The 72,089-nt window shown below is 35.5% G+C and overlaps 1 long non-coding RNA gene across 2 annotated transcripts; it reads right to left on the bottom strand.

Annotated features, from left to right (window-relative positions):
* Positions 1 to 15,620: 15,620 nt before the first annotated feature.
* Positions 15,621 to 69,096, bottom strand: LOC127179787 (uncharacterized). 2 transcript variants are annotated; one of them, XR_007829554.1, is made up of 6 exons: positions 69,046 to 69,096; positions 68,467 to 68,526; positions 46,818 to 46,885; positions 44,421 to 44,667; positions 32,510 to 32,594; positions 30,881 to 31,985 (listed from the first exon to the last, which is right to left on the bottom strand). It is a non-coding gene; the product is annotated as an uncharacterized LOC127179787 (long non-coding RNA). The 2 variants fall into 2 exon arrangements; XR_007829555.1 differs by lacking the exons at positions 30,881 to 31,985; positions 32,510 to 32,594 and adding an exon at positions 15,621 to 16,012.
* Positions 69,097 to 72,089: the final 2,993 nt, after the last annotated feature.

The following is a 72,089-nucleotide window of genomic DNA, read 5'->3' as shown; positions in this document are numbered from 1 at the left end:
ATAGTAAATAAAGATTATTAAATGTAAACAGGAAAATATTATTTTAGTCTTTAGATTTTAACATTTTACATTTAATTCATTGTTGCACTTGCTATTCCTTTATTCCTGTGATTATTTGTCAAGCGTACCAGCAATTTTTAGTTAAAATGCAAGAAATTAAAATTAAAATGATTTAATAAAAAAAACTATTTTTTAATTGCATTTAATAGATAAATAGACCCTGATCTTGGGTGGCTATTTGGGGTCTTTTTTTTTTTTTTAGGTTGACCAGTGCACAATAAAACAAGCTGACTTGTCAGAGCTTGAATTAAGTTTGTCTGAAGGTTGTTTTTATTAACTCGGCTGAGTTAGTTGACACAACTGGACATAGGATTTCAGCAAAGCGCTCAGCGTGTAGACAGCCAGAATAAAATAATAGACCAAAATAGTCTTTTCTAGGCCACTGATATGACGCTTGCATCATTTCTAACAGATTTGTCAAAACTAGTATTCATTTCTTTAGGTATAAAACTTTAAATTAACAAAAAATTGTACCTTCAGCACAATTGCGTGCCGTAAATGTGTTATAATAGCTGACGTGGTGTCTATATCTCCCTTTCTATCCGAACTGAAACCTTTCGTTGACCTTTATGTCTTTCTCTGCTGTACTGAACACAAACTCTATGAATAAAACCTCTTCTGGATAGTGGCAAGGTTATTTGGATACTATACACATGGCGTGAGTTACAGGGGAATAAAAGCAGGCTGATTTTAATGTTCTGTTAACCACTATCCCAAAGGGACATGTTGTTCCACAGTTCTCGCCTTGCTTGAGTGGGTTCACATAAGGGCCAGAATAGGAAATGTAAGTGTCTGAGCAAGAATGGATTAAAAATGGTCCTCCAGAACAAAAGCGAAGATGTTTAAATGGATTTCCAAACTATGTCTGGTGAGAATATATATCCTGAAAGAGAACACTTCTCCAAACACCAAAAAGGTAAATAAAGGGGCTCATGGGTTATCATTTAGTTGAGGCGCCAGCTGTGTCTTCTTCTTTTTTTTTCTTACAGTGTAATTCCTCACAGCGGTGTCATTCAAACGGGTGTCTTCAATTTAGCCAGGCGATGAGAAACACTGGAAATTTCCTGCACGGAGCAATGCGTTACATTTTAATAGAGCAACACCTGCGAGGGCAAGGGAATAATGGCCCTCTTGAAATAAATTAGTGGGGCTTTATTGAGACCTGTCATGGGCCAGACAATGGCTCCCTGTGCCCAGAGAGCTCTTGTGCGCTAGCTGGAGAATTCGTTTAAAAAGCTTGGAAACCCGATTCCTTCACTTCCTCAATTTCTTTCTTGTGACAGTCTCGCTACTTCCATCCCGGACTTAATTACCTTTTCATTTTTCATTTGCCTCCAGAATTGCCTCAAGCCTCAATTTGCTCTCTTTGGAAGAAACGTGGAGGAAAAATAGAACACCTAAAGTGAATGTTTAATAGTCTTATGTAATATTACATTGTGTGTGCCATACTGCATAGGCCTGTGGGGTGCACACATAATCGAAGATGAACTGTATCTAATATTGAGGAATATATTCCCTTCCAACTGGCCATGTAAAAAAAAATAAAGTAACACAAACTAATGTATTTCTGATGAAATCTGAGAGCTTTCTGATCCTGCATGGACAGCAACTACCATGTTCATGGCTTAGAAAGGTAGCTAAATCATTAATATAGTCAGTGTGACATCTGTTTAGTGATGGGAACTTTTCAAAGCACTGCTGAAAAGAATAAATTGTTTCGAAACAGTGTTTCGGAGTGCTTAACAAACCGCAACTGTCATATGATTTCAGTAAACGAGGTTTAATTACGTCACGACTGTTTCGAAATTTCAATGGTTTGCCGTTAGGGGGCGGTGAACCATTGAATCAGTGTCTTTTGGTAAAAACCAGTGGTTTTTACCTGATCTAGGATCTGTTTCATCAATTTGTAGACATTTTTAACAAGAGGTTTGTGTAATTAAAAGGATGAGATGTTTTAATAGTCTCTTACTGTCCTCTATATAGAAGCTCTCCATAAACCAACAAAAAATATTTAAAAAATCAAATATTGTACAGAGACTTCATATTTATTGGTATTTTATTATTTTTTATTGCATTTAATGTATTATACTTTCAATATAAAGTTGATTTTATGCATGTTTTAGTCTTAGTTTTTGTTGCATTTACACACTTTTGACCAGTAGGTGTCAATAGCATGTGGTGTTTCGAACACTTTGAAATTGAATTGGTTCAATTGATTCAAAGTTTTGGAAAGGTTTGTTTCTCCCATCACTACATCAGTGGTTCAACTGTAATGTTACAAAGCTATGAGAATATCGACGCCAATAGCCTTGTGGTTAGCGTGTCGATATATAGCGCCATTGCACTGCGGGTGACCCGAGTTCAAATCCTGGCTCATGGACCTTTCCTGATCTCACTCCCCTTCTCTCTCTCCCACTTCACTTCCTGTCCATCTACACTGTCCTATCCAAATAAAGGCATAAAACACCCAAAAATAAATCTTTACAAAGCTATGAGAATACTTTTGTGCGCAAAGAAAAAAAAAAAACGACTTTATAAAGCAATTTCCTTTCTTCCGTGTCAGTCTTCGACGCGCGTTCACAAAAGTACCATGACACATATAGAGGTCAGAGCTCTCGGATTTCATCAAAAATATCTTTCTTTGTGTTCTGAAAATGAACGAAGGTCTCATGGGTTTGGAACGACATGAGGGTAAGTAAGTAATGACAGAATTTTTATTTTTGGATGAACTATCACTTTAAATATTTGTATATATGTGACCCTGGGCCACAAAATCAGTCAAAGGGTAATTTTTTTGAGACTGAGATTTATACAGCTGAATAAATGAGCTTTCCATTGATGTTTGTTTTGTTATGATAGGACAATATTTGGCTGAAATACAACTATATTGAAAATCCAGAATCTGAGATAAAATAAAAATATTGAGGAAATCGCCTTTAAAGTTGTCCAAATGAAGTTCTTAGCAATGCATATTACTAATCAAAAATTAAGTTTTGATATATTTATGGTAGGAAATGTATAAAATTTCTTCATGGAGCATGATCTTTGCTTAATAATCATTTTTGGCATAAAAGAAAAATCGATCATTTTGACCCATACAATGTTTTGTTGGCTATTGCTACAAATATACTCGTGCTACTTAAGACACACACACAAAAAATCATTCTATTTTTAAATGCATTTATTCAAATAGTTTAGATTTAAAATAAATTTGTTCATTGTGAAAACAATTAAATCTATTCAGTTAAAAAGTAAATGAACTTTGGCTAAAACACGACTAGCTGCAGAATATTGTTAATATAATATTAACAACATTCATATACTTAAATGTAAGAGATTTAATCCAATTGGACTGATTAATTATAAATATGTAAATCATAACATTTAAGCCTAGATGTTCTTGTGACGTTGTGCAAATTCAGAATTTTGCTTTTGTGTGTGTGTAAGAAATAGTTTTGTCATCATGTCTTTATCATTGTGCCGTTCCAAACTGTATGACTGTGTTTCTTCAATGGAACAAAAAGATAGAAAATTCTATCAGACTGCTTTCAGTGCTCTTTTCCATATGATTACAATGAACAGGGTCTGAAGCTTTCTAGCTTTAAAAAGCCTCACAAAATTATTATGAGTCATGAGAGCATTAAGCGAGAAATAGACCGAAATGTGAGGATCAGGGTGACCTAAAACTTTAAGAAACAAAATAAAAGAACATTTTGCCCAAGAACTGACAGTACCTGCCTGTCTTTGCGACATGATCCAGAGTGAGTTTTACCAGCCTAAACTCCATGCAAGTCTGTTACATTAAGATCCAAATATTTTCACCTATTTTTTGGGTATTTGGGGCAGTACTGCATTTTTATGTCGTAATCAGCGGTGGCCTTTTAAAACCCCATTTTACTTGGAAGATAACCTCACAAACATGCACATTTGAGGAAATAAGAACAATACACAGTGCCATTAATCATTTGATAGAAGTTAACCGTGCCACTTAGAGGATTTACTGTTATTTGGGACAATTAGATTCCTCTGCTTTCTAGGCTCAGGATGATCAGCTACTAGCCAGACGTTGTTGAGGGAACGAATAAAAACAGAGTTTGCGCTATTAATAGAATAACACCCCAGACCCACAGGTATTTCACAAATATCTCTCTCATCAAATATCCTAAGCAGTTAATCAAAAGCCACCAATGGTTTCCCTAATGCATTCAGCTGTATTTAGCACTTGTGAAATTACTCTCACACCTAGAGACAAGTACATACATGCAGGGATGATCTGGGTCGTCATGTTAAGCTCTCCAGAGAGAGGATGATTTTAAACACTTTTAAATGTAATGATAGTAATTCATGTGAATATTTATAGTGCTAAGCTTAGATTTGTCAATCAGCGCTTCAAGAGGCATGCAAAGCTTGATGCTGTGTACCAAATGAAAGAATTTGCATGTTCCATCTTGAACAAAACAATGAGTTAATTAAATTGCTCACTTCATACTGTCATTCGGCAGCATAACAAATTAAAATTGTCCAGTGTGATTAAATGGGGTGATTGTCTTGTAATTATTCTTTATAATTAGTGCTGCAGAGTTAAAGCATATTACAATGTCAAAGGACAGGATGGCTGAATCAGAATGAAAATTAACATAGACAGCCAAAGTCCATTTTTAAAATAGCTTGCACCCTGAACATGCTCCTATTTGGAACAAGGTACAAACTATTGCAAAAATGATAAATGTTACTTCAAAACCTTTTTCACTGCCAGAAATAAATGAAAACAAATAGCATTACCTGTACATGCACTACCGGTCAAAAGTTTTTGAACAGTAAGATTTTTAATGTTTTTTAAAGAAGTCTCACCAAGCCTGCATTTATTTGATCCAAAGTACAGTAAAATGTAGAAATATTTTTATTATTTAAAATAACTCTTTTCTATTTGAATATTTTTTTTAAATGTAATTTATTTCTGTGATGCAAAGCTAATTTTTCATTACTCCAGTCTTCAGTGTCACATGATCCTTAAGAAATCATTCTGATACACTGTAAAAAAAAATAAAAAACACAATTTGTTGAGTCATCTTAAAATAATCTGTTACCCTAATCTGTTTTAAGTTCAGTCAACTGAAATAGGTTTAGTCAACTTGAAATGTTAAGTTGGACTAAGTAACGACTTAGATATTTGTGTTTGCTAAACTTAACAGATGGGTAAGTAACCCAGCTGCCTTAAAATTTTAAGTTGATTCAACTCAAATATCTAAGTTGTCACTTAGTATAATTTAACATTTCTGGTTGAACCAACTTTTTTTTGAGTTGACTGAACTTAAAATTTTAAGGGAGCCAGGTTACAAATTATTTTAAGTTGACTCAACAAATTGTTTTTTTTACAGTGTATGCTGATTTGCTGTTCAAGAAATGTTGTATTATAATTATTATTATCATCAACATTTAAAACAGAGTACATTTTTTCAACATTCTTTGATGAATAGAAAGATTCATGAATAGAAAGTTCAGCATTTATCTGAAATAAAAAGTTTTTGTAACATTATACACTATAACTTTTTTTTTAAAAGTACTAATACTACTAATAATGATACTTTTATTTAACAAGGATGCTTTGAATTGATCAAAAGTGATGCTAAAGACATTTATAATGTTGCAAAAGATTTTTTGTTTCAGACAAATGCTGTTCTTCTGAACATTTTATTCATCAAAGAAACCTGAAAAAATTATACTCAGCTGTTTTCAACATAATAATAATAATAATAATAATAATAATAAATACATGTTTTTTGAGCAGCAAATCAGAATTTTTAAATCACAGGAAGCTTTGAAATCACAAATAAATTACATATTAAAATATATTCAAATAGAAAATGGTTATTTTAAAAATAATAATAATAATAATAATAATAATAGTTAACTAAACAAAACTAAAATAAAATAAAAATTTTTTTTTCAAAAATTACAAAATTTAATTATAAAAAACGTTTTTTATTTTATTTCAGCTAGTTGCCAAAACATCTCATTTTTATTTAGATTAACTTCATGAACTAATACTGAAATAACGTTATCTAGTAAATAATAATAATAAAAAAAAAACTAATACAAATGACAAAAACATAATCTATCTACATAATCTTAGCAGTGCAAAAATAAAAAGTAATCCGTGATGCACAGAGGGGAGTGGATCTTTGTATTAGGGAATCAGCCTGTCATTTGGGACATGGCCTCAACATCTCTAAATGAAATGATTCACCCAGATTGTCCCAGCAATCCCCCATGGATTGGACACATCCTGCTCCGAGTTCCTCCCTTTGGAAGCCATCTTGTCTTCTCAATAAACTAATAGAGCCCTATGAGATGTGTGTTATTTCTGGAGAGCAGATCTTTGCAAGATGGTGCTCTGTTGCAAATGAATCTGGGGGTCTGTATTCGAGGTCCGTATTGGCCTGAAATCTTCCTGACATCTTAGAGTGGAAAGGAAAAGAGAGCTGATGAATTGGTTGGGGGTGCAGAGATTTGAGACGGAGCCCAGGGGCCGGGCAATGCCCTCAGGATTGACACTTTCAGAGACGTCCATGTCGCCTTTACGGAAATGAGACTCTTAAATTTATTTCACTCTGAAAAGTTGAGAATCGTCACACATACACATTCACACCACGCCGTGTGTCGCCGTGCCAAATGCGTACTTTTAATTCCTAAAAGCATCAATCCATAACTTACTTCAATTTGATCTACAGCTGCCCTGACAAGTCTATATACCAGCTCATTTTCAAAAGCCAGAAGCATATGCAACCGAATTACTAACCTTTGTCGCATAGTTTTCTTTTCTCAAAGTCAGTAAATAAGTCGATCGCAAGGAAAGCAAGAGGCTAAACTCATTATAAATCTTGACAGGCTGATTTTTACAATTCTTAAAACTGAGAGATTTTAATCAAGGCCGTTTAATGCCTGTGCAGCTCTTGGTTATTAAAATGTGATGTGGCAGGAGGGTTTTTTTCAGGTGCATGCTGGTAATTAGATTGAGAAAATCAGACAGAGGTCTACTCAGCAAAGATTGTCCATTTCCTCTCAGCTGTGGCGTAATTTAAACATGAGATAGATGAACTGATTTAAGAGGTCAGATCAATGACCGTACACAGCCACTAAGAATCTCTTTCTTCGTGATATTTACCGCAAAACGACAGGATCAATTTATACTCACTCTAACACAGTAGATAAGAGCGATCAATCACAAAGCGTAGGCCTCTGTTACTAATTTCATAACTGGAGGGCGGATTTGACGGAGGCTTCTTGGGATTCCTTGAGCATTCGCAGAATGGCAGTTGATTTGAATGTGGTTCAGGTAGTCGCGACGGCGCATAATTCACTTTGGATTGAGTTCTCTGAAAAAGACTCAGTTGGGCAGAATTGTAATGATTCTTTAGAGAGGTGTTTAAACAGGAATCAATGAAGGTGTCTCGGTGCAGGTTTGAGTGTGATAACCCCCTTTCCCCTTTTCTTATTCTTGCAAAGACAAGCGAAATGCCTGCGGTGCTTTCAGGTCTGCATAATTTTACGTAGTGCATATTCATTTGAGATAGGGTGCATTGGATTTGAGTGGAGGTGTTATTCAAATATTAACCAAACGGTGTGCCTTTTGTCCAGCGTGGCTCAGAGGAAACGATCTCAGTGCGAATTAATGATCTGTCTAATTTTAGGAAGCTGTGGGGTGTTGGAGGATTCCTGTAAGAACAAGAACATGGCAAGGTTAAATCCCCGGAGAGATACAACATTTCATCCCACAAAGCGTCTTGTACTGAAATCTCCCGATATTGTTCTGACACTACATTCGAGAATAGACTAGCTGACATGAAAGATTGGAACAACTCAAGTTCGGCCCACCCACACAAGACAACTTCAACAAGCAATAGATTTTTACATTTTCTGGTTTCACATTGGAAAGACTGGTAAAATATATATATATATGCATAAATACATTCATATATATCTTGTTTTTTATTCACGTCCACAAGAGAAAACAATAGTTGAATTTATAAAAATGACCCTGTTCAAAAGTTTACATACACCTGATTCTTAATACTGTGTTGTTACCTGAATGATCCACAGCTGTGTTTTTTTCATGAGTCTCTTGTTTGCCCTGAACAGTTAAACTGCCTGCTATTCTTCAGAAAAAGCCTTTAGGTCCCACAGATTCTTTGGTTTTTCAGCAATTTTGTGTATTTGAACTCTTTTCAACAATGACTATATGATTTTGAGATCCATGTTTTCACCCTGAGTACAACTGAATTTTAAGATCAGGGTAAATTTAACTTATTTTGTCTTCTGGGAAACATGTAAGTGTCTTCTGTAACTTTTGAAGGGCAGTACTAAGTAAAAAAAAAACATAAGAAAAATGTAGGGTACAACGGTGCTAAAGGCACCCCCTAAGAAAAAAATGTGCTTTTCACTGTGTCCGAAGAATATGACCCCACACACGAGGTAAATGGCCCACTAGCATGGGGTAAAAGGCACACAGTATTGATACAAATACTTTAACGTTTAATGTTTTTTTTTTTTTAAAGTTAATACTTGTTCAAAACAATCACTTTAGCAAAGTCTGTACTATTTTCTGCTTATTTTGATAAATAAAATATTATTTTTTGTTCAATAAATATACTGTCATTAAAATATGTTAATATAAAACATATATTTTAAAATACAGAAACAAAATCATTTCAAAATGTAAAGATTCTGAAAGCGTCGAAGGAGATCCCATAATAATTTAATATAGATTTACAGTAGTACCAACAAATGATATTTTATTATATGATATGATTAATAGCATGTTTTTAAATATGATGGTTTCATTCTAAACATGGTGATTATTTCTAAGATGGACACCCAACATAATATATGATATTTACCATCTGAATCTAACAATGTCATGTCAACAAATGTAAAAGTCAGCCTTCTATTAATTATCACGTTCATTATTATGCCTTTTAGCCACAACAGCAGGGGTGCTTTTTACCCCAAATATCATACTTTTACATATTCTTTTGTTATTTAAAAATTGCTGTTTTAATTATATTAAACAAAACTGAAAATCATTAAGAAGACATTTGTCTCAAGATGTATGTAATAACTTTAGCAATTCTCATTTGCTACTTCAATCTACAACATTTTTAAAAACATAAAATATTAGATCAAGTAAGCACAGAATCGACTTTGCGCTGCTGCCTGCGATCGTGTCAAGGATCAACCAATATCGCACATGTATGTTGAAAAGTGGATGTTTTGGAATGTGCTACGCCACGCCATCTAGTGGTTTAGAGGAAAATAATATCAAAGGCGCCTTTTACCCTGGGGCGCCTTTGTCCCCATCGTACCCTACTCATCTTCATTCTGTTCAAAAGTTTTCACCCTCCAGCTCTTAATGCATCATTTCTCCTTCTGGAGCATCAGTTAGCAATTGAACCTTCTGTAATAGTTGCATATGAGTCCCTCAGTTGTCCTCAGTGTGAAAATATGGATCTCAAAATCATATAGTCATTGTTGGAAAGGGTTTAAATACACAAAAATGGTGAAAAAACAGAATTTAAGCGACCTGAATAATTTTTCGGAAGAACAGCGGGCAGTTTAACTGTTCAGGTCGAACAAGGGACTCATGAACAACTATCACAAAACAGCAAAACCAGCTGTGGATCATTCAGGTAAAAACACAGTATTAAGAATCTAGTGTATGTAAACTTTTGAAATAACTGAAATAATTATTGTTCCAATAACTAAACTTGAATGAAATGAAACCAAACTCTGGAATGGTAGTTCAGAAACAGTTTTTTTTTTCATGCAGTAAAAATGAGACTTCATACATGAAAATATTATATTTAATGGTCCCTGGCACTGAAAAATGAAGAATTTTTAACAATAAGCTATGCAAAGTAGATCATAAAAATTCTATCTTCCACACGATATCATCATAAAAATCCTCCTCTCCGTTTCCCTATTAAAACATTAATGGAAGCACAGATGAGACTCCTTTCAGAGGAAACGGTCTCATCGTATCAAAATTTTGAATGATTTTATCTATAAAACAGCTCAGGTTACTGCATGGCACAAAGCAATCTCAGAACATCCTGCAGACAAAGACTAATAAACTCCAGGTAAACCCAGAGCTGAAGACAGAGTGAGCATTCTCTCCTTGCCCCTTGCTGTCCATCAGGTAGGTTAAAGCATTGGAGTGGACCGGATCACAGAGACAGAGATGCCACTGGCCCTGACCCTGTCGGCCTTCAAGATTAAAGCGCCATGCAGTGTGTGTCAATCAGGCCAATTGTACTGGCCAGCTAGTGCTGACGGACTGAAAGTGTGCGGGAGAGGAGATGATGCATGTTGCTCGGCTCCCACTGAGAACGACTTGTGAATGGATGTTTGGAAGACCTCCAAAACTTACTCCCTCATTTTATTTAGAGTGGATCAATAACGTGAGACAGGACAGACCAGACCACCAATGCCCAAGTAACTTACACTTGCCGTTTGTATGTTACTTGTGTATGTAACAGTGGTTTAGACTGTAGAATGACTTTCTTTAGACCTGCTTTTGTTATACAAAAATATATGAAGAGTTCAGATGCAAAAGCCTCTAAATCCATCTGACGTATTTCTTTAAAATTAGCATTTCTTTCTGGCTACTTTGTATAGGTTTCTATGGAAGTACTGGAACTTCTGATTGGGCTGAGGCTGGAATTTAGCGAGTTTGAAGTAAAAGTATTTTTCAGAATTGTTTGTCTCAGAATTGTTCAAGTATGTAACTTTTTTGGAACCACTACAAAAGTGTTAGTTTTGTTGTCCTTTGGTGTGACATCCCTAAATGATATTTTTTAATTAAAAACTGTATGTTAAACTACATAATCATGGAAAATTATGCATTAGCGGTTTGTCATTGCAAACTGCTAATGACAGGTTAGCTTGGAATAGCAAGGTCATTAATTGACACAAAAGGCTGAAACGTCCTCTGGTGTGACGCCTGTCACAGGTCTCTTTAAAAAGCATTTAATATAATTAAATAAGATTTGTTTAACTCCTTTTTATTATCTATTATATATATATATATATATATATATATATATTAACTAATATATCATTTTCAGTGTTCTTAAATGCAATAATTACATTAATTACTACGAGACTGAATTTTGTTTATAAAAATAATTTTGTTTTGTTAAAAAAAAAAAAAAACATGTTGATATTGTTTGTATCAAAATTAAACATTCTTTCTCATTTGAAATGTTCAAAATTGAATAGAAATCTTTTAATAACTATCATTTCTGTCCTTTAGTGTGACATAATGTCCTATGGTGTGACACACACAATAGAACCACAGATTTGTTTTTTATCTCAGAATATCTTATATTTGATTATCTTATAATATGATTGGATATGAATGGCTATGTTTGGCTGTGACTGGTTCATGCGATAAATCCCATCTCTTGTGTTTGTGCACATTCCATGTTCGCAAATCAGTCTGAATGAACAATATAATGGCTGTAATTGGAAGACTTATTTAAAAAAGTAAGTAAACAACTAGATATAATTTTATTTTTATTTTTTACTGATAGTGTAAGTACTGTTTATTTAACCTAGAAAATGTGACTGGGGAAAAATCATTCTAATATGCTATTTGGTGCTCAAGAAACATGTTATTATTATTAATATTATCAGTGTTAATGACCGTTGTGCTGCATGATAATTTTGTGAAAATTGTAATACATTTTCCAGGATTTTGATTAATGTATCTATTCATTTTTTATAACAATTTTACTGTCACTTTTTATTTACTTGTCCTTACTGAAAAAAATTGTTAAAGGAGAAGTCCACTTCCAAAACAAAGATTCACATATAATGTACTCACCCCCTTGTCATCCAAGATGTTCATGTCTTTCTTTCTTCAGTCGTAAAAAAAAGTTTTTTTTTTTTTTTTAAGGAAAACATTTCAGCATTTTTCTCCATATAATGGACTGCTATGGTGCCCTGAGTTTGAACTTCCAAAATACAGTTTAAATGCAGCTTCAAACGATCCCAAATGTGGTTGTAAACGATCCCAGCCAAGGAAGAAGGGTCTTATCTAGCGAAACGATCAGTTATTTTCATTAAAATAATACAATTTAAATACTTTTTAATCTCAAATTCTTGTCTTGTCTTACCCTGCCTGGACTCTATGTATTCTGGCTCAAGACAGTTAGGGTATGTCGAAAAACTCATATTTTCTCCCTCAACTTCAAAAATCATTTCAAAATCATCCTACATTGCTGCAGAAGTACTGACCCAGTCTGTGCAAAGTGAACATGCAAAGAAGATTAACAAAAAAGGCAAAACAGCGATATATGACGATTTTGAAGTTGAGGAAGAACATGAGATGGAAGTTTGTCGGCAAACCAGAAAAAAACAGAGGTGGGGAAGAGCAAAACAAAGAGTGTTGGACATTAAAAAGTATATAAATTGTATTATTTTTATGAAAATAATTGATCGTTATGCTAGATAAGATCCTTCTTTCTCAGCTGGGATCATTTACAACCACATTTGGGATCGTTTGAAGTCGCATTTAAACTGCGGCTTCAAAATAAACAATTTTTTTTACGTTTTTTTTCTGAAGAAAGAAAGACATGAACATCTTGAATGACAAGGGGGTGAGTACATTATATGTGAATCTTTGTTTTGGAAGTAGACTTCTTCTTCAATTACTTCTACATTACATATCAATATCGATATATCAGAATTTTTTTGTTTATTTATTCGATTTAACTAAAGCCCTGTTGTAATCAGTTATTTTTCATGATTTTCAATGTGCATAAAATGTGAGGTCAAAAACTTTTAAATTTGAGAATAGAGATTTGACTTCTTTTAACTGAAAAGTCATGTTTTTAAATTAAATATAGGGAAGGAGCAAATCTCTATAAGCGTGAAGTGAGAATGAATGCACAAGGGCACAGCCTGCAAATGCTAATAGCACAATACATGTACAACTAAGGGAACAATTAAGCATAGATTTAAAATGCCAAGGAAGTAATCGCGCAATTACCGCACACACTTTCATTACTGGCTGAAATGCACTGATGTTAAAAGAACACCTGAAAGAACAGCGTTTTTTTTCCGATTTGATCCCATTTTTCAGTGGTTCATTTTTTCAAATACCACGTGTGCTTTCTTTCTCAGAGTAAAGGCCACAGTCAAGAGGGTCAATACATTTTTAGTACATCAACAACAATAGCCCGCAAAGCCAGGAAAGCTGAGCAATTAGAGGTTTTGGCTGGGATCCTGACTTCCTTGCTTGGACAACCTGCCATCGCTTTACCGTGGGGGGCGTCTGAATTAAACTACTGACATTCACATAGCAGCTGTTATTGCTCCTGACTGGGCTGTTTCATGTTTGATATCGTATCACACAGGTCATTTATACCTCAGCGATACTGGCTGGGGTTCAGGTTTCACACAGCTGAACCTACTCCTGACCCTAAATTGCTTTACTGTAAAAGCTCAGGTTTTAATAAAGTAGTATTGTGTACAGCAGTTCATGTTCAGAAATAGCGTACAAGAAAAAAGAGCCCAATAGGTCCAGCAAGTTGAAATATTGTCAAAAATGAAGATAGAAGTAATATTTGAGTCTTGTTTACCACCATGAACTCCAGAAACCCACGAGGCAAAGCGTGCTAATGCAAGTCTTGAACCCTATACATTAAAAATACAAGTCACTGCACACGGCTAAAATAACAAGCCTTATATTAGCTTTTCCAGCCAGTGGTTTTGGAAGTTTGCTTTTTGTTTGCTCACAATGAATGCAAAGCCGTGTTTTTCTTCTGGAAAGGTCCAATCTCCTGATCTGCGTGAATGAAGGTCACTTGTCAGCCTGACAGTCCTTTGATACATGAGTGCTATAATTAGCATATCGAAGGAACATTAAGCTCTTCATTAACTGTGCCTTGATCAGCAATTAGCACATATGAGTGCAATTAAATTCACATATTTACTTTAACAGTTGAAGGCGGGTATAAGTCATCATGAAATATTCATCTGGAGAATAGTTACTCATTAAACCAAAAAACAAAATGAGTTAGCGTTATTTAATGGATTATTCATCTAAAAATGTAAAATCTGTTATTTCAGGTTCAAAAGAACAGCATTTATTTGAAAAAGATTTTTTGATGACAATGCAAAAGTCTTTACCGTTGTTTTTGATCAATTTAATGTGCCCTTGCTGAATGAATGTATTCATTTTGTTAAATTATATATTATTATCTAACATTATATATTAATACATTTTTCAATATAAATTTCACATCCTTACTTTAACAGTTGAAGGTGGGTATTAGTCATCATAAAAATATTATTCTGGACAATAGTTACTTGTTAAACTGAAAAACAAAATGATTTACCTATATTTAATGGATTCATTTATCTAAAAAGGATTCTTTGATGAATAGAACGTTGAAACGAACAGCATTTATTTGAAAAAGATTTTTTATGACAATGCAAACGTGTTATTTTTGATCAGTTTATTGCCCCTTGCTGAATAAAAGCATTCATTCTTTAACATTAAATTGTTTTATATAACATTATAGGTCAGTATACATTTTCAATATATATTTCACATGTTTAACAGTTGAAGGGGGGTATTAATAATCATGAAATATTAATCTGGAGAATAGTTACTCCTTAAAGTGAAAAACAAAATGATTTACCTATATTTAATGGATTCATTTATCTAAAAAGGATTCTTTGATATACAGTATTTATTGGAAAAATATTTTTTTTAATGACAGTGTAAAAGTATTTACTGTGCTTTAGATTAATTACATTTTAAATTTTACATTATATATTATTTAACATTTCAATATAATTATATGTTGATTTATTACATTATTACATTCTTCTATTTAATATTTTACTATTTACCTCACGTCATTCCAAACCTGTTATTTTATTTTATTTTATTTTATTTTATTTTATTTTATTTTATTTTATTTTATTTTATTTTATTTTATTTTATTTTATTTTATTTTATTTTATTTTATTTTATTTTATGCAGGTTTCTTCAAAACATTGCAAGTTCATGGATTATGTATTTCGAGTTCCTAAAAGAGAGGGGAAAAAAAAACAAAACATAAGAGTGATATAAAATGTTCCATACAACTCTATTAAATTATGCACTAGATTAAAATTCTTTTTAGGTCATTGAAAAACCTTGTGTGAGAAACAGACTGTGTCATGCATCATTAATATCTCTACATATCTTCTCCTCTAACAAAGCTCTCCAATTATATTGGTCTTAATTAAATATAAATATCACTATGAACCACTGTTGTATGAAAAAGTGACACATAAACCTCTCCAAAATACTTTTTGTTTATCAATCAATAAATAAAAACATAAGTTTGAGAAAATTATAACAGGACTTTTAATTAAAATTTTTGTTTTAGAGAACAACATAATAAAACAAAATATAATTATACTAAATTATATATACAAAATAAATAGATAAATGTCGGTTGAATAGCTTTTAAGCTGTGCTTGTTCTCTCCCTCGCTCTCAAAAAAAAAAAAACCCTTAGCTCTGATTTGGGATCACATTCAGCGCACTCATTGCGCACATTGACGCACCTTTATCCAGTGTAACGGTAAAAACGTAGCATGTCAGATTGAGTACTATCGTCTTTCATTTTGACTTTATCTGTCAGTATTTTCAGCGCTCTCCGAGAGCTCTGATTGGTGATGGGGCAATGCATCATGGGGTGTGAGAAAAGGACTCAGTTTATCAGTCACCCCTTAGATAAAGACAGAAAATCCATGACAAAGTACTCCGCAGCAAGCAAACGCAGACCTCAACCGCAGACCTGATAATCTCGCAAGACTGACAGCGCCAAGAATCACACATTTTCATTCTCTTTGGTTCCCTCTCTTCCTCCTCGATCGCTCACACTGGGGATCTGACAAAAGAGAAAAGAGAGATAGACACAGCTTTCAGGCCTTTTTTGATAGTGTCAGTCCATCTTTTGGCAAAGTCACATTTCCTTTTTTTCCCATTACTGCAGAGGAGTAACCTAATTCTCTTCTGAAAAGGTCACTTATCGAAGGGTACAACATCCATCACTCTGAGTAAAGTCATTACTGTGACTTCATTTTCTTGATCTAATCCATCGCTGAGGATTTCAACCATATATAACACTCATTTCATGTCTGGATATAAATATTTTTTACTGTACATGAGGATACGTATTATCTAAAAAGCAGGATTTATGGATGCCCTCAAAAACATTAATTTAAAAAAAAAAAAATTTAACCCTCATGTTCTATTGAGCTTAATTTTACTACTATTCTTTAATGTTTGGAGTCCAACAGAGCCCAAAGCTGTTTAATGTGTTAAAATAATAATTGCCGCTTATATTTTCCCTTAACTTCTTTTAATAAGTTCTTCTGACCTAATCAAAACCCAACAGACTTACGTTTTAAAGCTTAACCCTGTTTTATCACAAAGTAGGGTCTTTTCAAAAATGTTTAGACGGTTAAAGCAAGCTATTAAATGTAGTCTAACATCATTTCTCATAGGCATCTCAGACCCCAAACAGATCATGAAGGTTAAATTAATTTCAGAACATCTGGCATCTAAAGTACACTTCTCGAAAAGTTTACTTTTTGTACACAAGATTGTCAAATTAAAATGTTCATGCACATGGTAAGCATCCTTCGTACCTGATCTCATTTAAATGTGCATTATTTAACCTCTTTTGGTGATGGATTGCAAGCCTTTGTGAGAGACTATTGACAGGGCATGTGACGCATGAATCCGTTAAAGGGCAAAATTTGATATGATGTGCACAAGAACAAGAGTGATAAACAACAGGCACTCAGAATAACATCTTGACCAAACAGAATAAATCAAACTGCTTGACACTAATTGTACATCCATTGAGCACACATGCATATTTCTTCAGAGATACTAGATCAACATTTGGTAACGGGATGGAATATGTGGCTGACATATTGAAAAATGGAAGTGTCACCAAATGGCAATCTTTGAGATTTGGGGATCTTCAGCAAAGAGATTTTGGGAAACGACTTTATGCAACCCATTTTTCTTATTAGATACACCTGTGTCCACCTGGTTTTGGTGAATAAGTGGAGTCTTGGGTTTCACAGTTTACACGAACAACTGTATGCAAATAGAGTAAGCTGTTCTACTTTAGAGTGTAACTAGGGAAAAGTTGGGAAACACAAATGCCATGTTCACACTAATTCAACAAAACACCCCAAAATTGGTGTTTGTTGTGATCTAGCCTTAAGAGTGTGGTGTTTTCATAGGAATTGCAAATCTAGTTATCCTTGACTGCTGGGGGAAAAAACCTTAACTTAAACCTTAAACCTACCCAAGTTGGTTTAATGGTCTCCTAGTCTGGTCTGGAACATCTGTGTGATGGTTTTATCGTTTTTTTTTTTTTTTTACTAAATTAATTTAAATCATTAAACAATCTTTTTTAAATAAATTATGTGACTTTAAAAGGGTCATGAACTGCCTTTTTAAAATTATTTTGTACTGTTCTCTGAGGTCCACTTATAATGCTACCAAGATTTTTACATCAAAAAACATCATAATTTAGCAGTAATAGGCTATTTTCTGTCCTGTTTTTAACCCCCTTCATCAGAACGCTCTGTTTGAATAGGCGTGGCGGATTGTAAAGTCGGAAGTAAATGCCCACTGCTATGATTGGCTAACAGTTGTCTATGTTTGACAGCATGCATCTTTCATAGATGCACACTGATGTGATTTAAGTTAAAAAGCATAAATACCCAATATCAGAAAATCTATAATAACAGACAAAGCAATAGTGACCACATAATAAAAACAGTTACTCACATTTGTATGTTGTGATATTATTGTTGGATCCAATATAGTGGACACATCATCGTCTATTAGATTCAATTTTTAGATTCAAACCTTGTTTGTAAATGAATCTATGGTATAAATTAAGTGAACAAAGGACCACGTTCTTACTGATGCGGTCTGGAACTTCATCCACTCTTTCCTAATGTTGAATTTGTATTACTTTTGTGTCCTTAAACGCTCGTTTGGCTTACTGCACACTTTGTCACATAGCAGCTTTTAGACTTTGTTTTCTTTTATAAGTCAGAAATGACAAGGAATCAGCTTCCCGCAATACAAAGTCAATAGAGAGCGTTGGATTGTTTTCCCCCCTGGTGGGCATGGTTTTTTAGATTATGACGCTCTTTCTCTGAAGACCTGCATTTGCCTCTGGTTATTTACACTACATGCGTGAATCGATGGGCGGGACTAAACAGGCAGTAATGTAACGCGAGTCGGTGGGCGGGGCTAAACAGGCAGTGATGCTGTGCAATTCGGTGGGTGGGGCTAAATATGCAACGTTGTAGAAGCAAGTAATGATCTTTTGCAGAGGTGGTGTTAGCCACACTATTAGGAAGAATTCAGGTTGATTGGGACACTTTTTTGTCATTGAAATGGCTTGGGAAATGTGTCCCATCAACCTGAATTCACCCTACATCATACAGTGGCACATTCCACAACCTGTTGTCAATATAAACTGTTTTTAGACTAAGGAGAAAGTTTTGAGATCTGAAATTTACATGACGTTTTTATAGTACAATATTTTATATAGTACTTTTATATGTCCAAAAATCAAGGGAATTTTGATTTCTCAGTTCATGACCTCTTTAACTAAAACAAAATACACAAACGTAAGCTGAAATTTTTTGAAATATTTTATCAAGTGACAAGGCAACATTTTCATTTAGTTTATCTTGATGCACTAAAACAACTAAAACTAAAACAAATAAAAATGAATGAAACTATATATATGGAACTATACAGTGGGTACGGAAAGTATTCAGACCCCCTTAAATTTTTCACTCTTTGTTATATTGCAGCCATTTGCTAAAATCATTTAAGTTCATTTTTTTTCCTCATTAATGTACACACAGCACCCCATATTGACAGAAAAACACAGAATTGTTGACATTTTTGCAGATTTAGTAAAAAAGAAAAACTGAAATATCACATGGTCCTAAGTATTCAGACCCTTTGCTCAGTATTTAGTAGAAGCACCCTTATGATCTAATACAGCCATGAGTCTTTTTGGGAAAGATGCAACAAGTTTTTCACACCTGGATTTGGGGATCCTCTGCCATTCCTCCTTGCAGATCCTCTCCAGTTCTGTCAGGCTGGATGGTAAACGTTGGTGGACAGCCATTTTTAGGTCTCTCCAGAGATGCTCAATTGGGTTTAAGTCAGGGCTCTGGCTGGGCCATTCAAGAACAGTCACAGAGTTGTTGTGAAGCCACTCCTTCGTTATTTTAGCTGTGTGCTTAGGGTCGTTGTCTTGTCGGCCCAGTCTGAGGTCCTGAGCACTCTGGAGAAGGTTTTCGTCCAGGATATCCCTGTACTTCGCCGCATTCATCTTTCCCTCGATTGCAACCAGTCGTCCTGTCCCTGCAGCTGAAAACACCCCCACAGCATGATGCTGCCACCACCATGCTTCACTGTTGGGACTGTATTGGACAGGTGATGAGCAATGCCTGGTTTTCTCCACACATACCGCTTAGAATTAAGGCCAAAAAGTTCTATCTTGGCCTCATCAGACCAGAGAATCTTATTTCTCACCATCTTGGAGTCCTTCAGGTGTTTTTTAGCAAACTCCATGCGGGCTTTCATATGTCTTGCACTGAGGAGAGGCTTCCGTCGGGCCACTCTGCCATAAAGCCCCGACTGGTGGAGGGCTGCAGTGATGGTTGACTTTCTACAACTTTCTCCCGACTGCATCTCTGGAGCTCAGCCACAGTGATCTTTGGGTTCTTCTTTACCTCTCTCACCAAGGCTCTTCTCCCCCGATAGCTCAGTTTGGCCGGACGGCCAGCTCTAGGAAGGGTTCTGTTCGTCCCAAACATCTTCCATTTAAGGATTATGGAGGCCACTGTGCTCTTAGGAACCTTATATGGAGCAGAAATTTTTTTGTAACCTTGGCCAGATCTGTGCCTTAGGACTTAGGACCATGTGATATTTCAGTTTTTCTTTTTTAATAAATCTGCAAAAATGTCAACAATTCTGTGTTTTTCTGTCAATATGGGGTGCTGTGTGTACATTAATGAGGAAAAAAAATGAACTTAAATGATTTTAGCAAATGGCTGCAATATAACAAAGAGTGAAAAATTTAAGGGGGTCTGAATACTTTCCGTACCCACTGTATATATACTATACAGACATAACAAAGCTAATAAAAATGACAAAAACAAGCAGCAAAATTACTAAAACTAACTAAAATTAAAATGAATTAAAATTAAAACAAAAAATATCAAATAAAAAACTGACTCAAAATATTAATAAAAAACTATAATAGTATCTCAGTGATACTAAAATAACCCTGGGTCAGACTAAACCAGCTAAACACCAGCTTGACCAGGCTGGGAATCATCTTATATCATTGAAGACCAGAAAACCACAGGTTGTTTTAAGCAGGGTATTGCAAATCTAGTTGTCATTATTATGTTCAGATATATGATATACCAAGCATTATATTTCATACCATCTATTTAGTCAAAATCCGTTAATATTTTCTTCACAGTAAACAAGTTTTTAATTAATAACACCATCTTGTTTGTTCATTGTGGCTTTTTGCACAGCACCAAGGTTTATTGAATCAATCAATAAAAAACCACTTCACTGGCAATAAAAGCCTGTAAGGGTGGGAGTATGCAAATGTAGAGAGTGGGTATATTTATGATTGCGCAGGAAAGGATTGTCTAGGTATCATTTTTTGTCCTGCCAGATACGCTGCTGAGATTCATGATATCTAAGCTCAAGATTTGGCCAGCTCATCTTCCTTGCGGCAGATGACTCTCTACTTAGCTCAGTAAATTATGCATGCATTATTCATATAATAATGCACCCTTTAAATATTCCGATTTGAGCAGGCAAAGAAGAATAAAACACGCGGTAAGAACACAGCACTTAAAGGAAATCCCAAATTCAACAATCTGTAAATCTGAAAATGATCTATGTAAATTTTACGCTTTCGCATAGATCGGTTGCCTTCTCTATCACTCTCTGTCATAAACACACAAGCGACTTGCCTCCCAGATGTTGTACTGGTGTCATGCAAGGTAGGTGTTCCAGGTATCTTGTTGGGGGTCCAGCCCGACTGGTTTATCACTGATACTTCTGGTTCCAAATGATGCTTTAGCCTTGTGCCTCCATTTATCATCTGCCCCCAGGCAGCACACAGCTGAGCCAGGAGAGATAGGCAGTTTATTTTTCATAGTTATTTATTCGGTGTTCTCTCTGCCTTTGTGAGAGTGTGTATGTGTTAGGGCTGTTGTTGGCATTGGGCAGGTAAGGCCAGGAAATGTATCAGGGACAAAGGTAAGCTGAATTAATGTGTTGTTAAATCAGTCTTTCTGACCCAGCATTATTTCTTTAGGCACAAAATGAGATGTTTAGTTGAGTGTCCAAACTGAAAAAAATAAATAAATAAAACCAAGATTACTAGAGTACATATTACAAGATCAGGCTCGGATATAGCGAATTAATAATAATAATAATTAATAATAATATAAGCTATTATTCACAGAATTTCTAAATGAAAAGAAATACACCTTTAAATATACTTGTTAAATTGATCATTAATTTATATTTGTGAATCATGCACTTGTCATTTCTGAATGACAAAATATTCCGCAGATTAAACATTTTACATTTCTTTACATTCATTAACTTTGTATTTATTGGCTGAACTGCGATTTACGGTATATCTCTCTGTATTTTATACATTTTTGTGAAGTTTATCATGCGGAGAATTGCATTAAGAAGGCTGCCAATATGGATCCACGATGTCCAATCAAATGCTCGCTAGAATCTGAAGCCAACGCTATTGGCTATTTAAAAAAGGGTGCGGGATTGCTTGATATATCCTGCCCTGTTTTCCTGTTTCAAATTACCTCAACACATAGAATAACACTGCGTGGTTCAGCACTTCAGTGGACCTTTAAACTATACATGTTAACTATATCTTAGTTATTTTAAAGCCCTTAATATAAAGCATGTCTCATGTTTAGGACAAACTGAATTCTGAAACGTACACACAACAGCTATATATATATATATATATATATATATATATACACATATAGATAGATAGGTAGATAGATAGATACATTGTACAAACTTGATATACCACCTGGCTCTAGAGCTAATTAATTTATATTCATGAAGCCATGTTGGCTGCAGTAGCTATTACAAAAACACTGACGCACAGGAGTGTTTAGGAATTAGAGTAACCCAATCAGTTCCTTGGAAACATCGCAAACAATAGCCTATTACAAAGTCTTATAGTGTTACAGTCAAGTGTTTTATTTGAAATTAAAAAAAAGAGATGCAAAAACACCTTCAGAGACACGAGTGGATGTGAAGCATAACAAACACATAAGGGTAAAGTTAATAACAGAGCAATTTGTTTTGTGTCTGGTCTCATTGCTCTTTGCCATGCAGCTCATAATTATTCCTCTTTATTCAACTGGGCAAACCAATTAATTAAGCCTGATTAAATCCAGCTAGACCATAAACAACAAACATCATTGCGACATAACCAAACTACTGGAGGGCCAATGCATTTCTTTCAGCGAATCAGACGTAGCCATCTGAACATGGTCTCTGGGAGTGAAATAAACCAATCAGCAACATATCAGTGTGAAGGATCCGCAGCTCGCTGCACTCTGGGGGGGGGATGTATGAAAGCAGAGGCCGCCTGAAGTGGGCAAAGCAATTTTGAAGTGTTTGAGACATCTGAGAGATCACAGGCTGCCATGTTTCTGGGCCCATCCACCTCTCTCGCCCGTGGAGCTCTCAGTCTTAGACTGGATGTCCAAAGGCTTCTTCCTCAGCCAAGTGAGCACAACGAAACTGCATTCAGATGCTATTAGATCGCCGCACATCACAAAGAGACTCAGGTGGAAAGTGTATCTAATGCACTTCCTGACGGTGTGTCAGCGTCGAAAGGTCCCGATATGAGAGAGAGAGAATGTACCAGTGCCGTAGCAAGAACTTTAGACGGTAAGCAAGAACATATGTGTGCAGCATCATTCAAATTACTGGTGCAACAAATGTGAGACACAGGCTATTCAGAATGGCCTACTACACACTGTTTTTGATAAAAAAACATTTCTATATGCATAGAAAACATGGATGACCTGTTATGTTTCCTGAAATGTGTAGTATAAGCACAGCACCTGCATGGAATACTGAATTCTAGAATGCAAAGCATTTCACTTTCCAATGACAAAAAAAAGGAGACTAACTTTTTACACTTACAACTCAAAAACACTGTTTATCATGGTATCATATGCATACCATCCATATAATATTATAATAATTGATTTTAAATAATTAATAAATAAAAATTGTAAAAACTGTATATATTATAATACAAATCAATTATAAATAAATTATATATATATATATATATATATATATATATATACACATACACATATATATATATATATATATATATATATATATACACATACACATATATATATATATATATATATATATGTGTGTGTGTGTGTGTGTGTGTGTGTGTGTGTGTGCGTGACCCTGGATCACAAAACCAGTCATAAGGGTCACTTTTTCAAAATTAAGATTTATATATGATCTGAAAGCTGAATAAATAAGCTTTGTTAGGATAGGACAATATTTGGTCGAGATATAACTATTTGAAAATCCGGAATCTGAGGGTTCAAAAAAATCAAAATATATTGAGAAAATCGCCTTTGTCCAAATAAAGTTCCTACCCATGTATATTACTAATCAAAAATTAAGTTTCATATATTTACAGTAAAAAATTTTACAACATATCTTCATGGAACATGATCTTTACTTAATATCCTTAATATTTTTGGCATAAAAGAAAAATCAATAATTTTGACCCATACTAGCAATAATTAGCAATAATTTTGGCTATTGCTACAAATATACCCCAGCGACTTAAGACTGGTTTTGTGGTCCAGGGTCACACACACACACACACACATATATATATATATATATATATATATATATATAATAAGAAATAACAATGACTATATGATTTTGAGATCCATCTTTTGAAGACAACTGAGGGACTCAAATGCAACTATTACAGAAGATTCAAACACTCACTGACGCTCCAGAAGGAGCCGGGGGGTGTAAACTTTTGAAAAGAATGAAGATGTATAAATTTTTTCCTTTTTTTTGCCTAAATATCATATTTTTTTTTCAGTTAGCACTGCCCTTCAGAAGCTACAGAAGGTACTTACATTTTTTCCAGAAGACAAAATAAGTAAAATTTACCCTGATATTCAAATCCAAAAAGTTTTCATCACCGACTCTCAATGCAACATTGAGCCCTCTGCATCTTCATACATATATTAGCATTATAACTTTTTTATAGCATGAGCGTTCTAGTTTATAAATGATGTCATGCTCAGTCCATCAGTAACATGTAATGCAAACTCTCCTCTGTTTAACAAAAATATGGTGCTTTATTGATAATGCAGACATTAAATTTTAATCCAGCACACAATGTTTTAACAGACACAATTCATCCTACCGCGCTGAAGGTTTCTGCTTAAATGTTCTCGCCTCTAGAGAGTAAAATGAATCACAGTCTCTGTGCACAGGCCACCCCAAGGTGATTTATTTGCTGATTCCTTGTCACGGTGTAATTTATTGCACTGCTTTTGTCTTCTTTTTTGTATACATGGAGTGATCAGGCAGTGCAAAGCAGCAAACGTGATTCTATTCCTAAGGAGATTCACAGTGTCTAGGCCTCGAGGTCAGAGGAAATATCCGGGCGAAGCATTTCAGTATGAAACCATTTACATATTTTGTGAAAAATATAGCTTTTTTTAAATTATCTTGTCAGTGGCAAAGAGAGAAAAAAGAGAGATCTTATTAGTGAGTTGTATTAATCTGTCAAAATACAAAACATCATATCAAAAACACCAACATAAACAAATCAGAGATTATTTTATATGATTTTCAACATGGATAGGTTTGCCAGTACATAGTCTTAAAGAACTAGTCCCCCCCGCCCCGTATATATGTATCATTATCACTAGAAAATGTCTCTTTTAAATGGAAAACAATGGCAGTGCAAAGCAACAACTTAATCTAAATATTTACTGCACAGGATTCACCTCTATATGTGGTACATGTGTTTTCATGTAAGGAGGAGGAGTACATTTCCCTGACATTTTGCCTGCTTGAATATTAATAGATTGTTTCAGCTCTGCTCCGTGGCATCCTGTCAGGATGCGCTGCCTGGAAACACCAGCTTTGGCAACTGATGATTCCACACTGTGCCAGTTGCTTCAACCACCCTTATCATCTGGCTGGCAAAGCACCGTGCCCTACCCTCGCTGCCTACACGCCCAGCCTACCCGCACCTACTGTGATAATGTAATAGCAGTCATCCACGGCCAGCCCAGCTCAGTTTGGCTACCAAAAAGCAATAAAGCGTGCTTAAGATGCATACATCTGTGGAATTCAGAAGACAGAGACATTCATGAAGCTTAGAAAAGGATTGGCCAATGATATGCAGGTTATTGTGTAGGTATTGACCAACAATTGTGCTTTGTCTGTGAAATCGCCATGGATGAATTTAAGGGCGAGAAAGTGACCTGATCGTTCAGTTGTTTGTGATATTTGTTTCGGCTGAATGTTGCAGTGCGGAGGAACAGAAAATCTGGTTAGCCAGGTCAGTCAACAGTGAAATTAGTAAGACACCAGGGGTGTGTCTGATGCAACGCCAGACCTGCATTTCAAAAATAATGAGCTCTCATTCTTTTGATTCATTGTTTTTTACTTTTCTAAAATAAACTGAGTTGTAATCATGTGCTTTGTAATGATGCTCTCCAGTTGGCCATATAAAGACAGAGTGTGGAAGAAATGGTAAATATCTGCACAATGATATTAATACCAAAACTTAATTAAACAATCTAAAGGGATAGGTGACCCAAAACGAAAATTCTGTCATCATTTACTCACCCTCATGTTGTTCCAAACTTGTATACATTTCTTTCTTCTGTTGAACATAAAAGAAGATATTTTGAAGAATGTAGTCCCCACTGACTTTCAAGTTTTCATTTTTGGCTAAACTATCCCTTTAACTTTTCAATTAATAGTCAAACAGAAGAATCAGCACATTGTGACAAGTGTGATACTGCGTTTATACAACAGTTCGACAACATGAGTGTGTAAATACAAAAACACCAATGGAATGTCTTTAAAAATGTCTTTTGTGCAAACTTCTTCCTTCCCCCATGGATTCAAATCTCAAATTGACAGTTTAACAGCTAAGCGCAAGTTATTATTTCGAAAACATCATTTTAGAATTAGTAACGAAGTGTAATATGTGGAGTATTATGAGAAAGAGACGGACTGAACAAGTGCGATTTCCTGCATCTAATACAGCATTCATTTAATGAAACATTAGTTTGAATGTTTGCTGAGAAAAAGCGATATCTTTGTCGTACTATCCTTCCATTTATTAAAGGTGATTTCTGATAATTGCATCTTACAAGGTGTTGTTGAAAGTAAAACGAAATTAAACAAATGAAGCAAATCTTCATCACACAAACATACACACCATTTCACAATACTAAATACTATTATTAAATACTCCTATTATTTATATAAAATATTATTTATTGAATAATAATATTTAAGAAACAACAACAGCCATTATAAAAGTTGCTAGGCAATTCAGTCAAAAGTACAAAGGCAGCGCTCTGATATACAGCATTACATTTACATAAAATATAACATGATGAGATTTTGCCCTCAGCCAAAAATTTGCTCTGGAACAAATAATAGATTAATGAGACCAAAGACTGGCCTTTAGATTTACCCCAAACAAATTATATCTCATGTTTAAACACTATAGAGACATCACAGCCAGTTGCAAATTCCAGAAGAACTGGCAGAGGTAAGGCTGCTCTCGGCAGGTTCATGGGTGCTGAATGCCCACTGACGCCCTGGAGCTTACGTCTCCAAAAACATCGAAGCAAATTTTTAAATAGGTGGTATCTTTATTAACAAACCACATATTTGAAGTATAAACAAATATATTGTCACTATAAAACTACATTAAACTACATTAATATAAATGGTTAAATGGTTGGAGTTCAGTTATCACTCCAATATTGCACTCCTCTCAGCCAATCAGATTTGAGAACCAGAAAGAACTGTTGTATATATATATGAAGAGTTCATTTGCAAAAACAGAAGAAAAAAAAGAAAAAAAAATCATTCCAGGTAATATAAATCAAACTGCAGCTAGGTTGTTTTGATTAAAATAATAATAACTCAAAAAAGGGTACATAAATCATATTTTTCACCAATCATCACAATTAGAATCTAAAAAAATTAAGAAGAATTTATGCAACTGCCACTGATTCATCATCAGAAAACTGTTGAAGCAGCCAATTCCACCTCTGTAGGCCCTTTAGGGATCATGTCTTCAGGAAACAATGGTTTTTGGTCATGAATTTTTGTAAACGTGTTGAAAGTGGAGCTCTGAATTCCTGTTAGACAACTGAGCTCACATTGGTAAGCACGGGCGTCTCTCTTGTCCCAGCAGCACAAATTCATTCTGACTGAATCTTAATTAACAAATCAGTCTTGGTTTTATTTGAATATGCATGTCCTGAGCATAGAGGACATCGGAGAGAAAGACAAAAAAGCAGGGGACAGTAGAAAGTTTACCATGACAGTTCAGCAAACAGCAGCGGAATTGCTAAATGGCTATAGAGGGCAAAAAGCAGCGGAATGGCAACCTTGCAAGCCAGCCACCATTTGTTAGCCATGTTGAGTAAATATGGTATAAATTTATGCAAATAAGAATAGTAATAAAGCACCTTGTGACAGAGAAAGTGAATATAAATGGCAGTGCTTCCTAGATAACCTAAAACGGGGGCTTTGCGAAATGAAGATGTATAAATCAATTGTGGAACTTGTCACAAAACTTGTCTCCCTGTAGCTGCTCTAAGTACGTGCATGTATTCAAGCAAGGCAGGAAAATTTCTCTGTCCTCTTCTGCAAGGGTATTTTGTCACTCTGTATTCATAACCCACGCCTTCATAAGCAAAGGACAGGAAGTAGCAACCTTGACCTTTCCACAGAAGTCCACAAAATGAAGAGAAAGATCATCATTAATCGCTAGTCATCTGCTCGCATTTCTTACAGCTGGTTCTTGTCATTTCAGATAATGAGACGGAACAGGCTCTGCCAGAGTCGCAGTCTCAGCCGTGGCTGACCATCGCGCATGCCCTTGAACCCAGCTGGACCTCCCGAGAAATACAGCAACTCATTATTCCGTCAGATGTCACATCGAGCCAGGCGAGAGTGTCAGTAAACCGCTTCCAAACGGAGATGGAGTTTTCACATTGTTTAGCCGGATCCCAGAATAGAAGCCGTATTTCAAAGTGTTGACTTTCACAACAGTGTTCGGTTAGTGTGTTCACCGCGTCGTAACTTTTTAGTGTGCACCTCATTATTAGTGATTTTACTGCTAGGCTGTTAAAACACAAAGGAGGGGAGTGCGGGGACAGTGTCATGTTGCTTCAACTGATCAAATGGTAAATAATGATAAATACAGGCTCAAATAAATCCATTGTTCTTTCTTCAGACTAGAGAGCAGAGTTGAAAAGAGCAACTGGGGCACAATGAAGCAGTGGTGCACAAAACTCCCCCTGCTTATATTTCGCAATTGGATTGCGATCGGAACAAACAGGCAAACAAATAAATCTTACACCAACCATATCTTTACATAATTACACGGGTTACTAAAAATACATTTTGCAATTTCAATCTTACAGTAATAACTAGAAATTATGCAACTGGCACTGATTTATTATCAGAAAATGCTAATTGTTTTGCATATCTACATCTAACAACTTTTGAAGCAGCCAATTTTGCTCCTTTAGGCCCTTCTGGGATGGTGTCTTCAGAAAACAACAGCTTTTTATAGTGAATTTTTTTTTTAATATGATGAAAGAGCTCTAAACTCTTAACATGAAACACAAAAGTTGGAAGTGCTGGTATAGTGTCATGTTACTTTAACTGATCAAATGGTAAAAAATTATAAATACAGACTCAGATAAATGCTTTGTTCTTTCGCATTTTCAAAGAGCAACTGGGGCACAATAAAACAATGGTGCAATAAACTCCCCCAGCTTACAGCTGAGGTCCCCATTTCAGAATCATAAAAAAGGTTAATTATTTTGCGAAATAAGAGGGATCATACAAAATGCATATTGTTTATTTAGTACTGACCTGAATAAGATATTTCACATAAAAGATGTTTACATATAGTCAACAAAAGAAAACAGTTGAATTTATAAAAATGACCTGGTTCAAAAACTTACATCCCCTTGATTTTTAATACTGTGTTGTTACTTGAATGATTCACAGGTGTGTGTTTTTTTTTTTTTTTTTTTTTTTTTTTTGTTTAGTGATAGTTGTTTAAGAATCCCTTGTTAAACGAGGGACCCATACTCGCTGTTCATCAGAAAAATCTGGGGGTGAAAACTTTTTGACTTTAAAGATCAGGGTAAATGTAACTTATTTTGTCTTCTGGGAAACATGTAACTATCTTCTGTAGCCTCTGAATGGCAGCACTAAATGAAAAAAATATTTAAGAAAGTAAGAAAAATGTACACGTCTCCATTCTGTTCAAAAGTTTTCACCCCCCCGGCTCTTAATGCATGTTTTTTCCTTCTGGAGCATCAGTGAGTGTTTGAACCTTCTTTAATAGTTGCATATGAGTCTCTCAGTTGTCCTCCGTGTGAAAAGATGGATCTCAAAATCATACAGTTATTGTTGGAAAGGGTTCAAATACACAAAAATGCTGGAAAACCAAAGATTTTGTGGGACCTGAAGGAATTTTCTAAAGAACAGCGGGCAGTTTAACTGTTCTGGATAAACAAGGGACTCATAAACAACTATCACTAAACAAAAAAAAAAAAAAAAACACAGCTGTGGATCATTCAGGTAACAACAGTATTAAGAATTAAGGGGATGTAAACTTTTGAACTGGGTAATTTTTATAAATTCAGCTATCATTTTCCTTTGTGGACTTTATGTAAACGTCTTTGATGTGCAATATCTTATTCAGGTCAGTACTAAATAAACAATATAAACATAAACAACAACATGCATTTTGTATGATCCCTCTTATTTTGGTAAAATAATTAACACTTTAATGACTCTGAAAGGGGGGGTGTAAACCTTTGACCTCAACTGTATATTTCACAATTGGATTGTAAACTGTGATTGGCACAAATAGGCAAACAAATACAAATTTGACACCAATCATCTTCTCATAGTTAAATGGGTTACTAAAAATACATTTTGCAATTTCAGTCTTACAATAATTTGTGCAACTGGTACTGATTTGTTATCCGAAAATGCTAATTGTTTTGCATGTCTAGCTCTAACAACTTTTGAAGCGACCAATTTCACTCCTGTAGGCCCTTCTGGGATGGTGTCTTCAGAAAACAACAGCTTTTGATAGTGAATTTTTGTAAATTGGATGAAAGTAGAGCTCTAAATTCTTATCATGAAACACAAGGTATATAAGTGCTGGTATCCCATGTTGCTTCAACTGATCAATAAATAATAAATAATGATGAATACAGTCTCAAATAAATGCTTTGTTCTTTTGCATCTTCAGACTAGAGAATAGAGTTGAAAAGAGCAACTGGGGCACAATAAAATAATGGTGCAAGAAACTCCCCAGCTTATATTTCACAATTGGATTGTGAATTGCGATTGGAACAAACAGGCAAACAAATACAAATTTGACACTAACCATATCTTTTCGTAATTAAATGGGTTACTAAAAATACATTTTGCAATTTCAATCTTACAATATGCTAATTGTTTTGCATGTCTAGATCTAACAACTTTTGAAGCTGCCAGTTTTACTCCTGTAGGTCCTTCTGGGACGGTGTCTTCAAAAAAACAACAACTGTTTTTAATGGTGACTTTTTGTAGATTTGATTAAAGCAGAGCTCTAAATTTTTATCATGAAACAAAGGTTGGAAGTGCTGGTATCCAATGTTGCTTAAACTGATCAAATGGTAAATAATGATGGACATAATCTCAAATAAATGCTTTGTTAATTTATATTTTCTTCAGACTAGAGAACAGAGTTGAAAAGAGAAACTGGGGCACAATAAAGCAATGGTGCAAGAAACTCCCCCAGCTTATATTTTACAATTGGATTGCAAACTGCAACTGGAACAAATAAAAATCTTACATCAACCATATCTTTACATAATTATATGGGGTTCCATTTTGCAGTTTCAATCTTATAATAATTAGAAAATAAAAGTAAGCAGAATTTATGCACCTGGCACTGATTCATCAAAAATCAAATTATTTTCCATGTCTACATCCAAAAACTTGAAACCAATTTTGCCCCATATGCCATTTTTGGGATTGTGTCTTCAGGGATCAACAACTTTTGATAGAGAATTTTTTAAATGTGATAAAATATTTAAATTATTCTCATGAAACGCATATGGAGAGAAGTAAGTGTGGGGATAATGTCATGTTGCTTCAAATGATCAAATGGTAAATAATGATAAATACAGGCTCATATGCTTTTTACTTCTGGATTTTCCTCCAACTAGAGAACAGAGTTGAAAAGAGCAACCGGGGCACAATAAACCAATGGTGCAAGAAACTCCCCCAGCTCCGAGCATGAACGACGCAATAAAAGTCTGATTATTATTTAGAGAGAATATTGCCTCAATAAAACAGCAATTCCGGGCAGGATTCACAGGACACGGCACCAAGGTCTCGCTGTGGAGTCATATTGGGATGGATTTCTGTGGTGGAAAGTAGAAAATGAAACCATTAATGACCAGAAATCTGAATAAAAATACCAGCTTCATATCTTCATAGCGCTAATGTAGCTTCCTTGGAAAGTGCAATAGTGCATCAGATCATCTCGGTACGGTTTCTGGTGTCTGATCTGTGCTGTGATACACGAGGGGTCGGACCTGAAGTATTGTAGTGGATATTCAGCGCAGCGTTCGCGTCATGACCCGGGATGAGGATAGATAGCGGCATTGGCCAGGCCTCATCCATTCACTCAGGGGGGCTGCTGGGCTGGGAAATGGCAGCCTATGACAATATCTCTATTAGCAGTGATGGAAAGCATGTCAGCAAGCCTTTATTAACAGCCCTTGCTAGCCTGCACCAGACCTGCTGCTATTTGAGTAATGCCACTCAGCAGTGCGCCCCAGACCTTTAATGTACACCCACATCCCACTGCTGTAATTTCCTGAGAGGGTAGGTCGTTAGTTTTGATTTGTATCAAAATATATTAATAAATTATTCTTTCAATTACCTGTGGCCTTCAACATGGAGAAGCCAAGACAGGAAACATTTTTCACATTGGGGTTGCAAACAAGAACAAGTGCTGTAGAGTTTGTCTGAAAAAAAAACATCTAGATTCAGCAACTGTATCCATGAAGGCAGAGAACAACAGACAAGAGAGAAAGAGCTGAGAAATAAATAAGTTTGGAGAAAGAGCGTGAGCAAAGAGAAAGTACCAAAATATACCATGTACTATGAATAGCTGGTAAAAGTTCTTGAAAACTGTAGATACAAGTTACTTGTATCAAAGTAGCTGAATTACAACAAAGAAACTAACATAATTTCAGTATTTTTCAGTACAAAATATTGGTACAAAATATAGCCAGGTTGCCTGCAGCTGAATCAAGAAAATGACAATGAACAGCACGTATTTGTCTACAAAAAAGTAATATTTACTTAACCCTTTAACTGTCACCTCTATTTTTGAACACAGACATGAAATTGCAATCCAAAATTAATTGTTATAATTCATGAACAAATACATTTTGAAATATGATTTTGAGGTCTCATTTCCATGGTAATGTAATGTCTGAATTTAAAAGGGCTTTCACAGGATGAATTTTGAGGTTTTATGCTTTCAGTTGAAATATAATTTCTGATGATTTCTAAAACATGATAGAGAAAAAGGCAGCGAAACAAGACTTTTTGTGACAAAGGTCAGAACTCCTGTTATGATGCAGATTTTTGAGGTGCACTCTTGTCATAAATTAAACTATTACTGTTCCTACAAAATTTGTAACAAAAACCAGCAGTAAAATATCTGTTTAGGAGTCTTAGGGTGCTTTCACACCTGTAGATTGATTGCTTTGTTTCGGAACAGGGATTAAAATTATTACAATGTTGCTTTTTATTCTTGGTACAGTTCGCTTTTACACAGCAACAGTTTCTAAATGGACCAAATGTGTTAATACACGTCATGCACGAGTAAACTGTCCTTTCATTGATCAAAGTTCCATGGTTTATTTTCAGGGGATTCCGCTCAGCTGACATCCGTCAGGATGGAACAACAACAGCTTTGCAGGCTTATTGTTGCATTTTTGAGCAGGAGTCCTGGCGCTCTTTTATTTTGAATGGCGAAGATGTGCCCACACACAGACATTCACAGGTACAATTTAAGTGGTATTACTGCTGTTCACAGAACTGTAATTACCCATTATACAATGTGACACAGCCAGGTTGGTTTGTTCCGTTGGATCGGATTGCTTTGTCACTACAGCCGAACTGCTCCAGAGTTAGTTTTCAATCGAGCCGAGACCACCTCATTCAGGCGATCTTGGACCGATTGTTTTGGTGCGTGATTGCCATGTTCACATATGCCCAAACGAACCGAGCTAAGGGGGACAAAGAACCAGGTGTGAAAGCACCCTTAGACTCAGTGGTTTTGTAAAACAACACCTTTTTCAATTTTTAAACTTTGTTTACAGCAGCCTGTTTTGATGCATGTCTCTTTAAATGATAATGAGCTACTGCTCACCCCACCCCTTTCATCCTCAGTGGCTCTGATGTTGGGAGAAAATAAAGACTTGTATGTTCATTTTTACATTTAACTACAAAACACCTGCATTGCTTACGAGATGAAGGCGGAAATATGCTAAGACATGACAGTCCGTCAGCCATCGTGGGCGGGGCCTGAAGAGTATGATATCATACTGCTCATAAAATCAAAAGGGTCTGATAACTAAGACTGTTAAGATATTTTGGGGATTTAAAAATAAGACATAAAAGGATTTTTATCATTATAGGGTAGTTGTGTCCACACGCAGCTAAGACACATGTATATGCAAACACCATGTAAAAGTGAATTTTGCATCCGATGTCCCCTTTAAAGGAAGAGAAGATGTTCTTGGAGAGTGAGTTTGATAATTGCCTTAGTTATTCAGAGCAATGTGGCATTAAACAAAAAAAAGACAACGATTCATCTTGGTATGCCAAAACACACCAGAAAAGTTGCTGAAAAAGCTACACTGCATTGAATAGATCTGAGCTACTGGTCACACTACTAAAAAATGCAGTTAAGGTAGAAGCGCCCTACTTTTAGTTAGTCACTCCCAAAGACTGAATATGAAGTAATGAAATATGAAGAATAAATGAAGAGTGAAAAAATCGACGCGAGTTTTTCAAGCATAATGTATACACAATTGCATTCATATTTCATACGATGGCCGTCTGAGCAAGGGTATCTGTCAATCACAAGGGATCCGGAACTCTCTGGTGACATTCAATGCCCTTTTCACATTTCCTCTGGGGACAGAAGAGAATAAATCATACGAGTGCAGCGACCCAAAACTCATAACATGAAAAACAAAGAACAGGCCAATGAGGAAGCAGAGTCTTATTTCTATGGAAATGGATTACACACTAAACCTCACCCTACTACAATAAATCAGTCTATCTATACGTACATCCATCCATTCATTTATCTACAGAAATGACACACTTCAGCTTTAAAGGGATAGTTCACCCAAAAAGGAAAATTACTCACCATCATGCTGTTCCAAAACTGTAAGACCTTTGATCATATTCAGAACACAAGGTAAGATCTTTGATGAAAGCTTTCTGATCCTGCTTAGACAGCAATGCAACTACCACGTTCAAGGCACAGAAAGGTAGTACGAATAGCATTAAAATAGTTCATTTGACGTCAGTGGTTCAAACGTAATGTTATGAAGCTACAACAATTATTTGTGCGCAAAGAAAACAAAAATAACTTTTTTCAACTATTTCTTCTCATCCATGTCAGTTTTCAACACGTTCACGACAATATCATGACGCATACATTTGGAGCCGGCGTTCAGACATAGAACCCGAATGCAATCCTTGTTTACAAGTAGAAGATGCACACTGTACATTAAAACAGTCTTTGTAAACATGTCTGAAAATTTCAACAGAAGCATGACTTTTGCCCAGCCTTACTTACTTGAACCAGAACATACAGACAATGAACTAAGAGAGATGGATATTCTGTGTGAACGTGTCATCGGGTCAGAAAGCTCTCGGATTTCATTAAAAATATCATAATTTGTGTTCTGAAGATGAACAAAGGTCTTACGGGTTTGGAACGACATGAGGGTGAATAATTAATGACAGAATTTTTATTTTTGGGTGAACTATCCCTTTAAGAATAGTCAGTTTATCCAGCTAGGCATGGAAAACTGACGCCATGAAAAACGGGACTAGATTCTAACTATTTGTGTTCATTGAGTGCATAATCCCTGACTACAGATTTAAGCAACTCTTACTTCTTCTCAAAGGGCACAGATTCACAGGTGATTGATTATGTGCCGCCCTGAGTTGAACCCAATCCACAAAGGCCGAAAGATCATAGCTGAAAATCGTTCATAAGATCACATCTGAGAACCAATCTTTCTTCAAAGGAAATAGAGAACTGCTCATTCCCTAACCAGTAACCAGGCCATTTTATCAATGATTCAAACTGATTTTGGCCGGGATGGTCAGCTACTCTCAGAGCACCTGGCCTGAACCGCACGTAGTCAGAGCTGTCAGATACGGTGCCCGATGTGAGGTAGTGGAAAGGCCTGTTCCGGCCCGCAAAATGATTAGAGAGGCTGGAGCTGGAACGGGGCGGACAGCAGAGTGGACTTCTGGGGGAAGAGCTGACACGAGCGCACAACAGAAGATGAACTGGTGTAATGAACCCAGCGGCTCCCCGCAGCCCAATCCTAACACCCTTCCAATTGCTCATCACATACTGATCATTCCAATCCATGGCCTAATAGTCCCGCAAGGTTCTGGTCTGCTTATGTTCAGTCAATCCACTCAGCCTCCTGGCAGCTAATGAATTTGGCATGAAAGCCTCAGAACGGGTCTTGCTCATTTTTAGTTATGAAGGTTCACCAGTTTGCATAGATCATAATAGAAAACTGGACCAGTTTCACAAATAGATTAACTAATTTCTAGATTAAAAAAGCTCTTCAATATGATAAAAAAAAATGTCCAGTTTCAGAGGCCAACAAATGGACAAATATGAACAGGCTAAATTGAATGCAATAAAAACGTGATTTTCTTTTGTACTGCATGCTTATTTCATATACGGCACACCAGCAGAGCATTGAGAAATAATTTGAGGAACATATGAGGCTGATTAGATATTTGTGGTACCAAAAAACACGCAACGTTCGTGTACAATGAGGACCGGGTCCAAACCACTGGTTTGTAAATACACCGACTTCCTACAGAACAGCTGTGAAATTTTTTATAGAATCAAAGCGAAACATTTGAGCTGTATGTTATGATAGGAAACAGCATGCACAGCATTAATATCCAAAATGTCAGTGCGGTTTTAATGTCATGCTGTACAAGCATGTCTTTTATTAAAATGCCACAACACAGATCCTGCATTAGGATGACGTGACGAATTTAAATGAGTCTGAAACAGCCGAGGTCACAGCCGTGATTATATACAAGATGATTTTTATTTGCAGGAATATACAATATAAATAATAGAACAAATTAAATAACACTACGCGAGGGCTGGGTATCAAACAGAACGGAAGAACACATGCCAATCGGCATTTGTTAACTGCTATAAAGCATTACATGCTTGGGATCACATCATAAATTTGCTCATCAATTTAAAAGGACTCGGTCATCTCTAGACGCACTGTTTAAAGACCTCTTTGAATCGAAAACCTCCTCTGAGAATTTTATCATAGCTGATGCGTTCTCTTCTTGCCAAAGCCATGAATGCACAACTCAATTTAATTGACTAAGTACAATAAATTGAGCTTTTGAAGGCATTGATATGCATGGATAATGAGATGCCTTTGATGTGAATGAACATCCATTTTGGAATTAGCAGCAGTCACAGGTGTTTTGCTGTGAAAAGTGTAATCAGATCCTTTGAAGTTTTATATTACATTACCAAATTGAACATGAAAAGCCCATTCATTTGCATAATTTAATCTGTAAAGGAGACAATTTCTGAAACCTCTTCTTTTGCTTTCTGCCAGCCTGCTGCAAACATATGTTCTTTAGCTGGCAATACAATACAGAGTGAATGTCTGACAATTTCGGAATTTGAATAATCTTTGCATGAATAGATATTATGAATTTAACGATTTAAAGAACCAGGGATGGAGCAGACTCAACTTCAAATCAGCCTTTGTGAGAAGATTAATTAAACTGCAGAAAGTGGGGAAAAGGAACACTGTCGAACATTCAAAGCCCTGAAGAGCAATAATTTATGGAACATAATGTTACTCTGCAGTGAGTAGGTGAGTCAGTACGGAAAGATCCCACCCACTGAATATTTGCTGAACACATCTACTAGGCAAATACAGATTTTTAACAGTCTATAACTGCTCAGAAATTGAAATAAATGTGCTGGATTTGCTTTCGAGCATTAAATGTCTTCGCCTCTACTTCAGGAGATAAATGACTCCACTTTCTCCATTTGATTTCATTAAACAAAAATTTTAATAAAATATTGTACATGGCAAACTGATATCTGGAAAGATCAACCAAGAAAAAGTTAAGCCTGCTTGCATGAGTCTCACTGAAATGACATATATAATGTTAATGTAACTCCCAACTTACATTTGCTGTTCTCTGGAATCATAGCTTTTCTGTTTTTCAGAGCCACATTCGGGGAAAGGCTCATTTGAGCTGAACTCTGGGTTTATTGATTTTTGGCGGAACAGATTAACTGCCCTCATCCTGACTGGACAGCTGAAAATAAACAGAGCTGCTGTCCACTGTTATCTTTGCATGCAGCCTTCATTTGCTTGAGTTTGCTGTTTGCATTGCTTCATTCACATTGAGCGCACCCCTCATATACTGGTGTATTGATGTGGCCTTCCATACAATTCACATTTCAACTGTGTTATTTGGCAAATTACTCACTCTTTTTTTTATCTGGTGGCTGCCAGAGCAAGGACTTTGCAAGGAATCACATCTAACCATGAAATTAAATGACATATTCTAGCCCCTAATCAGGCATAAAATTTTAAACAGTGTTAGAAAATGCCACGCTGCTAAAGAATGGACGCCATGGGCTAGTAACCAGGTAGGGCATTGTCCATTCATACGCCCGCAGGGTGAACACTGTCAAGCCCTTGAGCGAGACGCTCATCCTCTTACAGTCTATAACCCGGTACCGCAGCGACTTTAGTTTGATTTATGTTTACAAATTTTTAATAGCTGCTGGAGATTCTGACCCCATAACACTGGACACTGGACAGACGATCATGTCACATCATATAAATACTTAAACCTGGCTCAGACTATTTATTTAATGCTAATTCACACCAAGACTTAACCCTTGTGCTGTGCTGAAAATTCTTTAAAGGGATAGTTCACCCAAAAATTACATTTCTCATGTCTCAAAAATTGCCCTGTCATGTCTTTCCAAACCTGTCTGAGAGCTTTCTGGCCCTGCATAGACAGCAGTGCAACTGACATGTTCAAGGCCCAGAAAGGTAGTAAGGATATTGTTGAAACAGTCCATGTGACATCAGTGGTTTAACTGTAATTTTATGAAGCTAGTGAATTTTCTTTGAACCCAAAGAGCTAGTAGCTTCACACAATTAAGGTTGAACCGCTGATGTCACATGGACTATCTAATTAATGTCCTTACTACCTTTCCGGGCCTTGCACGTGGTACACTGTAAAAAACAACAACAACAAAACACACACAATTTGTTGAGTCAACTTAAAATAATTTGTTACCCTGCTGCCTTGAAATTTTATGTTCAGTCAACTCAAACAAGTTTAGTCAACTTGAAATGTTAAGTTGTACTAAGTGACAACATAGATATTTGAGCTGACTTAAAAAATTGGTTTAAGTTACCCAGCTGCCTTAAAATTTTAAGTTGAATCAACTCAAATATCTCAGTTGTCACTTAGTACAACTTTTTAAGTTGACTAAACTTTTTTGACTTGACTGAACTTAACACTAAAATCTAAAATAAATAAAAGATAAAGCCTAAAACTACAGAAGTTATTGATTGACTTTGATTTTTTTTAAATTTGTTCTTTGATTAACAGACATCACAGCAGCTGGTTATTAGAATATTTTGGCTGCTGTTACTTTAAAAGCTGCCGCTGCTGAACTTGAAGCGGATCTGTCACTGCTTTAAATGTGACTCTTAAATAATAAACACTTACATGTTTTAAGACAGCTTTAGTCGGCTTTTTTGTAATTTCTTTGCTTAACTGACGACATAACTACGACTAACTACACACTCATAGTTTCATTTGGGTTTGAATATGATACAGCGCTTTAATAGGCTATTGCCTAATACAGTGTGCACCGGCATATTTTTGCATGCACTTAAAAAGCACGCGCTACGAGCACAGTATTAACGGCTGACAGGACAAGAAGATTCGTTTTTACTAACATATGACCAGACAAGATCTCATCTGACTGCAGTTCACTGATGTTCTATTAAAGCTCTGATCGTCACCGGTACAATTTCCTGTTGCTGAGGTGACGCTGGAGCGCGCGCCTGAAAAGTCTCCCGTTTGATGTGCTCGTTATTACGTTCTGCGTCTAAATAAACGCAATTCTTTAGTGTTGTGGGTGGGGTGGCCAAACCTAGCACCGCCCCTGCGTTAAATACTTTTAACTCGTTAAAATGAAAAAAATTAATCGCCTGCGTGGACACGCTAATTTTGACACCACTAGAAATAACCCTTTAATTTGGTGCTCCCGGTCAAAACTGGCCTTTTGAAAATTGCTTATAAACCTCTCATTCTACCTGTATATTATCACAAATTGGATTCAAGATTAAATCATTGGATTTTAGCTTCTGCACCTCAGCTTTTATGTGGAAAAATAAATAAATAAATAAATAAATTGTGGATGATTCAGGCAGTGTTTATAAGTTATAAGTTGATGTCTTTGAGGCCTATGATCAATCAGTTCCAAAAGGAAAACTAGCATTTTCAAGAAAAATAAATTCCTCTTTGACTGTAGCACAACTTGAAGGTTAAAGTGTGTGTGTTTGCTGTGTGTGGAATGTATTTGTATTATCAATCTTTTTATAGGTAATTGTAATAAATAATATAATTAATTATCAGTAATTACCTATCTTTGTCTCAGTTTACTTATTTAATCGCAATCCAGACCTATACGAATTCAAACTTGAGAACAGTGATGTCAGCCAAAAGCTAATTGAAACAAGCCATGTGTAATTAGGGCCCAGTTTGTACATCACCCTGAAGCTAGGAGACAATCACCAACACCCGCATTTTACCTAAAGGTTAAAAAATTCCCATGGAAAAAGGAGAGAAATAGTATTTTCTTTGAAGCAGTTGGCCATTACCTATCATTAAACACACATTTCTTTTGTCTCCTGGGTCTTCTACTTTTATAATTAGAAAATAAATATATAATACATCCACAAAGAAGGATTTCTAGGGTGAGTTATAATAGCACATACCCTGGCTTTTCTCTAGATCCCTCTCAGATGAATCTGCAGGGGAGAGGCTCTTAGATTTATGGAGCACTTAATTCAGCAGCCGGAGAATCGATAAACAAGACGTAGGGGCCAGCCCTAAGTTGATAACTCCGAAACGCTGATATATCATAACACACCTTGTGGAGGCAGGATGAGTTGCTCGTTCATTTTTAGACACGTAGCCTTGATACTGGAATGCCAGTGTTTCTCAAATCCTATTCAGATGGTCAGCAGGATTAGGAGATCAAGCGGATGATTTACCAAATAAACATCCACTATAAATACTAACCTGGCATGATAAGAGTTTAAACTACGACATCCTTAAAAATACTGCAGTGTACATTATGCAACTTCAGCCGAACACATCTGTGCCTTAAGACATCTTATACCCTATATCCCATCTGAACAATAGCTCCATTTCAAGTAGAAGATTGTACTACGTCTTTCCGTGGCCTAAGCGCAGTGGAGTAATGGGGTACAGACCACTGCTGGAGAAGGTTCTGCTCTGACGACCGAAATTGATTTGTTGCAAATGGCGAGAAATGGATGGAAGTGTCTCGCCAGAGTAAATGGCAGGTGACTGCCAGCTCAGAGCTTAGATTAACCCATATCCCTCCTCCATTGTGAGACTGTCCTCGTATTCACAGTCCATTAAAGTCAGCAGCTCCACAGGTTCGTCATGCCTATGGAGAATACAGACATTATATGGGCTTTGCACTCAGAGCATTTTATACATAATGCACAGGAGCCTGAGAAACTAGAAGTGGACAAAGTACGACTGGACCTTCAGAACTTGTAAAAAGTAGACTGAAAAAAAAAAATCACAAAATAAGATGAAACCTATATATATATATATATATATATATATATATATATATATAGATATATATTTGATGTTTTTTGAAAGAAGTACAATTTAAAATAACTATTTTATTTGTTCTTTCCTCAATAAGATTTTTTTTTTTTTTTTTTTTTTTTTGAGGAAAACAAAAAAAGGTAAAACAGTGATGTAGGACGATTTTTAAGTTGGAGAAGAAAATGAGATGGGAGTTTTTCGACATACTATGCATGCGCATCGCAGAAAATAGACAAGATGAGCGCTTGAGGTTAAAAAGTATATAAACCGTCAATTTGTTTAGAAAATAACCAATCGTTTCGCTAGATAAGACCCTTCTTTCTTGGCTGGGATAATTTGAAAGCCCTCTGAAGCCGCATTTAAACTGCATTTTGGAAGTTCAAACTTGGGGGCACCATTGAAGTCCACTATATGGAGAAAAATCCTGAAATGTTTTCCTCAAGAAACATAATTTCTTTACAACTGAAGAAAGAAAGACATGAACATCTTGGATGACAAGGGGGTGAGTACATTATCTGTGTACCACTGAGAAGTCCACTTCCAGAACAAAAATTTACAGATAATGTACTCACCCCTTGTCATCCAAGATGTTCATGTCTTTCTTTCTTCAACTGTAAAGAAATTATGTTTTTTGAGTTAAACGTTTCAGGATTTTTCTCCATATAATGGACTGCTATGGTGCCCCGATTTTGAACTTCCAAAATGCAGTTTAAATGCGGCTTCAAACGATCCCAAATGCAGTTGTAAACAATGCCAGCCGAGGAAGAAGGGTCTTCTCTAGCGAAACGATTGGTTATTTTCATAAAAAAATATACAATTTAAATACATTTTAATCTCAAACGCTCGTCTTGGCTTGCTCTGCCTGAATTCTGCGTATTCTGCCTCAAGACAGTTAGGATTTGTCGAAAAACTCCAATCGTATTTTCTTGTGTGCAGAAGTGCCGACCCAGTCTATGCAAAGTTGACCATGCAAAGAAGATGAATTTGAAGTTGAGGGAGAACATGAGATGGGAGTTTTTCGACATACCATAACTGTCATGAACCAGAAAAACACAGTTCAGCCGCAGTGAGACAAGATGAGCGTTTAACATTAAAAAGTATATAAACTATATTATTTTTATGAAAATAACTGATCGTTTTGCTAGATGACCCTTCTTCCTCGGCTGGGATCGTTTACAACCGCATTTGGGATCATCTGAAGCCGCATTTAAACTGCATTTTGGAAGTTCAAAATCAGGGCACCATACCAGTCCATTATAAGGAGAAAAATCCTGAAATGTTTCCCTCAAAAAACAATTTCTTTATGGCTGAAGAAAGAAAGACATGAACATCTTGGTTGGGTACGGATTTAATAAATGCTGCTGTCGGGTGTGCTGTTAATTACTGTGGGTGCGGGAAATGACGTGAAATGATTTCACTTGGTCAGCTACTGGCGCTACCTAATGCTAATTTTTCCACAACGCATCTCAGAAAATAAAATACTGATACAATGATCACAGCTACTGAAAGAGCTTAAACCAAAATGCTGTACCATCAATTTTTCCCCACAAGGTGTCTAAATGCCATCGGATATTGAGTGAAATCCGTGCTGAGAAACTCCTTCAGTGACTGTGGCGCCATGGCAAGCCTCGGCATGTTTACATCCTGCCAGGATGGCATCTAGTTTCTTTTCTCTGCTGTTTATAAGCTCTTTCAGTAGCTGTGGTCTACTAAAAGCCTCAAAGGCATCAGGGCTAAAGTGGAGAAAACAACAACGCAGGTCTTTGTGAAGTTTTATTCATCCACAGTCATCTTTCCTTTCTTTTCTCCTCTTCATAACGCTAGGAAAGCAGTGAAGACACTGCTTGTTTTGTTGCCCTTCGACTGAAAATCACAACCAAAAGCCACACAATGTGGCGTCATATCAGTATTTATTTTCCGAGTTGTGTTGTGGTAAACATAGAAACAGGTAGTGCCAGTAACTCAACGAGTACAACCATTTGACGTTATCGAAATAATGGCACCCCCCATAGTCCAAAATTATGTATAAAAAGTGTAGATTTTTAAATGACGTAAATCTTTCACAAGTTTTCTACAGCATATTTCAGTAAGAAACAGCATTTACATTATATTAAGCCATACAAGTCTTAATACATGGGATTCCCTTTAAATATATATATATTAACAAACTGTATTCTTGTGATGACAATGCTGAATTTTCATCAGCCATTCTAATATGCTGATTTGGTGCTCAGGAGTGTTCACATACTTTTTGGCAATGTAGTGTATGTAGATGTGTTCTATACTAGTCTGGCGTCAAAGAAAAATTAAGCTGTATAAAGATAATTATCGTGAGACTTTGCAGCTCAATTGACGTGATGGTACATAATGCACCGAGGACGCCAGCTAATGATCGCTGTCCTAACGCAGGGGATGGACCTTGTCTTTAGACAATGTGATGCAGTAAAGCCTTGACAATGCATTTGCACTCAACACACAGTAAACCTTATCAAACAACTTGACTGTCTGCATTCAGATATGTTGTGTCTGGCTGAGGCCAAATTGAGCTGGGCTATCAAGACTTCAGTCTCATTTAAATGCTGAGTCTCGACAGTGTGGTCACTTACCTTAGAGAAGTGGCATCAAATTCTGAAGCACCCTCTTATCCTCGAGTGCCTCCTGGGCTGTTTCTCTTAATGGGGATCATCGCACTACAGAGTTGCATGAAGACCTCTACAGACGAGTGCAGCAAACTCTCCAAATGAACCAAAAAGAGATTTAGAGAAATAGTCTCCTTGTATTCCACGGGGACTCGGTACGAATCATTGATGCTTGTCTGTGCTCTTGTCAAGGGACTTGGAGATGCAGTTCTACCTGCAGCAAGTGAAATACAATCACAAGGGCAGCGCGGCAGACAGAATACAGATGCGTGTGCTGAGGGCCCACATAATTTAGCTAAGAAACCATGATGCCTTTGGAATAGGGTTGAGAGGTATCTTGTGCTGTCTTGAGTGTGTTGTTAAGACTAATGAAATGATTCAAATCACTAAACAATACTGATAATTAATGGCCCAAATAGTTATTTTATCTGTCCCTCAAGATATACTTCACAGGAAACAATATGCAATCAGCAAGATTACAATATCTACTGGCTCTTGTGTTTTTAAAGCCTGCTAATTCTAAAGGATATGCAAAGAAATAATGTACAGCAAACTTGTTATTTTATGTTAAATAATAGGACAATTCCTTATTGCAATACAAGTATGTTCGGCATGATTAAATGCATTGATCGATCAATTTTAAACTTTTTATGGTTAATCTCAATGACGTTATTGAATTTAATAGTTAAACTGACATCCCTAATAATACTGTATTTAAGATTTAAGATTTTTAATGTTTTTTAAAGAACTCTCTTCAGTTGATCCAAAGTACAGCAAAAGCAGTAATATTGGGAAATATTTTTACTATTTAAAAGAACTGTTTTATATTTGAATATATTTTAAAGTATAATTTATTCCTGTGATCAAACCTGAATTTTCAGCATCATTATTCCAGTCTTTAGCGTTACATGATCCTTCAGAAATCATTAGAATATGCTGATTTGCTGTACAAGAAACATTTTTTTATTATTATTATTATTATTATTAGCAATATTTAAAACAGTTGAGTACATTTTTTCAGGATTCTTTGATGAATAGAAAGATCCAAAGATCAGCATTTATCTGAAATAAAAAGCTTTTGTAACATTATACACTATACCATTCAAAAGCTTGGAGTCAGTATAATTATTTATTTATTTATTTATTTATTTTTTGGAATGAAATTATTACTATTTCTTCTGAGCCTGTCTATTAATTAAAGAAACCTGAAAAAATACATGTTAATAATAATAATAATAAATGATTTTTGAGCAGCTAATCAGAATATTAGAATGATTTCTGAAGGATCACATGACTGGAGTAATGATGCTAAAAATTCAGCTTTAACATCACAGAAATAAATTACATATTAAAATATATTCATATAGAAAACATTTACTATTTAAATAGTAAATATATTTAAAAATTAGGATCAAATAAAGGCTAAGTGAACAGAAGTGACTTCTTTAAAAACAAAAACATTAAAAATCTTAAAATCTTAAAAATCTTAAAAATTAAACAAACCTTTGACTGATAGTGTAAGTAATGAGTTTAAGATATGCAGACGAGCATTTAAATTAGAGTTTGCAAAAACGTATTTAGTTTTGACCTCTATGGAGCAAATCTCTCACCTTTCTTTTGCCAGCACACATTGTGCTAAGAATAAACCTGCTCTATTGAATTCTTTAAATTACATTCAGTGATGAAAACAAATATATAAATAATTTCATATGTAAAATGCGCACGCAGTTATGCATTACATTATGATTTCATAGGCAATGGCCTTGTCCAGTGGATGTGATCTCTTTATATTATGATAAATTAAAGCCCAGCTGCAGCCAGGAGATTTAATTAAGATTCAGCATTCACCTTCGGCAAAGGTAGCTTTGTTACTTAGTTCCAATTAAACTGGTTGGTTGGTGCAAACCTTGCATTGCTGCTTTTTCAGATATCCTTTGTTCGCCCTCAGCGGGCAAACATACCAGAAACAAGTCACAAGCTTCCATATTCAGATCTTTTGGGAATAACAAGGAATTCTGGGAAAGGTAGAGGCAGGCATGATGCAAAAAAGAAGAACAACAACTACTGATATTCAAATAGCTATAATCTGAATTCCAAGCTCTAAAGTTAAAAATGTTCAATATCCGGTGGTGCATGAAAAATCTTGAGTATGGATCTGATAAGTTATTTTGTAACAGGAAAAGATTTTTTAGATTTTTTTTTCTTTAACATTCACAAAGTTAGACAAGATGTAGATCTAACTTTTTTTTTTTTTTTTCCAAAAAACGTTGTTTACAACTCTTTTTGTGATGGTAATCTAATAAGTAATAATGAATTTGCCATATTTTTTATTATAACCGATAATTCAAAGCACTCTAAACTCACCGCAGCGGAAAAGGTTCTCTAGGGTTGGGTCCGTCTGTTCTTCGCCAGCACACCCCACTCACTCTCTGCTAAGGGAAACACAAAGCAGAAAGATGCAAATTTTTCCTTTCCTGAATTAGCCATTAGCAGGGGAAATTATGAAAGCTTGTTTTTCTGAATTTCTTGCAGAAGTCTATTGACCAGATCATGGAAACATGTCAGTCCAATAACATTAGAACTGCAACACAATGAGAAACAATGCCCTCAGACACCCAATTAAAAGTGTGCAGACGCCACAAACACCTGGCAGGTGAAAACATCTTCAGATGTCACCCAGAATCTGAAATAATCTATCTTTGCAAAGACCCTCTGCCAGTTAAAAAGAATCATGATTCTCAAACAGTTAAACATTTTAATGGATTCTCTTGCATTAAATCACAATTAACGCATACAGGGCCTAAAATGAACACTCGTCAAGCAGCAAATACCAGTAAAAATCAGTGTTGGTGAATATATGAAACTTGCCAGTTGGTAGGTAACTTTTTTATATTTATCTCTTTTATTCTAACAATAGCTAAGAATGCAATATAGTTCAGTCTAATTATTGAAACACTGCCTATTAATCATATAAATATGTAATCTAATGCACTTGAAGCACTATGATCTTTTCACATAAGCCATTCCTGATAATAGAGGTTTCGGTCAAAATAAAAGTTTTGTGGTTTAATATTTAAAAGGAAATAAAAAAAATAAATACAATAGTATCACAATTGTACTGTTGTTATATAAAATAGTAATAAGAAGAATCAATACTATTAATACGACATACAGTAAATGAAATTAATTCTGTCTGTTTTTAATGAAATAATGCACATATTTATGGTTGGTAAATTTTTATTAAATCACTGGCAAAATGGCTAAGAAAATCCCCTGATTACAGATAATTCAAAGACATACATCAAAGATACAGCAAAAAACAGCAATATTTTTACTTTTTAAAATAACTGTTTTCTATTTGAATATATTTTAAAATGTAACTTATTCCTGTGATCAAAGCAAAAATTTTTTTGCATCATTACTCAGTGTTTAGTGTTAGTGATCCAAAGATCAGAATTTATCTGAAACAAAAAGCTTTTCAAATACGTGGAGTCAGTATATTTTTATTTATTTATTTATTTATTTATTTTTGCAAAAGAAATTATAGAAATTAATACTTTTATTTAGCAAGGATGCTTTAAATTGATCAGAAGTGATAATAAAGACATTTATAATGTTACAAACGATTTCTGTTTCAGATTAATGCTTTCCTGAACTTCAAAAAAACCTGAAAAAAAAAAAAAAAAAAAAAAAAATCTACTCCGCTGTTTTCTACATAATAACAATAATAATGTTTTTTGAGCAGCAAATCAGAATATTAGAATGATTTCTGAAGGATCGTGTGACTGGAGTAACAATGCTAAATATCTTTAAAATCACAGAAATAAATTACATTTTAAATATATATTTAAATAGAAATCAGTTATTTTAAATAATAAAAATATATTAAAATTTTACTGTTTTTGCTGTACTTTGGATCAAATAAATGCAGGCTTGATGAGCAGAAGAGACTTCTTTTTCAGCAAAAATCTTACTGTTAAAAACTTTTGACTGGAAGACACTAAATTTTTAAATATTAAATGCGTGCAGCCCCACCAAAACATGCTACACTTAAACATAATTAACATAAATAAATAATACATTTGAATTTAATTATTTAAAACTAAAAGGGCAGAAAAACCTAATACGCTGCAAGACTACACTTTTTTTTGCAGTGGCTTTCCATGCTGGGAAAATTCCTTTTCCCTTTTAACTCCAGCAGATACTATATTGTTTGGAAGCAATTGGGATTAAAACCGAAGACTGAGGGGCGAATTGAGTGATGCGCAGGGCTTTCATTTCCACCCTGTTCTACATACCCCATGCGGCAAAAACATCAAAGCGTAACACAGAGCGCAGTAGTGCTGGCTCCCCAGTAAAGACATCCAATAAGGATGCATCATTGGCAAGACTTTAAAGTTTTCTGAAACGTGATCTCAGAGATGTCTGAGATTGAATCTGAATACAGTTCTGCGCTTGAAATTCAAATTGATCTGCCGGCACACTCGCACATTGTTTGTTCAGAAAGAGGGAATTATAAATTACGTTCGGATTAGATCAAAGCACATATGAGGCCTTCTGACAACAATGCTATACATAAAGTTATGAAGTCAGGTAACACCTTTATTTTGTGATTACCTTCACAGTAGAACCCACCCTGAAAGGGCAAGAGTGCAGAAGCACATGAGACCTCCTGTGGAGTTCGTGTCTGTTTGAGTGAGTGTGCTGTGAGTTTGGCCTCTGATGGCCGTGACCTGCCATGACCAACAGGTGTTTCTTTCAGTTCTTCAGCCAATTAGTGCTCATGGGTATGCAAGGCAGGATCTGCTCATTAGGGTTTCCATGAGAGAAAAATGCAGAGATACGCTGAAGGTTTTTCTTTCGTAAAAAACAATTTCTCTTTAGTGTCCAAGCTAGTTTTAATCAAAGGCTTAATTGGGTTGTTTTGACCACCAGAGATGATGTACTCCCAACATGAAAGGACATCTTGTCTCATTTAGACAGAATCAAAGTGGTAAGGGCTCCTTCTATTGCAGTGAAGACACTGCATTACTTTTTTCATGATGGGATTCAGAGAGAATGTTCTGGATTTAATCCAAGTAAACGTTATTTGAGACAATAATATAATATTTTATAAATATTTAGAATTTGAAATTTTAGTGTTTTTGTTATTTTATTAGTTTTTGTGTCTAATCTCAGTTCATTTATTTTAGTTCTGTACATCATTAAATTAATTAAAAAGGAGAAATTATTTTTCTTTTGCAACTAGATGAAATAAAACTTGTTTAAAGGGACAGTACGCCCAAAATTGAAACTTCCCCCATTCACCCTCAAGCCGTCCTAGGTGCATATGACTTTCTTCTTTCAGACAAATACGATTGGAGTTATAATAAAAATGTCCTGTCTCTTCCAAGCTTTATAATGACAGTGAATGGGTGTTTGAGATTTTGAAGCAAAATTAAGTGCATCCTTCCATCATAAAGAGTATTCCACATGACTCCGGGGAGTTAATAAAGGCTTTCTGAAGTGAATTGATGCATTTGTATAAGAGAAAATCCATATTTACAGCTTTATAAACCACAGTCTCTAGCTTCCACTAACTGTCATACGTGCGTTCACTAGAGACTGGTGTATGACGTAAGCTCTGGTAAAAATATGCTACTTCGTGTGAACCAAGTTTTGTTTACAGCACAGGAAAATCAGTCTCCTCTTGGTTTTCATCAAAATCCTTTGACATTTATCTTTACAAATCCTCGTTTTGTACTTCAATTTCGTGATTGGTGTATTATTTTGCTCTCTCCTCTGCGTTTCCGCATTCGTCACCACATTTGCGTACGAGAGAGAGAAGTAAATATTGTGGATGCAGTAAAGCTTTTTTAATAGTAAATGGCTAAAGAGTCCGTAGGGTTTAAAGACATGTGAAACCTAAAGCAATTAGCAATTAACACCAATTAAAAAACATTGTTTTTTTTTTGTTGTTGTTGTTGTTTTTTGTTATTTTAATGTCAACTGCCTGGTCTGTTTACTACAAACTACATTTACTACAAACGAAGCCTTGCATAACTACTAGGGACGTAATGATATTATCAAAATCATGGTATTGCGATAGGAAAACTGTCTATGAAACGATAGGTCTTTCAGGCAAAAAGTGTATTTTTAAAAAATATTTAAACTTCTTAAGGTGCGTTCACACCAGACGCGAAAGAAGCGTTAAGTGCAAGCGATTTACATGTTAAGTCAATGCAAAGACACGACAGACATCCTGCGGCGCGAATTGAACGTTTCGGGCATTTGACGCGCGTAACGTGTGATTTGCGCAAGTTGGAAAAACTGAACTTTGGCTAATATTCGCGCCGCGTTAACCAATCAGGAGCTTGCTCTAGTAGTGACGTGATATTTTAAAGTGCAGTTGTTTTACAATATATGGCTATTACTCTCACTGTTGTTGTTATTATTATTATATTCTAATTTGTCAGGCTTCCTAAGACAAGAGTGTGAATGTAATTTAGACTGAGACAGTATATCACAACTAAAAAGGGGGTTGAGTCCACTTTAAAGTTCAGGTACAAGTGAATTCACTGACTGTTTCTGACTTCAAGAAATCGTAATTAGGAATATGGGCTGGAGCTCATATGTTGAACTCTCAAAGTGTATTAGATAGAATAATTTAATTTTAAAATGCACACAATTTTCCCATTTTTTTCCCTAAGAGAACATTTTTTTCCCAGTTCTTCATTTGTTTTTTTTTTTAAAATACCGCAATAAATATTGTAGCGTGGACTTTATATCGCAATATTATCGTGTTGTGAGATTTTAATTTTGTTATATCCCCTTTAATACAGGAAGATATTAAAACAGGAAGATACTGCAAATGATATCCTTCAGGCTATTTCCAAGTCACACACTACAAAGTCTGTTTCACACTGTGAACATGACCAGCACATAAGTCAAGCAGCAGCATAACTATGACTTTTTAACACAAGCTAGAGTGATTTCTGGGTTACTACAATGAGAATTCCTTTTAATAACATCCATAAATTATAAAATGTGATTGGGAATTGGCCACTGAGAACTTAATTGTTGTGAAATCTAATTTACATGAGTGGGCGGACCACATTTACATCCAAAATGATAATTAAGTCTAAATGGAATGGAACCCAAATCCCAAATTGTCCTAAAGATCTTACATGGAAGAACAAGGAATCAGTCAATTTGACTGAATAGCTTACATAAAGCCAATAAACGTGTTTAAAAAGACTGTACTGCTATTAAGTTTCATGGTGATTTACAAATATATCAGCATGCTGTACGCAACAAAAATAAACTCAGTTCCAAAATTTCATCTTGTTAAGGTCAAAAGTTGACATACACCTTGCAGAATCTGCAAAATGTTAATTATTTTACCAAAATAAGAGGGATCATACAAAATGCATATTATTTTTTATTTAGTACTGACCTGAATAAGATATTTCACGTAAAAGACGTTTACATATAGTCCATAAGAGAAATTCATAGTGTTTTTTGTTTAGTTATAGCTGTAGTTATAGTCCCTTGTTTGTCCTGAATAGTTAAACTGCCCGCTGTTCTTCAGAAAAATATTTCAGATCCCACAGTTTCTTTGGTTTTTCAGTTTTTTTGTGTTTGAACCCTTTCCAACAATGACTGTATGATTCTGAGATCCACTGAGGACAACTGAGGGACTCATATGCAACTATTACAGAAGGTTCAAATGTTTACTGATGTTTCAGAAAGGAAAAACAATGCATTAAGATCTGGGGGTGAAAACTTTCTGAATTTGAAGATCAGGGTAAGTTTAACTTATTTTGTCTTCTGGGGAGCATGTAAATCTTCTGTAGCTTCTGAAGGGCAGCACTAAATGAAAAAAACATGATATTTAGGCAAAATAAGAAAAAAAATACATATCTCTTAATGCATCGGTTTTCCTTCTGAAGCATCAGTGAGCATTCAAACCTTTTGTAATAGTTGCAAATGAGTCTCTCAGTTGTTCTCAGTGTGAAAAGATGGATCTCAAAATCATACAGTCATACAGGAAAGGGTTCAAATGTACAAAAAATGCTGAAACACCAAAGAATTTGTGGGACCTAAAGGATATTTTTGAAGAACAACATCGTATTAAAAATGAAGTGTGTGTAAACTTTTGCACGGGGTTCTCTTGTGGACTATATGTAAACATCTTTTATGTTAAAGGGGTCATTGGATGCCCATTTTCCACAAGTTGATATTATTCCTTAGGCTCTTAATGCAAATTAAGACCCTATAATACACTTATAATATAATATACTTTGGTTAAAAATTCTCAATGGTAGTGTAAAACAACACCATTTTTACCTTGTCAAAATGAGCTCTGCAAAAATCAACCCATTCTAATGGATTGCTCCTTTAAATGCAAATGAGCTCTGCTCGCCCCGCCCCTCTCTTCTCTCTGTGGAGTGACGAGCCTGTTTACTTTAGCCAGTAAACTTGCTAACTAGCACATTATTAGAAAAGGTGATTGCAGAGATTCATAAAAAAACCCTTATACTCAGTTCTGCTGTAGGTGAAGCAGGATCACGAATGATTTGCACAACATAGACGCATTTATGTAGATCGGGAGGCGCATTCCCTTCACAAACAAATGTAATCCACTGCATCTTCAGCGGCTCAGATGTCGGGAGTAAATGACAACCACTACGTTCATTATTACATCCAGCAACACAACACCTCAATCGCTCAGTCGGAGGTATTCTTGTCTAGCTTACATGCCTGCTCCGGCATCGAAACAATGGAGGTCGGACTGTTACAGCTGATGTAAGGTGGGTCTGAGGTAAGACGCTCATGTCAATCAACTATCACGGGAGCGGCCTCTGTCGGTGTGACGCCACACCGACAGGCATCTGAGAATGGCTCGATTTGAAAAAGGGGATATTATTTTTACAGATTAATTAAAAACCACTGCATGGATTTTTATCATTATAGGGTAAATGTGTACATACACTGCCAACGCACATTAATGTTCAAACAACATGTAAAAGTGAACTTTGCATCCGATGACCCCTTTAAAAATCGTATTCAGGTCAGTACTACATAAAAAATAACATGCATTTTGTATGATCCCTCTTATTTCGGTAAAATAAGATTTTGCAGATTCTGCAAGGTGAATGTAAACTTTTGACTTCAACTGTATATGCTGCTTATGTGGGAACTGTGAATACTGTAACTTGATAATAGAGGCCCAGAAATAAATACACACTGGATACATGCTATAAAACATTAATATAAGTATGGATTCATACATCAGAGAGTGTTCTTATGTAAGACGCTCTTGGGTAACAATTCAGTAACTGAATAAAGACACAATTAAAGATTTTTAATGTCCATTTTGAGCCACACAAATCATTTTAATCAATAAAACAGGAAGTGTGTGAAACAAGGCCGATCTCTGATCACCAGAGCACTCAATCTCTCCCTCTCCCATTACGCCTGTGTACAGCCAGTCGTTGAAATTTTCTGATGAGCCTACGCTGTCATGAAAATCTGTTAACCAATTGACGGCACACGGCGTCCTACATAAATCAATTCCGGCCTGGAGCTTAAAGAAGCATTAATGCAGCTGTAATCTTTTGTGTTTGAGGCTGAGGCAGGTTCTTGAATGAGACTTTGTAATGTTTAGGCCTTGGGAGATTATTCACAGTGCCACACATGACAGAAACAAAGCTTGTGCTCTGCTGATGGGTGTCTTCGTCAGCTCAATGGTGGCCAAATCTTGTATTGCCAGGATTAGATGCAAATTGCTAGCTGGCTAGAATGATAGAACAATAGATAGATACTGCTGTTTTATACAGGTATGTGTGAAGCAGGTCCTATTTCATTTTTAATCACCTTGGCAGTGGTGTTCACATCAAAGCGCTTGTGACCTTTTTCACAAAAGGGAGGAAGCATCTGCTCCCCCGTCCTAAAGGTCAGCAGCACTGTGTCATCACAAACATCATTAAGTGCCACCAGCTTCTGCTCTTTTGGAAATAAAGAGAATAGCGATGAACACCATTAATGTTCATAGATGCAAGAACTTGACAACTAGATATAAAGTCTATCTATCTGTACAAAAGTCTTGAAAAGAACATTTATAATTTTAATGAATATTTCCCTTCACTAAAAAGAGACATTGGATGCCTGTTTTCCACAAATTGCCATGATTCTTTAGAATGAAATGTCTACAATATACTTCGGTTAAAATTCCTCATTGGTTGTGCAAAACAACACACTTTTTACCTGTTTTACAAAAACAGCTCTGTTCACAGCGATGCATGTCTCTTTAAATGATAATGAGATACTGCTCACCACTCTCTTCTGTTTTTTAGTGTATTCAGTTGTGCATTTCCATCAAAAACAAAACTAATTCACTGCATCCTCAGCAGTGTTAATTTCATTGACGAAATATTTTCATCATCAACATTCTCAAAAACGAGGTGATAACGAAATAAATCTCCCTTTGAATGACAAAAGCTATGACGAAAATCTATTGACATTCTCGTCAACTAATAAAAACAAGACGAAAATGTTAGGGAGAGATGATTTGGAAAGAGATTCATTCAGAACGAATCTGCTGCGTGGTTAGGAGGTTAGATGTCTACATTTGAACTGTAACATCGCCTATTGATCTATCTGGTGGGACATAAGCTAGCATAAATTTGCTGCATGTCTCATAATATTTTCAAAAATGTCAATATCTGGGAGTAGGAGAAGATCAGATATATGGATAAATTTGACGATGCAAAAGAGAATTCAATTTGGTCCGGTTTTCTGAGTGCACACACTGAAGCAGCACCTCTTACACAACGTACGAGTACCTACTCTTACGTGTAGCACAAACAGAGAAATACACACAAATTTATGTTGAATTGTGCGTTTTTGACTAGAATTAATCTAAACACATTTGGTTACGTCTGTAAACAGTTGGGAGAATACAGGACATGTATCAGTACATTGCATCCGTGCATTCGGATTTAAAGGGACAGCAGCCTAATTTAGTTGCTATTGTTGTGGGATTTATGTTAAAGGAAAAGTCCACTTCCAAAACAAAGATTCACATATAATGTACTCACCCCCTTGTCATCCAAGATGTTCATGTCTTTCTTTCTTCAGTCGTAAAGAAATTATGTTTTTTGAGGGAAACATTTCAGCATTTTTCTCCATATAATGGACTGGTATGGTGCCCCAATTTTGAACTTTCAAAATGCAGTTTAAATGCGGCTTCAAACGATCCCAAATGCGGTTGTAAACGATCCCAGGCGAGGAAGAAGGGTCTTATCTAGCGAAACGATCGGTTATTTTCACTTAAAAAAATACAATTTAATACTTTTTAATCTCCCGAATTCATCAAAAATATCTTAATTTGTGTTCCGAAGATGAACAAAGCTTTTACGGGTTTGGAACAACATGGGGGTAATAATTAATGACAAAATTTTCACTTTGGGGTGCAGTAACCCTTTCATTTTAAAATAATGACGTTGCGTGTCACAGCAGTTAAATCTGTGTCTATCATAATAAAACCTTAATATCAAACCTATAAAATGAGTTCGGAAATTTCAGACAAATGCTTAATATATCCATTACACTGTAATTAAACCCATTGGATAATATCCGACTAAATCTACTGCAGATTTAGTCAACTAAATTTTGTGATATTAAAACTAGACTAAAACTAAAACAATTCAGATGACTAAAATATGACTAAAAACTAAATGCCATTTTAGTCAAAAGACTGCGACTAAGACTAACTGCTGTCAAAATTAACACTGATCCTCAGTGGTTCTGATGTCGGGAAAAAATGATGACTCACGTTCACTTTTACATTCAATTACAAAACATCTGTATTGCTTATGAGACATTGTCGTCGCTACAGCTGCTCGAGCATGGAGAAAATGGCAGACAGCATACAACTGGCCAAGGGCGGAAATATGCTAATATGGGACAGCCAGTCAGCGGTCGTGGGCGGGGCGCTTAACCGTTTGATAACTAAGGGTGTGTTTACACTTGTCATGTTTGGTTTGATAACTCTGCCATTGCTCTGGTGTGTTTCGAATGAAATATGAATGCAACACGGACCAAATACTTCTAAACGAACCAAAAACAGGAAGTAATGACAAGATGCGATGCTATGCGACTTGATTTCACAAAGGGATCAAGCGGTGTATCCAAAACAAAATAAGCAGAGGGCAAACGTGGAGCAGCGAGGAGGTAAAGTGCCTTTTAGGTGCTCTTTGTGAGCTTGCAGTTGGTGAAAATAAAATCATATACACGCAACATGCGCGCTTAGTCCCACATTAGGTGTATTCAACTTAAAGTGGTGGTCAGCAAACCGATCAATGAATAAGTACTTTGATGTCACGCGCCCGTAGCGAAACTTTAAGTCGAATGCACATTTTCCTTTTGTTTGGAGTGTTCGTTGAGTTCCGTCACAAAATATACGTCATTCAACCCGACCAATCAGGTTGTGAATGTATCATGCCTTTAGGTTCGGTATCTTTAGGTTCACTGTCACTGGCAGACCAGGACCAAATGCAGCGTTTTCCTTTTTGGTCCGGACCAAATGAACCAAACGAACTGAACTACAAGTGTGAACACACCCTGAGACTGTTTAGGTTTGTAGAGTGATTGCGCACTGCTAAAACACATTTGCAAACACCATGCAAAAGTGAATTTTGCATCCGATGTTCCCTTTAAACCTGACAATCAATGAACAAATAGCAAAAAAAAACCTGACTGACCTTAATGTCTTATAGTAATATGCTTACCTTACTAAATAGCTTTTGCTACTTTGTAAATGCAAAAAAAAAAAAAAAAAAAGAGAGACGAAACAAAGCCACCATGCAGTGCCCAAATAGAAAAACAAAGCATTGTGGGATTTATTGTTTTCAACGCTCCGGAAGATAATTATCATTCATTTGTCTCCTATTTTGTGGCTCAGTGGACCCATATATTAGCAACTGAGCTCAGCAGCATTTAAAAGTCTGGCTCATCAATGTCAAAGGAATTAATCAAGTTTTCCCAATTATCCCAAAGCACGCAGATTTATACAATAACATTTATATTATGATTCAAAGTAGCATTCGGCCGTTCATTGAGGGAATGAAAATCCAGCGAACGCCCAAGCCACACAGATCAGAGATTAGAATGCAATTTACAGCATCACTGATCCGGATGCAGTTGAAGCATTTAAAGTCCTCAAACACGGGGTGAAACGCATTTCCTACTTTGTTGTGATGGAGCGATATCAATACATCAGAAGGCCCTCGTTCTCTTCAGAACGCCCTAAAACAACGATTATCCCCGTGATCTCCACCCCGCACACTAGCAGAGCAGCGGCGATAGACTCCCACTTAGAGTGCGAATGATCTCATTTTCAGATCTGCCTGAAGATGGATGAGGAGTCATTATTACACAACGACTATCTCTCCACCTACCTTTCCATCCCCTTCCTGGAGTAAATTAAGGTAGCCCACACTGTACTGTCGGAGCCTGCTTGCCATACATTTCACAAAGGCCTCATCATTATACGCCATGACCAGCTCCCACACTAATGCCTCTTGACATTTGCCGTGAGGGTGTTTAATGACGACTAGATGTGATGCCTTAAATCACCGTCCATCTTTAGCCCCCACCAGATGGCTCTCTTTCATATGCGTCCTTTCTGACATGCTGAAAAATGCTGATTAATGTAATGGGGCTCTGCACCTCTCGTAGCAGCTTGGCCATTGTTAATTACTTCCATCCACGGTTTCAAAAAAATGAAAAGAGGGAAGAAAGATTCCCTTTGTGAGTTTTCAGCACAGTGAATTTAATGTAATTTGAAAAAAAAACTTAGAATACCATTACTATGATTATTCTGGTGACAATGTGACTTTCTGGCGTTATGAAAACATTGCTGTGTTTGAACATCACGACCAAGGAGGTCTGTAATACCTGGAGAAAATGATCCATTAGAATTCCTATTCATCTCAATGGCAATTGGCATCAAAAGAATGCTAATAATTTTGAGCAACTACCTTGAGTTATGATCTAAAAGGCAGCAGTAGTAGAAAAAAAGTCATTTTGACTGGAATGAAATTTTAAAGCAAAGAAAAAAAACTACTATAATATAACGAAATACCTCAAATTCATGTTGCTTGCAAAACTTGTATCTTGCATCAACATAAAGGGTTTTATTCATTTATTTGTATTTTTAATGAAAATGATCAGCTATATATACACACACACAATCAGTCTTTGTTTCTGAACAGTAAGATTTTTAATGTTTTTTTTTAAAGAATTCTCTGCTCACCAAGCCTGCATTTATTTGATCCTAAATACATCAAAAGCAGTAATATTTTGACTATTCAAAATAACTGCTTTCTATTTGAACATTTTATATTTTAAATATTTTAAAATGTAATTTATTGTATCAAAACATTTATTGTACTGTATCACCTGTGATCAAAGCTAAATGTTCAGCACCATTACTCCAGTCTTCAGTGTAATTTTTTTGGGAAAGAAATGATAGAAATTAATATTCAATATTTTATTAAGCAAGGATGCTTTAAATTGATCAAAAGTGACGATATAGACATTTATAATGTTACAAAACATTTTTATTTTAGATAAATTCAGAACTTTCTATTCATCAAAGAAACCTGAAAAAAATTCTACTCAGCTGTTTTCAATATAATAATAATAATAATAATATTAATAATAATAATAATAATTGTTTTTTGAGTAGCAAATCATAATATTAAAATAATTTCTGAAAGATCATGTGACTGGAGTAACCATGCTCAAGATTCAGCTTTGAAATCATAAGAATTAATTACATTTTAAAATATAGTCAAATAGAAAGCAGTTATTTTAAATAGTAAAAAAAAAAAAAAAAAAAAAAAACTAAATTTTACTGTTTTTGCTGTATTTTGGATAAAATCCAGGCTTGGTGAGCAGAAGAGACTTCTTTAAAAAAAGAAAACTTTTACTGTTCAAAAACTTTTGACTAGTAGTGTCTAAAATAATATAAACAAAGTTTTTATTATCAGCTGATTGTACATTATCTCATTTTTTGACTATTTAAAAAAGACTGCTATATACACACACATATATATATATATATACATACATACATACATATATTATTACAATTAACTAAATTAAAATAACTGTTTTCTATTTTAGTATATTTTAAAATGTTATTGATTCTTGTAATAGCAAAGCTGAATTTTCAGCATCATTACTCCAGTCTTTAGGGTCACAAGATCCTTCAGAAGTCATTCAAATATGCTGATTTGCTGTTCAACAAACATTTCTTATCATTGTTTTCATTATTTTTTTGAGAAATAAAAAGTTAAACATTTATTAAACATGATTATTTTTTATTTCTAATTATACTTAATGGGATATAAAAACAATTATTTGGCTTAACAATGGTTTACACACACACACACACACACACACACACACACACACAGTCTGGTCAGCTATCCTTGTAGGGACTCTCCATAGGTGTAATGGTTTTTATACTGTACAAACCATATTTTCTATCGCCCTACACCAACCCTACACCTAAACCTACCCATCACAGGAAACTTTAAGCATTTTTACTTACTCAAAAATTCTGTATGATTTATAAGCTTTTGTAACCATGGGGACCTCAATTTAGGTCCGCACCGTGACACAGGTCCTCATGAGTCTGTGTGTATTCAGGTTTAAGTCCCCACCAGGATATATAAACCAAATGCACAAACATAAAGATAACCAACAAATAGTTAACATTATCATAAAAAGGTCACACGAAAATCTTTAAAGGAATGCTCTTAATGTGAATGAGACTCTGAGATGAGTATGTACACTCTTTAGTGCCCACATGCCAATTTCAAGATGATAACAGACTACAAAGCTAAAAACACAAACACAAAAAATTGTGTAATTTGGGAATGTGAGCCACCAGCAAGCTGCTTATTGCATCTTATTCTGATTAGACGATGACATTTTACTGGACTCTCATCACACCACCTTCAAGAGAAGCTAATGGTGCCCTTTTGAGCTCAGATTGGAGAAAAGCTTTCACACATCTAAGGCTGATGAAGGGAGGGGGACCTTACGACTTGCAAAGTTGAAAAAAGAAGATGAGCTTTCTTCCAGCGGGGAGAAAGACAAAGAGCTGTGTTATAAACACAGAGGGCTCAAGTTCCTCTCTCACTCTTACCAGAGGAAACAAACGCAGATCTCTTATGTCAGACTGAGCCTTAACCAATGTCTGTCACTGTCCTCACCTCTCAATGTCTTTTCATACTTCTTTAGACAACAGACGGAGTGACAGGCAGCAGTAAACAGCACATCTTTGATGGCTGCCAACAAAAAGTGAACACGATTCAATTATAGCAGCAATGCAATCTTTGTATTTGAGAAACCAGCTTATATAATGTCAACACATCACAAACCAAACCTACAGATACATACAGCAAATATTTGATTTTTACATCAGGTGGAAGCTACTTGAGAATACTGTATGAGGGCAATGTGATTTTCTGATTTTTTTTTTTTAATCAATGAAAATGATAAAACAAACTAGATATTAATATGCTAAATATAGGCAGTGGACAAGAATTATTTCTGCTATGTGACTTTGTACTCCAAGCTGTTATAATTTGTTTTTATCATTTTTTATAATTGTTATGCATGTAGATTTTATGAGCTCAGATTAATTAGAGAGACAGCATGGAATACTTGTAGTTAATTTAAATAAATAAATACACAAATAAATAAATAAAAATAACACCTGACCATTTAAAATGAACTAATTAAGTGTTTAAAAGTTGAGAAAAATTAAAAGAGATCACCAGTCACAGAACAGATACACACTTCAGTTTGGAAGTATTAATTTGAATCTAAATACACTTGATGTTGATGAAAAAGAAAAGTGCGTGGACATTTTATGCATCAACAACCCATTAATTTGAATCTAAAAATCTTGATGTTGATGAAAACATGTCCATGAACATGCATATATAAGTGCTATACAACATACTGTTATAAAATCAAAACAAAGCAATGAAAACACACATTTAACCGAATGACACAGCACGCAGGAACTTTCATTTAGAAAATGTTAAAAACTTTTGTAAAACCCATTCACCCTCACATAAGAGGGATTATTGTGCTGTGTCTGTCCAAAAGTGTTAAGCAGAAATGGGTAAAAATATTCAGAAATGTGTTTATGAATTTTCATTATATAACAGCAATTCTTTTAGAATCCATTGTAAATGGGTTGCATTTGTAGTAGCATTAAGTGTTGCAAGGAAATGAAATCTCGGTGTGTCAGACCTCTGAGTCACATCTCTAAAAGATCTGATAAATGGAAAAGAAAGACTATTAGACGGATTTAACGCTTGCAGGAGAATGTCACATCAGTACAGAGCACATGCAGTAAGAACTGGCAACACCAGGCAGGTGTGGTACATTTTAGGTGTCTCTAAACCAGAAGTTTAGTTGCTTTTATGCTTTAGGATACAATGTAGATGTAAGATGAACTGTCTAATGCAGGTTATTGCAGAAGAGCTTTATAGGGATAGTTCACCAAAAATGAACACTTTGTCATCATTATGTTGTTTCAAATTTGTATGACTTCTATTGTAGAACACAAAGTAAGAAAAACACAAAATGCTATGAAAGCCAAGGTTTGGAATAACATGAAGATGAAAAGATAATGATGTACTTCATTGTACCATGATGTGCTGCTCGCTTTCAGGGTAAAGTGTGCATATCACAAATTGTTCCATTCAGATGTACAGGGGCATTAAAGGATTAGTTCACTTCCAGAATAAAAATTTCCTGATAATGTACTCATCCCTATGTCATCCAATATGTTCATGCCTTTCTTTCTTCAGTTGAAAAGAAAGTAAGGTTTTTGAGGAAAACATTCCAGGATTTTTCTCCAAATTGCAGGAGCCAACCGGTTGAAGGTCCAAACTGCAGTTCCAATGCAGCTTCAAATGGTTCTACATGATCTAAGCTGAGAAATAAGGGTGTTGTCTACTGAAACAATCACTCTTTTTCTAAAAATAAATAAATAAATAAATTTAACAACAAATTTGCACTAGCTTGACCTCATGCATTATGTAGTCACAAACGCAGAGGCGTAACTTGGTTTTAACAAAAGTAGGCTGTTTTGGATTCTAATCCACCCATGTCTAATTTTCTTTCCCCTTATTAAAATCAGAGATGCTAATAAGTAATCGTATATGAAGAGCAGGGACACAGTTTGTGTTTTGTTTTGTGAAATGAATAGATAGTCTCCGCAACATTTAAGCGATAGATTGAAGCGCTGGTGTGTAAGACTGCAACTGCACGAGCCACTAGAGAATGTTTTGTCACTAAAAAACATCACAGCGAACATTTAGCATGATTTTAAAAATAACAGATTCCAGCACCGGATCACAGCTTATTACTATTTATATGTACCATAGAATGCATTGATACAATATTTTAAATTGTTGTCTGATGTTTACATATAAGGTATGTGGCTTAGGTAAGGGCAAAAATTCTCCAGAAAGGTTTTTACATGTCCATTTACATCCCTAGGATTTGTCCCTAGAATTAAATTGTCCGTTACTACCTTATTTGGAAGGGTCATGAATAATAATGATGAGATCTGCTCTGATTGGCTCTTTAACAGTGCGGCTCATTTTAGTATCTCACATAGCAGGAAGGAATCACAGGGAGGAAAATATATATTTAATCATGGAGCCACTATTAATATGCAGGGCACTAAAATCACTTTTTACTTTCACTTTCGAGATTTGCGATCACACATGCTCTGTGTATACTAGCGCGGCAGTACTTACCACACATTTTACAAGATCAGATGCTTGTCAGTGGTGCTCAGGATCTGTAAATCATTCACAATCATCCTCAGTCATCTCTCCTTGTTCTGGCAAGTGAAATCTTTTGTACTGTAATGTAACCAAGCAAGCTGCTAACCATGTAGCTTTAGTGGCTTGCATTATTTTATTAGAACACATTATTTGTTTTCCGTGCCTTTCTGAATACAGACACCCACCCATCTCCTCACATCACATCCCCTGCACAGCCTGGAACATAACATTTATTTCCATGAACTGCCATTTTCACTATTGTACTCGCTTGTTTCTATGCAAATGATCTATTAGATGATCCCAACTATAACATCATAGACAGTGTTATGCTGGGATTCGCCTCTTTTTCAGTGGTCTTTTGCACGCACAAGATTTACATAAGGAGGAGGAAACTCACGGTATGTCATTTCCATGTACAGAACTGTTATTATTCAACTATGCCAAGGTAAATACCATTTTCCATTCTATGGCACCTTTAACAGAAATGAATGTCATATATTTAATCTGCATCAGGTACATCCTTGCCATGAGATTTTCCAAAGAGTGATGGAGACAATATCAACCTTGGCAAAAAGTGGTGGGGACATGTCCCACTCGTAAATTACACAAATGCACGGATGCATTAAACAAGCAGAAGTACCGACCCAGTATTTAAAAAGCCAACAAGCAAAGAAAGTTTAAGTCAAACTCCTTTTACAAAAAAGGTAACGCAACGATGTTGGATGTTTTTCACCCTAATCTACCTTTTCGAACTGAAGTACACAGATGGAGAACTATCCACACATGACCTTTCTAGCAAGTACACAATGAGCATTTGTGGTTAAAAAGTATATAAATATGTATTTTTTTTTTAGAAAATGACAGATCGTTTTGCTAGGATTCGCTAGGATCATTTCGCTGGGGTCGTATAGAGCCCTTTGAAGCTGCATTGAATCTGCAATTTGGACCTTTAACCCGTTGGCTCCCAGTGAAGTCCATTATATGGAGAAAAATCCTGGAATGTTTTCCTCAAAAACCTTAATTTTTAACCTTAACTGAAGAAAGAAAGACATGGACATCTTGGATGACATATGAGTAAATTATCATGAAATTTTCATTCTGGAAGTTAGCTAATCCTTTAGTTTTTGGGTGAATTTTCTCTTGTAGTCCCTTCTTCAGCACTGTTTTTTCTTTAAGCATGACTGCAATAACTTTGGCAACTAATATGTAATAATTAGCACACATTTTACAGCTGTTACATAAATGTAACCTAAATTCAATTCTTAATGTAAAATTCATCATGCATATTGATTTTTTCTTTCCCCGTAATGAGCAAAATCCATCTCCTGATATCAGTTTTTCTCCTCAAAACTGACCACAGCACTGGTCTGGAAACCTTATAATGAAATCTTCCTCATAACAGCCCAGATAGAGGGCTTAGATTTTTTCCTTTTCCTATTTGTACGGAGCCGATCTGTGGGTTTAAGCACTGGCTGCAGATGTTTGAGTAGACTTGTTTTCCTCCCTATCAGCGGATCTTTATTTGAGTAATCATGTTTTCCCTCCCGTCGACTTGCACTCAGGCCTGCAACAGCCGGGAAAGGCAGCCGAGCACCTGCTCTGGTCTTCACTCCCACACGGCGGGGGAAGACATATGGTCATGGCTTTTTGCTGCTGGTTGCATGATCAACCACTGGAACTGCATAGACTCGCTCTTAGTGTAGCCTGCTCAGATAAATTAAAGTCTAAACTATGGCGCTCAGGGCTGAGCAAAATTACTCCACGACATCGGGTCATTTACCAAAAACAGGCCAGTGTCTATAAATTCACTGGGTGGAAAGAGAACAAAAGGTGAATGGGAGAACTTGCCAGTGTGTGGATCGTTCAATAAAATGGATCATTAACAAACCAGTTTCCCCCTTCAGCAAACAGGACTTGTATGTGTTTACAATGTCCACAACATACAGTATCTTTCTATATGTTATCTACATGTAAGTAAGCCAAAATGAAAGTTTATGACTGATAATCAATAAAAGAAAAATTGCAATCAACTGTGTGAAATGGGTTTTGAAACATACCCATCAAGCCTTCTCATACATAAATCTATAATTAGTGGTGCTTGCTATGATATAGCTTTTCACTGACAAAAAACAGATTGGCGTGTTGACCGTCAGACCTGATATATTCTATAATAATAGGGGTAATATTATAGAACATAATATTTTTATACTTAAATGTTAATATTTAAACATTTTAAACACATTTTTAAATTATGTTATAATTACTACTTAATTATTAAAATTGATTAGCCCTAGAAAACCTACTACGCTTTTCTTTTAAATGATTGCCATTTGTGTTGATATATTTTACATTCACTGTTCATTAATTTTACCATGATAAATAAGCATGATAAATAAGCAGTTTCTCTTACAGTTTGGCATTTTTCAAAAACTGAAAAACTGAAAGAATGCTATAGCTAGGGCTGAGCGATATGGGCAAAAAAATTGTCATGATAATTATCATGACAATTTTTTTCATAATCAGTCAATATTGATAATTATCACGATAAATGTCAAATCTTTATTTCTCTAAATATTATATCTAAATAAAAAAATAATTTCTGCATGTTCTAATGCGTTATATTGTTTAAAAACAAGAAACAGGTTTGGGTTGTCTGATAATGATAATGATAATAATAATATTATTAATAACACTTTTTGTCTCTTAGAAATGCACATTTGATAGTAGCTTGAGGATGCAGAGGTAAATTTTTGTTCATTATCAACCGGTTCATTATTAATCTCTAAGTAACATCTGTAAAACTTGTAGCAACCTCAGTTTTATATGGTTAAATTTATTCTGACCCATTTTTTTTAATGAAGCATTGGTCTCCCATAGTAGCAAACATACGTTTTTAAATCATGATAAATACAGTTAAAACCACACAATGGTACCTCAGTACCATGGTAAAAATATAACTACATGGTTTTATAGGTAGCCTATTTGTATGAAAAACGGTAGTCTAAAAACATTCAGTATAAATGCACACATGCTATAGCTTAATCACAAATACTTACTATAATTATATACCATTACTCCTGTAATAAAATTCAGTGTGAACATCCTACATTGCTGCCACAATACCACGGTGCAGTGAGTGTTACTACAGTAAATCCACGGCAAATGATGGCGATGTGTGGATTGAAAAGCCTTCTGACTGTCTCGTTGCACACAGCTTCAAACTAGTTTGAATCACAGAGTCATTTGTGTTCATTGCTGAATTTAAGTGTTTCACACTGGATCTCACAGTGCTGTTTAGTGCTCACGTGACGGAGCCATTCACATATCGCGTCTTGTTCGTTATTTCAAATGTAGGTGCGCGGCAACTGCGCTTATAACGGAAGCAATGCGGTCGCGACGCTTGGTTTTTCGCGTCGAGAAAATAAATGCATCTTCTCTAGTGAGCTTGCGCAGCGCGGCAGTTTGAACTTTGATCCGAGCGGATAAATGGTCCATGTGGCACAATTTAAATGAGTCGCGCTGTTTCGTTTGGCTTTTGGCACATAAAAAAAATATCGAAACATTTATCTAACTCTTCATATCATTTTATCGAGAAAAATTATATTGCGATAATTATCGTAATCGAATTATTGCCCAGCCCTAGCTATAGCCATTTAGCAATGCAATTAAAACCTTTAGAACAGTTCCGAAAATGCAAATCAACAATCTAGAAACCTCCCCACAACACCCTAGTATCCACCTAGTCCTACCAACCAATCAGAAATTCCAGGTCAAAAGGCCACCACCTATAGTGTCATCTCTAAAGCACCACTGCAGAAAACATGTTTGAAGATGCACTGAATGGTGACATCTTGAGGTTAACTTTTCATGGTATAGTCATAGCTTGCAACATGGCAACGAATGTGTTTGGAATCCATCCAAAGAAATAACACTGAATAGTCGTGTGCAGGCTGCCATTTAGATGTGCAAGCTGCGTAAAGAGGGCAGATATTTAGAAGACTGTCAATGGCTAATCATCCCACATTCGCTATTAAACACGGAAGACTCCCTTCTCAGAAATGCTTTGCCATCTTATCAGAATGACATTATTCAAATCTGCTAGTTTTCACTTAACTGGACTTGCTAAATCATTTAGACATAAAAACAGATATTCATGAGAATACAGAAGCATGCCCTTGATGTAGATCTATGATCATCACGCTCTATTTGTCTGCCTGGAAACATTCTGACTGTCAGCTGTGATTTGTGTCAGGATTTAAGGTGTTTTCCAAACTCAGACTCTGAGATTGTCACATCAGATTATTATCATTAACAAAGAGGGTGTATAAGTAAAAACTCAACATCACTCCTATTGCTGTGATCTGTCAAGCCGCGGAGTATTAGTTACGTATGCGCTTGCCATTATTCACTTTCAAAGTTTCTGTCAACGTCAGCCCTCAATATCACTTTGCAGCACTCCTTGACAACTTTGTTTATTTTTACATTCTTGTCACACAAGCGCCAACAAAGAAGGGGCAGACAGACAAAGAGTTACAGCCAAATAACCACCAGGTGCTTCTGTATGATTGGAGTGGCACAAGCAGCTCTGCACCTACTCTACGCCAGAACTCTGCGGCTCAACCTACAAAAACTCTCCGCCGTAATCTCTCTGTTCTCCGTCACTCCTCCAAACAAGGTGGAATTTAGAGATTTGACGGTTAAACAAAACGAGGCGTGAACAAACCCCACAATCACTGGAAAACTTGGAAGTCATTAAAAAGAACAAGAGTTGCATGTGGAGAAGATTGGTCATGATGTAAGGCGTGAAAACAAAAGCAAACCCCTTCGTCCCAGTTCAACTTCTGGCACAATTAGCCCTGGGTACTGGATTTACACCACCCCAGTCCCACATCACTAAACTGAAAAGCTATCCCAGAATTATCAAGAACACCAAAAGTTGCACATATTAACAAATTAATTTGTTAACGTAGTGCAGTAATACCTTTCAGAGTCAGTATGTGGCTTAAATTCATGCTGTGGTTTAAAGGGAGAGATCACACATTTACTCACCCTCATGTCAAAAGTTTTTATTCAAAGCCTTATTAAAGTAGTCCAAATGATCTTTAAGTGTGAAACCCACCTAAAATTGCAAAAGTTATTACCTGAACATCTTCCATTGAGAGTTCTGATTCAGTTCTTGAGTGATTCATTTCTCCTGTATTCTATAAGAAGGAAAAAAAACAGTTTATGGGTTTGTAACAATATTGGGGTGATAACAAATGTTTCAATTTTGGTTTGCCTAAACCTTTAAATAGCATTCAGCTGTATTTTACCCTACAAACATATAGTTCATGCTTTGCTATGAAGTATTATATGTTTTCTGACCCTTTTAACAATCTACTTTCCCATTTCTCAATAACAAAATCCATTCAGTGAAAGCTTTTCACTTGGCCATTAAAAAAAACATAATTTATCAAAACTCTCTCCCTCGAGATCTGAATGCTGTCTCACTTAAACCATTAGTGTATTTTGTGGTGATTTCTTGAATTTATATGTTTATTAAGCAAATGGATAAAGTTGACAGATGTGACTTGCTGTCCATAATTAAAAGCCCTGAACCTGAGGTGAATTTCAAAGTTCCTACAAATGAGTGATTAAAGATGGAAAGCTGTAGTGGAGGTGGGATGAAGAATAGTCCATTTTATAATCATTTTATAATTTAAGTGAAGTAAGTGGCTTACTTTTCATTGAAGCAACTTTAATAACATATGGCCTTGGGCATCTCTGTACCTAACAACAGAATGAAAGCCAAACTCAATGGATTTGTTTAGATTCTTCTTAATTAGTGTTTATTGTCATTGTCATTTTCATTTATATGGTTACTACTAGCAACAGCATGCCTACTCACACCTCTCACTGAGGGTAAATGATTCAGGCTATGGTTCACAAACACTTCCTATGACAAGGTATATTCTATGATGGTGGACAAATGATAAACTGAAGTTTCAATTAAAATGAGCACAATAAATGTGAAGAGTTCAGATGCAAAACCAGCTAAAAGCCATCTTGGTCAAAAATTAGATAATGATACTGAGTGAATGCTCTCGACCCATAATATACGTCCATCCAATACTTTTCCTTCAAACTCGCTAAAATCCCAGCCTCAGCCCAATCAGAAGTACCGGTACTTACATAGAAACCTATACATCTGAGCCTGATAAAAATGTGTTTTTTAAAGAAAGACATCAGATGGATTTAGCTGGTTTTGCATCTGAACTCTTCATGTTGCTCTAGTAAACAACACTGAGATTAACTAATTTTAATATTACCAAACAACCAGACTTTCACCTTTGATCACTTAATTGATTAAAAGTGACAGTAAACACATAATAATTCTAAAATAATTCTATTTTAAGTAAGTCATTCTTATTTACAATCATAACAACCCCAAACATTTTATTGGTCGACAGATATGTGTATTTCAGGGCTGATGCTGACACCGATTATTACAGATCAAGATGTCTGGTGTAAAAATTAAAATGAATGTCAAAATTAAGAATTAAGACAAAAACTTTCTTTAAATGTTTTTAAATGATCTGCAAATTGGTTTTGAAAACAGTAACATATTTTATGTTTTTTTTTTTTTTTTAAAAAATACTCTTTTGCTCCAAGCCTGCATTTATTTGATCCAAAATACAGCAGCAAAAGCAGTAATAATGTGATTTAATTTTAGCTTTGAGTTATTGTATATTTACAATAACAGTTTTCTATTTGAATATATTTTAAAATGTAATTTATTCCTTTGATCAAAGCTAAATTTTCAGCATCATTGCTCCAGTCTTCAGTGTCACACGATCCTTCAGAAATCATTTTAATATGCTGGTTTGCTGTTCAAGAAACATTTATTATTATTATTATCATCATCAATATTTAAAAGTTATTTAAATATTTAAAAAATATAGAAATTAATACTTTTATTCAGCAAGGATGCTTTAAATTGATCAAGAGTGTTGATAAAGACATTTGTTACAAAAGATTTTTATTTCAGATAAATGCTGTTCTTCTTATCAGTCGGTGTGTTAAAAAAAAATATCAGTGCATTAGACAGTCCAAGTAAATCCCAAGAAACATTTATGAATTAATTTTACCTCACAGTTGGAGATAATTACTGGAGTATTACAATTCACAAATGAATACAACAAACAAGGCCTCAGGAAAAAGAAAGCTATTCATCCAATAGTACATAACCATGACAAATACATGGCTTAACAGCAAATTACACTTGAAAATGACTAAAATGATGTTGTAATCACATGTGGAATTTCAAAAAACAACTTTTTTTCTGAAAACAATACACGTTTTATGTATTTTATAACAGATTCACTAAGTTCTGTTGTGCTGAAGAAGCCTTTTGTACGTTATATGAAATATCGCTCATCTGATCAAGACTCGAGTTGACCTGATTTCATTGTCAGCCATGAAAGAATAATCATTCTTTGTCTTTTTAGCAGAATGTCGCAATCAATGAGTCTAGAACTAATAGCCAAAAGCTTTGCCATGAGTTAATTACAAGGGGAATGAGATTACAACAACCTTGAAGCTAATGGTTATCCAAACTGTAATTTGTCACCGCAGTTTCGCCTCAAGCAAAATGCTATTTGGTTACAAAGTCCAAACATGAATATTGTCCTGGCCCCTTTACCTCAATGACAGCCGCTCAACAACATACTTCAGAGCGACTATAGCATGTGTGACTGTGAGTTCCACACTTCATCACTTGCATGACAGAGAGAGGCACTCTAAATGTCTTTCCACACACATGCACGCACACTCACACACTGCTGTAATGCTCCTGGTGGCTCACTTCTCATTTTGACAAGATGCTAGACAGCATACTCTATATCGCCTCTCAGTAGGATTAGCAGCAGCTGTAATACCATGGATGACACAAGTGACACAATTTTTCAACTTCAGAATTAGCCCCTTAGCATCTATACTCAACTCAGTGACAATTTAAAAATAAAAATGACCTGGATACATTTTTATTTCTCTCAACTCTAATGCTCTTCAGGTTAAAGGTAAAAGGTTATTTGAAAGCTGTAAATTGTTGCATCAAACTGTGGTTGTATCTAAAAATGCTAGCAGACTGTGAAGTTTATATAGTGCGTTGGCTCTTCCTAAAAGCAATATATGTGGTCCCGACACGCCTGAGTGGACCCATAAGATGATCTATAATATATATGCAACTCATAACTTCAGACTCTTTGACATTTCTCATCCAATCTGTATTGGAAACAGGCAGTGAAATGCAGTTAATATAGATCAGTCCCATATTATTTAACGAATATGGGTCCACTTCATTGTGCCATTATGTGCTGCTCGCTTTCAGGGTAAAGCAAGCATATCACAACTTGTTCCATTCAGACGTACAAGGGCATTAAAGGATTAGTTAACTTTTTCTCCCATGTCTTTTTTCAGTTGAAAAAAATTTTTTTTTGGAGGAAAACATTCCATTTCTCCATATAGTGGTCTCCTCCAACTTCAAAATTGCTCAATATCATTGTTTTTTTTTTTTTTTGTAAAGGGTGTTTGACTTTCTTTGCATGTTCACTTAGTAAACACTGGGTCTGTACTTCCATCTATGTCACATGTGACTTTTCCAACGTGACTACAATGCATGAAGTCGAGCTAATGCAATAAAAAAAATATAATTTTCTACATAGGACCCTTTTTCCTCATCTGGGATCATGTAGAGCCCTTTGAAGCTGCATTGAAATGGCAATTT

This window comes from Labeo rohita, chromosome 17, assembly GCF_022985175.1.
Source record: "Labeo rohita strain BAU-BD-2019 chromosome 17, IGBB_LRoh.1.0, whole genome shotgun sequence".
NCBI lineage: Eukaryota > Metazoa > Chordata > Actinopteri > Cypriniformes > Cyprinidae > Labeo > Labeo rohita.
Note: the sequence above shows the minus strand (reverse complement) of the source record. Positions and strands in the feature narration are given on the sequence as shown.